The sequence below is a fragment of the Lactuca sativa genome, chromosome 3, assembly GCF_002870075.4.
Source record: "Lactuca sativa cultivar Salinas chromosome 3, Lsat_Salinas_v11, whole genome shotgun sequence".
NCBI classification, from domain to species: Eukaryota; Viridiplantae; Streptophyta; class Magnoliopsida; order Asterales; family Asteraceae; genus Lactuca; species Lactuca sativa.
Genome location: NC_056625.2, coordinates 71,961,554 through 72,033,642, shown reverse-complemented (window position 1 = coordinate 72,033,642; position 72,089 = coordinate 71,961,554). Strand labels below are relative to the sequence as shown.

The 72,089-nt window shown below is 32.5% G+C and overlaps 3 protein-coding genes across 3 annotated transcripts; 1 reads left to right on the top strand and 2 right to left on the bottom strand.

Moving 5' to 3' along the window:
* Positions 1–34,469: 34,469 nt before the first annotated feature.
* On the bottom strand, positions 34,470–35,765 carry LOC111891114 (F-box/kelch-repeat protein SKIP11). The gene has a single exon (XM_023887199.1). It carries the CDS (start codon positions 35,763–35,765, stop codon positions 34,470–34,472), a length of 1,296 nt encoding a protein of 431 aa, XP_023742967.1.
* A 26,068-nt stretch (positions 35,766–61,833) lies between these two features.
* LOC111891115 (zinc finger BED domain-containing protein RICESLEEPER 2-like) lies at positions 61,834–62,913 on the top strand. The gene has a single exon (XM_023887200.1). It carries the CDS (start codon positions 61,834–61,836, stop codon positions 62,911–62,913), a length of 1,080 nt encoding a protein of 359 aa, XP_023742968.1.
* Positions 62,914–63,844: 931 nt separating this feature from the next.
* Positions 63,845–65,629, bottom strand: LOC111891135 (F-box/kelch-repeat protein SKIP11). Its single transcript, XM_023887219.2, has 2 exons — positions 65,532–65,629; positions 63,845–65,337 (listed from the first exon to the last, which is right to left on the bottom strand). The coding sequence occupies exon 2, from the start codon at positions 65,323–65,325 to the stop codon at positions 63,979–63,981; it is 1,347 nt and encodes a 448-aa protein (XP_023742987.1). The 5' UTR covers positions 65,326–65,337; positions 65,532–65,629; the 3' UTR covers positions 63,845–63,978.
* Positions 65,630–72,089: the final 6,460 nt, after the last annotated feature.

Below are 72,089 nucleotides of genomic sequence, written 5' to 3'. Positions count from 1 at the left end.
CGAACAATTAAGTTCATATATTGCGAGTTGGTGTATCTCTCCACTTCGCAAGTTTGAAATAAGAACCTTTTAGCTCTTCCCGCTTTGTCTTTTCCTGCAAAAACAATCCCTAATGGCTTTAAACAAATTTCACCATCTTCGTACTTGTTCAGCTCATTTTGTTTCTTCATTGGTGCCATTGGTGCAGTTATGTCGAAGCCTTTGACAGTAGCAAGTTCGACATCTGTTTGAGCTAAGCACTCAAAATAATTCTCCAAAAATATTTTAATGTGCTTGCACCCAAGACTAAAAACATTTGGTTCTGTGTCTTGTAGAAAAGAAAATGATTTGTCTTTGAGCATCAAGGCAATGTTGATTAGATCATATGTGTTCATCAAAGGAAAGTCTGCCACTGTGAATTCTTGTAACTTTCCTCTTGTTCTAGCCACAGTGTACTTCCAATTTTCGAACTTCCCTTCGAATATGACATCCCTTTTTATAGATATCACCTTCTTAATCTTCTCCGAAGACCATACTTCCTCTTGAGCCTTCGCCAATACTGCATGAAACCTTATCTTCATCTTCTTTCCTTCTTCGGTTTCCATTGATTTTGTTTCAGCTTTGAACTGTGGCATAACGAACATCATTTCATTGACTGGAAAGTCAAGTTGACCAAAGTCTGTGTTCGTAACCACATAGCTCTTTTTCGGAACCTTTTCAAAAGAATACATGTGATCAAACATCACCCTGGATTCTATTGTTTCGTAGTTGAAAACTTTTGAAGGATCACCCTTAGGAATCGATTGAATCACAGGAAAGATCAGGAATAGCTCTTTAGGTATCAACATTCAAACCATGTAAAGATCTTTGTCTCATTATACTTTGAACATGTCTCATTCTATCAACCTCAGCTGCCACCTCAGCTTTCTTCTCTTTATTTGACTTCTCAATCATAACTCCTTTTCCCTTGTCTTTAATGTTTGACGAAGCCACATTCTTTGAAGAAGAGACATCAATTTGTTTTTCAATTACAATACCTTTTGATATAGGTTTTGAAATTGGAACTGTTGTAATCACAGTCGAAAAAACTGGATCAGGTGAAACAACATATGGCTTTACTACTACTTTCGAAGGATATACTTTTCCAACTACCTTCGTATCTTCAGTTGTCTTCATTTGTTCTCCAGCCTTTGTATGATCAATCTTTTCTCCCCCTTGCACCCCTGTGAAAACAGGTGGGGCATCCGAAACATTTGGTAAAAGGCTCGATATACGAAGTAATGGAGCCAAATTCTTGTGTAAGATGCATGGCTTCGAATTGAGAAAATTTTTGAGACAGAAATTCTTGAGAAATAATCGAAGAAACACTCTTCGAAGACAAGTCTTGTAATTCTTTCAGCAACCTTACCAATTCTCCAAAGCTTTGTTCTTCTTTGGCAGAAATATTTATCAGTTGTGGATTTATCTGCTCAAACATTTTGACACATTTGACAACAACATCACAAATAATGTCAATTTTCTCATTTGCTAAAACATAATCTTGCTGAGCAGTCTGAACTTCCTTCTGCATGTCTTCACGAAGTTCTCTGATCTGTAAGTTGACATCTTCTCGTACTTTCTTGACTTCCTGTACGAAGAGCACATGACGCTCCTTCGTAACAATCTTTAGATCCTTCACCTCCATCACAAAATCAGATCTCAGAGAATTGATTCGATTCTCTATAGAAATATCATTCTGATCAACCTTCTCAAGAACTCGACTCTCCGAATAACGAATTAACCCTGATGCCTTCGAAATCACCCTTTCTTCCATCAGCTTCAGTAAGGAATCAACTTCCATTCTTGTAACTCCACCACTGCCCACATCTGCTTGGGATTGCAAGATAGAATTCAATTTCGAATTCAAAATCTTGAACTGCTTCATGGTCATCAACATGTGGTCAGGGAAATCTTCTTCGGCTTGATCAAAATGAAGAGCTTCGAACGTTCCTCCAAACCCTTTGTTATCGGTTTCATCATCAACCATGGTTTCATCAATAGGTGAGGATGGATGAGGTGGATCAGTTGATTGAGTTGAGAATATGGTAGTGAATGGTTGATCCATAATCGATTGAAATGTTGGAGAATCAATTGCTGATGTAACCTGGATTAAAGAAGTTGGTGCAAGAGGCTTCGCATCATTAGGCTTCGAAATACCAGCAGGCAGACTGGTATCTACTTCTTTTGAAATTTCAATCTCTGGTGTCTTAGGAACTTGCTCTACTTCTTCGATTCTTTGATTTTTCTTCAAAAACTTTGCAAGATCTTCAGCCCTTCGTTTCTTAGATGATGGAAACACCGGAGCTGGAATTTCCCGAACTGTGACCCCCTGATGAGAAAGTTGCGTTTTCTTCACAAGCTGAGAATTTCGCTTGATTTTGATTTTTCGAAAAACACCCGTCTTCGAAGGAATTGTTTCTTTCGAAGGAGACGCTTCAATAACTGGTGTATCAACTACTGAGGTTAAAATTTGAGAAACCTCTTCGACTTTATCAGCTGTAGCCACTGGAATTTTCTTCTTCTTCTCTTCCTTCACCACTTTTTCCGAAGACCCACCATCTGCCTTCTTCGATTTCTTAGGCTTTTTCTTCTCTTCTTCATGTAAAACCCCGGTAAAGACAGTTGTGTCAATGGATTGCAAATATGACACCAAAACTGCATTCGTCGGATCCACTTTCTTGAGCATCGCATCCGGAATGCAAGCTATTGATGTAAAGATGGCCGGATCATCATTGACTTCCTTCGGACTACTATACATGTGAAATACTGCCTTTTCTTCGAATTCCGGAACTTCGATTTTCTCCTTGTGATAAACATACTGTATTATTAGACTCCAATAACGAGCACAAGAAATTCCCTGTTTGGCACTCGTCTTTGAAATGCTAGTTACGAACTCTGTCCACAACTGTTCAGAGTAATCAACCTGCAAATCATAGTATAACCCAGCAACCATTGCATATACCTCCATCCTTCCTTTATCAAGACCCACGGTTCTTCCAGTAAGACATCGAAGGAAAATTCCAAATAAAAAATTTCATACCGTAGGTAATCCGGATTTCTTGAAGTCACTAATACGCGTCAAAGGAGGTTGATGGCCCATCTCGTTAAACATAAACACTACTTGAGAAGAAGACACTTCATCATATGGACCAGAATTTGGAATCCCCAAAATTTTGCAAAACAATCTCTTGGATACCCTAATACGCGTATCATTCACCATAGTGAATTCCACACAGCTTTTCTCCTTGTTGTATGATGCAGAGGAACCCGCCTTTGATAACCAAGACATTGGAACAACAAAAGAATCGAACATTGCTTTAGACAGAACTGAATTCTGTAAAGCAACCACCAGCATTTGGAGTTCCTCCGGATATTTTGACAAATCAGATTCCACTTGGTAGTTTGAACCCTGGATTTTCAAAATCGGAACGCTAACAACTTCGTCTGTGGTTGGTGATGATGTAGTCGCCATTGTTGAAGATAAGAACAGAAAAGGTATGAAGAAGATGACTTTTTGAAGAGATGAGTTGCAAAGAGAATTTCGTATGACGGAATGTTTGATCGCATAAAGTGTTATTGACTCCTGATTTCCCTTTTTATATGTAACCCTAGAATTTTGAATTTGAAGCGGGATGCATTAAATGCTTGCTGACATGGCACCTTGAAATACGGACTTCACTCATCAAAAAGTAACAAACGTAACTGTCAGCACGCCTTATACGCTTATCGTATACCATACGTCACTAAGAGACAAGACTGTTTGACATTCCCCAAGAGAATTGTAACCGTCGGATTCCTTCGAAATAGAGGGCAGGCTCTTTCACTTTTGGGGTTTAAAAAGCGAAGTCATATGCCAGAGTTTCAAAATCATCAGTTTAAGTTGGTTTTACACAAACCTCAAGGATTTCGTGTGTGCTGTGTTCCAAAAAACATTTAGATGAGAAACAAATAAAAAAAAAATTGGAAACTTGTGATGTCAAAAATGTATTTTGACACAAAAACGTTTTAATCCCAGGCAAAGATTTCTTCGAAAATTATCAAGAGAGATAATTAACAGCTTGCTTGGTTTCCCGTGAATTACAATCGATAACTTGTAGAGAAGTTTCGAAGGGTTTTATTTTAAAAGGCAAATAGGTGGCTTCGAAAATTTTGTTACATATCAACCTTAACATAAGGTGATAAATTGTAAACAAAATTAGTTATATGAACAGTGTAGGCATTGACAACTTGGTGTCGAAAGATATTCAAAGTAACTAGGACTTTCGAAATATACTCACACATAAATCATATTCATACAAAAAAAATTTATATTGTATCTTGTTGGGAACAAACATCGTAGGTTTTGAATGTTTGATTAAGATCACTCAAAAGAAATGAATATGATTTTGAGTATAGAAGGTACTGAAACAAATGTTTCATAAGTTCTGGAACATAGTTCCCCGTCAATTCCTTAAGGGTTATGATATTTGGGTTTCACCTCCATCACGGACTCATGATGTTAGATCATAAACACAGACTTGTGATTTGTCTAAGTTTTGATTGGTTTAATCAAAAACCTCAAGGACAAATCTTTTCAAAAAATTTGATAAAAAGAGTTGTTTGGTATAAAAAGATTGGATAAGAATCGAAATGTACCTCTGTTATAATGGACAAAACAGAAAACTCTTAACTCATGTGAGAAGAGTAAGGTAGCTCTTGTTGACTTATGCGAATACAAGCCTTGTTGGGAAGAAATTTTCATGAGATAATTTCAGCAAGGCTTTCATTTCCCACACATAGAATCATATGAGGCTTGAGACAACATGCAGTAGCATGCTTCTAGGGACATCCTAACTAGTACACAATTTATTGAAATCATACCTTCCCATAAAAGATACTAATATGAGCTCTTCGCATTTTACTCATGTACTAAATTCTCATCACACAAAGGTTAAAGAACAAAGAAAACAAAAATATTTTTGTGATTTTTGAATTTTTCAAAATAAAAAAACATAACAAAATAAAATCTTTTTGGATTTTTAATTTTTCAAAAGTAAGAACATAACAAACTAAAATCTTTTTGGATTTTTAATTTTTCAAAATTAAGAACATAACAAAATAAAATCTTTTTGGATTTTTAAAGTTTTTCGAAAGAAAAATTAAACAAACCAAAATTCTATTCTTAAACAAGATGTGTACTAAATGCGAATAATTAAATTAGAAATACCTTCAAAACATACGAACACGAAGCATTCGAACCGTTAACTTGAACAGTAATCTCTTATTATGTACTTCAACAAGAAATAAAACTTACGAATGCGAAGCATTCGAAGCGTTGACCATGAACAGTAACTTTCGGTACACCAAAACATCCGAACTCCTCATCCTTCACTTTTATCACATGTAAGTGAATTTCCATCAACCATACCCAATCCGTCCAAGATTCGAAGAAATGATTTTTCATCCAATGCCTTTGTGAAAATATCTGCCAATTGTTCCGTTGTTTTCACAAAATGAACTTCAATATTTCCTTCTTCGACATGATCTTTGATGAAATGATATCTAAGAGCAATGTGCTTAGTCTTCGAATGCTGCACAGGATTATGACAAATTCTTATTGCACTTTGTGAATCACAATATAAAGGAATCTTTTTCATATTAATAGCATAATCTCGTAATTTACTTTGAATCCAAATTATTTGTGATGTACATGTAGCTGCAGCAACATATTCAGCTTCAGCTGTAGATATCGAAACACATGTTTGCTTCTTCGATTGCCAACTGACCAACTTTCCATCTAGTAATTGACACCCACCAGTTGTGCTTTTACGATCAAGACTGCATCCTCCAAGATCCGCATCCGAATAAGCTTGTACAAAGAACCCTGTTTTCGAAGGATACCACAAACCTAACGAAGTAGTGCCTTTCAAATATCGAAAAATATTCTTCACCGCTGTTAAATGTGGTTCACGTGGATTTGATTGATACCTTGCACAATTACAAACAGAAAACATAATATCAGGTCGACTTGTAGTTAAATACAATAAAGACCCAATCATGCTTCGATACAGAGTGAGATTAATAGCAGATTTATCTAACGAAGGAGTTAGCTTTATGCCCATTGCCATTGGTACTCGTAACTTTGTGCTATTCGTCATGCCAAACTTTTCTAACAAATTCTTCGTATATTTCTCCTAATTAATGAAGATGCCTTCCCTATTTTGACGAATATTCAAACCCAAAAAGTTATTAATTTTACCCATCAAACTCATTTCAAATTTGCTTTTCATCAAGTCTTCGAATTCTTTAGATAAAGCAGGGTCAGTAGAGCCAAAAATTATGTCATCAACATAAATTTGAACAAGCATCAGGTGATTCCCAATTTTCTTTCAAAATAAAGTGGGATCAACTGATCCTTGTTTAAACTTAGATTGTTTTAAAAATGATGTTAAAGTTGCATATCATGCTCTTGGTGCTTGTTTTAACCCATACACAGCTTTATCTAAAATATAAACATGATCAGGATGTTCAGTATTTATAAAACCTAGAGGTTGTTCAACATATACCGTTTCTTCGAGTTCGCCGTTTAGGAATGCACATTTTACATCCATTTGATAAACGTCGAAATTTTTATGAGCTGCATAAGCCAGAAAAATACGAACAGCCTCGAGTCTTGCGACAGGGGCAAATGTTTCTTCGTAATCAATTCCTTCTTATTGAGAATATCCTTTAACAACAAGTCTAGCCTTATTTCGAATAATGTTTCCATCTTTGTCAGTCTTGTTTTTATAAATCCATTTGAGTCCAACAATTTACACATCAATAGGTTTCGGAATTAATCTCCAAACCTTGTTTCTTTCGAATTCAGACAATTCAGATTGCATAGCAACAACCCAATCAAAGTGTTCCATTGCAGCCTTAACTGTCTTTGGTTCAATTTTGGAAATAAAAACATTAAACATGCATAAATCTTGATGATTATTCAGTACCTCATTTCTTGCATGAAGTTGTGCCCTTGTTATTACTCCTGCTTGTGGATCACCAAGAATTTGTTCTTTTGGATGATTTCTTGTCCATTTATCCAATGGTGGATAATCAAGATCAAAATCCAAAGGTGCATCTTCGAACATAACATCTGTTTCTGATCCATTTATGGAACATGCATTCTCAGCATCATCAAAATGTTCTGCTTCAAGAATTGGATCCTTCTCAAGTATGGGCTCCCCCTCGATGATTGACTCCGTTTCGATGTTTTGCTCAGCTTTGATGATGGGCTCTTCTTCAATAATTGGCTCCCCCTCAACATTAACATTGATTGACATGTTATCACCTTCGCTAGAATGCTCCCCTTCAACACAACTGTTCGAATCCATGTGCTCCCCCTCCACTGGACCATCAGATTGTTCATTTGTGTTTCGATTTGAAAACAAAATTGAATCATTATCATGCTTCGAATTTTCTGATGTTTGATTATCGGTTGCATTTCTTTCTGCATCAATTGCTTGATCTGAAATACCAAAAATCGATTCATAATTAGCATCATCCATTTCAATTGAATCATTTTCATTCGAAGAATTTTGCAAAATAGGATAATTTGCAAATTGATGATTAGACTTTTTAATGTAATGATCATCAAATGTCAAATTAAAAGTTTCTTCCACTTTGCAAGTTCGCTTATTTAACACTCTATAAGCAACAGAATTGTGTGAATATCCCAAGAAAATTCCTTCATCAGCTTTTGTTTGAAACTTCGAAAGATTATCCTTAAGATTCATTATGAAACACCTGCATCCAAAAACATGGAAAAATTTGACATTAGGTTTTCGATTATTGATAATTTCATAAGAAGTAACATTAAACCGTCTATGAATGAATGATCGATTCTGAGTAAAGCAAGGAGTCGAAACAGCTTCGGCCCAAAAATATTGAGGTAAATTCGAATATGCCAACATTGTTCTTGCAGCTTCGCATAATGATTGATTTCTTCTCTCAACTACACCTTTTTGTTGTGGTGTATAAGGAGATGAAAAATTATGCGAAATGCCTTTCTCCACCAGAAATGAATCAAAAACACGATTTTTGAATTCAGTTACATGATCACTTTTAATTTGTCGAACTGACTTCTTCAATGACATCTCCATTTTCTTGATAAAATCAATCATCATTTATGGAACTTCGGATTTTAACCTGAGAAAATAAACCCACGTAAACCTTGAATAATCATCCACAATAACTAGAATGTACCTTTTCTTGTTAAGAGTAGCAGCTGTCGAAGGACCACATAAATCAATATGCAAGAGTTCGAGGGGTTCAACAATCTTCGAATCTGTTGTGATTGGATGACCTTGTTTGTGTTGTTTTCCTACTTCACATGCTGCACACAAACTGTCATTATCATATTTAAGAATGGGTAAACCTCTTACCAGATCTTGTACAACAAGTTTGTTGATGTTTCGAAAATTGAGATGTGATAACCTCTTGTGCCATAACCAGCTTGTATCGGCAGCAGCCTTCGAAAGTAAACACAAAGCAGGTTTGCCAACAATTGGAACTATATCCAATGCAAACATATCACCTTTTCGTTTCGACTTGAGTAAAACTTCTTTTGTCTCAACATTCGAAATGACACTTCCTTCTTCATTAAAAATAACTTGATTGCCAGTACCCACAACAAGTTGTGCAACACTTATCAAATTGTGTTGTAAACCTTCAACAAATGCAACTCAATTGACAATGAAAGTGCCATTCGTTATCTTTCCATAACCCTTGACTTTGCATTTGTGATTATTGCCAAACTTTACCACTCCTCCATTTTCTAAGCTTCGAAAATCACGCAAGTTTTCCTTCTTCCCAGTCATGTGACGTGAGCAACCACTATCGATATACCACTTGTTATCATATTGCTCGTCACAAAGTACCTGCGATTATTGAAAAAATTTAGGTACCCAAGCCTTGTTGGGTCCATTCATATTAGGTTTGTTTTTCAATTGCAAAGTACAGCCATTAACCCAATCACAAACTTTTGTTTTGAAACTGTCAATAAATTGAACATTTTCATTCAAAGGATCAGATATATGAGTTTTTATTGTTTTTAAATTTTCACTGATTATACCCTTTGCATTTTGAGTTTGTGATGTTTCACTTTTCGCTTTCGTGACCGGCTGCCAAACTTTAACTGAAATGTTTGATTCTTTGGATGACAAACTACCATTCGTTGAAGGATTTACATACTTTTCATATGCCTCATGTATCTGTTCTTTCGAAAACTTACTTGATTGATACATTTTTCCTTTTCCTTCCAACCAATGATCAATATTTCTTTTAGTAGTTATACCTTTCGCATTTGAGATTTTGTCAGCTTGCTTCTTCGGAAGATTATAACATTTTGCTGAACTTGGAACATAATCCACTTTTGGTTTCGATAGATAAGACTCATGATAAGAAGTATTCAGTTGTGATTTTGAAATCGGTTTTTCAACCTTTTTCTTGGAAGTGTTGTTTTTGTTTCATTTGAAACTTTTGTTTTAATATTTGAAAATGAAGCATTTTTCTTTTCAAAATTTTGAGTCTTGGTTTTTCCTCTAAAAGCTTTTCCTTCTTTTGAAAAATTTATTGATGTCATATTAAATGTCTCAATAGTTTGCCAAAAAATTGTTTTTCTTGCTTGACGTTTTGAAATATTATTTTCCTTTGAAAATTTTTCAATTTGAGCTTTAAACTCTTTTGAATTCAATTTTATTGCTTTGTTGACTGCTTTAACCTCTGTTTTAACACCTTCTTGCTTCGTGAAAACATTTGTAGTTGTGTTAACTATCTTCTTTTCAACTTTCGACTTTTCAACCCATATTCTTTTTGGTTTTTGATGTTGAAATATATATGAATTCTTTGTGAGATTGTTTTCAACTGTGCTTTGATTCGAAAAGAAACCTTCATTTGAAGTTTGCTTATTGTCTTCCTCAACCAACTTTTTGAATTCAAACTTTATATTTTCAACATTGTCTGTTGTTACGAAGACTTGATTTGGGAACACAATATCATCAGTGCATTTGAAGATTGGATAAACGACAATATTCGATTCAAGATAATGAGCACCTTTTTCACTAAGAATTTTCTCAAACTCTTGTGTATCCATATAAACTTGATCAACTACCACTCGAGGAATTTCAATTTCTTCCGAACTTTGAATTATCTTCGAATTTGTGTTTTCTTCCTCATTATCGCTATCATCGGTTTGACTATCATGTATTTCCACAAATTCCATATCACAAACTTTTGATGTTGAGGGTTCATCAGTATCAGTTTTTACAAATAATTCCTCACATTTTTCTTTCCCCTTTAAAAGAATTTGCTACATTTATTACAGACAATTGAGAACAATCTACATCCTCTAAATCACTAATTTCACTAATATTATCAGAATTATCTTCAATATCAGCAAAATTAGTTTGACAATTAGATGTAGAATTCTCAGTCTTTTTCAAAATTCGAAGTTGTTCTGATTTAGTTAAGGTTTCATTTACAATTTTTACTAAATCTATAGCATCAAAATAATCTTCGACTTTAGCAATTCCATATCTATACCTATCATCTGGAACTTTGTTAAAATCAGAAATTTCTTTTTCACAATCATATGAAACACTATGTACCTTAGCTCTATCATATGCTAAAAATGGTAGCAATTTTCTATGTTGTTCCTTACTTATCTCACTCGAATGATGTAATTCAGTTAATTTTCCATACAATCTTTTCGCAGAATTACCGAAAATATTTCTTTGTGCTAACAACAAGTTTATTTCCTTTGCTAAACTCTCCCTATCCTCCATAATATTCGACACTTGCAATTCTAAATAATCAACCCTAGTGACTTTTGATTCTAACTTCTTTCTTGTCTCTAGTAATTGATCATTTAACTTTTTTGCTTCATTGCTAGCAGACACGACAATTGAATCAAAGTAAGTAACAGTTTCATCAAAAGATACTAACTCAGAATTATATGCAGAAATTGGAATATTAAAGGATTCAAGAAGTTTACGTACCTTGGTAGTCATGGGCGACCTGTCGGTAGACTTCGATACGAAGCACTGTCCACGTACTTCGTAATTCTCTTCTTCATCTGAATCTTCTTCAACTTTTGCATACATGGCCCCGTGTGTTGGATTCTTCATTTCTTCATCGTCTCAACCTAAGGACCATATTTGATATGTGTCATCCGATTCAGTTTCGCCATGAGCCACTAACGACAAATTCTTTGCCTTCGACTTTACTTCCTCTAGTTTCTCAATGTAATGCGCTTCATCCTTTGTTTTATTTTTCTTTTCCTCCTTCTTTCTCAACAAGCAATCTACTACTAAGTGATTTGCACCAAAGCAATAATGGCAATTAATCCCTGTATCACCTTTCAACATCTTCATTTGCTCAATTTCACTCTTCGAATCCGTCTTCACTTCTTTCTTCTTTTCATCCACTCTATTTTTGTTCTCAAAACTACCCTTCGAATCTGATGACTTGTTCTTTGGATTAAAAGGTTTCTTAAAAAATTTCTTTACTCGATTGTTTAAGTAAAATGCAACAGCCTCATCATCAGAATTCATCAAAAAACCTTCTTCTTCATCAGACTTCGATTTTTCATTCTCTCTTTCTGAAACCTTCGAAACTAGTGCCAATGATCTACCAAGACTTTCTATCGCTTCCTCAGCTATTTTATTAACCTCATTTTCATGAGATTTCAATTGATTGTACAAGTCATTCAAAGACGAAGTATCAAAACTTTGTTGATTTTTCACCATCATACTCACACTCCTCCATTCCTTTCGAAGTCCCATTACAAATATCAAGTTGTACTCCATTGATGACCTTGTAATACCATAACGATTACAACGATAGATTAACTCGTTGAACCGATCATAGTATACTTCAATGAATTCAGATTCTTTCTGTTTGAAATCTTTGAGTTCCACCAGACATTGTTTCACAGATGTGATCTTTGTCTTTTCACTTCCTTGAAATTTATCTTTGAGATTGTTTCAGATTTCTTTAGTTGTTGTACATGTTCTGACATAATTGTACACAACAGGAGGCAAGGCACCTCTTAATTCCCTCATGCATTTCTTCTCCAGTTGTTTTAAACGATTGGATTGATTGTCAACTTCCGAACTGCTTGAAGACACACCGATTGGCTGAACTGTTGCAGGTTGATTGATTTCTCCTGAAATGCACTTCCATAATTCTTCATCCAATCCGTTCAAGTAATCTTGCATACGATCTGCCCAATGATCGTAATATTCTGGAATAAGCATCGGAATTTTTGTGGATGAACCAAGCAAACGAAAAAATGATGTCATGGAATTCAGATTGAATGACGTCATTGTTGTACGGACAAAAACTTCAAGATGATACGATGAATACGAAAACTTTTATAATTTTGAAATCAAATTGTATATTTCAAATCAGAATCACACAACGAACACTCGATTCACAAATATGTTCGCAGAATCGAATCCTAGATTTAGATCAAGAAGAACTTTTCACACTCAAAAAGAACGGAAACATTTTGAATCAAACAGTAGATTCAAAAATCTTTTTGAACGTATGAAAATCAGATCACAGAAAGGATTCCTGCTCTGATACCAATTGATGAGATTTGTAATCGAGTTTAAAACAGATTCAAGTACGAATTAAGGAAGAGTAATAACGATGAATACGAGAGTAAATAGAATATTTGTTCAGCTCATATTATGCTTTTGAATTTACAGATTACAATGAATAAACTGTAAAGACTGAGTGAAAAGCTCTCCTTAATCACTTAGTACAGACCCCTATTTATAGGAGAACAAAAGCATAACAATACTAAGCACTAGACATTAAGACTACTCTTTATAATGCCTTAGTATAAATAACATTACATCCGATGACTCCTTCTTACGAAGACAAAATAAACTTCGTAACAATCTAACTGACACTTCGACTATTACAACATTTAAGCCCTAACAAATAGACTCGCCGAGTTGTTCTTCCAACTCGTCGAGTTCCTGCCCATCGTCATACAACTCTCCGAGTCCACCCATGTGACTCGTCGAGTCTCTTCAGTCCCTAAACCATATAGTGACTTTTCGAGCCATGCAGGGGCTCCAACCCATAGATCCACTCTTCTAAAGTCTATTCCTTACGTAAAGTTGCAAACTTTACGTGAAACCAAGGAGCTATATGCTTAAAACACTCTAGGGATAGGGTTCGAGACAAGCATGCCTAGATCTGAAGTAGCAACCTCAAATCTAGACTTCTAACTCGAAATGGCTCCTAATCATGCCAAAATGGCCCCAAAATATCATCTAAGAAAAGATCTAGAAGCAACAAAGACAAAGTGACAGATTGGTACCTTCAAACTGATGCTCACAACCAAAGAGTTGAATCCTCCCGCTCCTTAGTGGTCAAATCCTCCAAATCTTCCTCTTGCAAAAGCCCCAAGCTCACTTTCCTCCTCCTCTTACCCAAATTAGGGTTTGGAATCGCTTATAGAAGCTTCTGGCCGACAAGGGGGGCTGAGGAGAGGACATAAGGTCCTTTAAATTGGGTGCAAACCCCAGGATTAGGGTTTTTCTCGTCCAGACCAGACTCGCCGAGTCCACTCGCCGACTCGCCGAGTTGGTCACTTACTCTCTGACCCAGATCCTGCTCCGACTCGACGAGTTCCTCCCTGGACTCGACGAGTTGACTCTTGACTTAGAGCTTTTCCTTTCTTTTCTTGGTCCTTTTTATTCTGGGTATTACAACTCTCCCCCACTTAAACTAGACTTCGTCCTTGAAGTCCGCTACAACCAACTGTCCTGCAATCTGCCTTCAACCTTCCTGCCTGATGAATCTAACTCCTGCTGACCACTTGTATTGACCTTCCGCCCGGTCATTCAGACTAACACTAGCCATTGCAAATAACAACCCTCAAGTGCACTCTAATTCCCAACTATCCTGCGAACACAGCTCACTCAACGGACGATCCTTCCGGTACTCCCCGAGTACTTATGCTGGACATCCTAGGGTTCACCCCCCCCCTTTCCTTGCATGTTTACTGGCCTTCCCAAGGCAACGTCCCACAGCTAACCACCTCTTCTACCACTATGAAGGACATATCCTTCATGGTATCCATTACTCCAGCCACTCCCAGTGCTGGTCACTACTGCCGATACCTACCGAATACTTCATGCTACTATAACTTAGCGTTGAGCCCCCATCCTAGCGTATGGATCAGATAATCCTTCGAGTAAAATATTCATCCCTGTAACGGTTAGACTCCAACGAGAGCTGCACAATAGGGTCAAACCCTTCCTTCTGAGATTATCCAATCCTGCTGTGAGAGGCGTAACACTTCTCGGTCATCCAGCTGTCTCATACCATACCTCTCTATTATCACTTCCCTGCCTCAAGGTTCTGTTGTCTCTCATCTGCCTTCCAAATGAACTGATACCACCCTGGTCCCAGCTAATCTATCCATAACTGGATTACTGGACTCTTACCGGTTACTGAAACCTCAGCTCAATCGCTCAGTCGCTCTCAGCGACTCCCGAAGAAAACTCCGACTATCTAAACTACCCTATCTACTCTGCAACTCTGGATCTACTAGTCTTGGGGTCCCCGATCCCCTATCTTGACCACAAGGTCTCTACCAGGTCCCACCTGTACTGCCACTCATATACGGGCCTCGCCCACGGGTCTTACCCAACTACATCTTAGAGCGGTTTCCCCATCTAGTCTCACCTGTCCAGCTATTGATGAACGGGCGTCGCCCACGGGTCCCACCCATACCATACTCCTGAGCGACCCTGCCCCCAAGTCTCACCTATCTAAGGCTACATGGGTCCAAAACCTTCTTAAAACTCCATGACTACTCTCTATCTATCTCTTGTCATGCTAACTAGGATACGCGGGCCTCGCCTAACTCTACTATCTAGGAGATACGGGCCCTCGCCCGCACTCCTCTGACTCAGGAGGAGATACGGGCCCTCGCCCACACTCCTCTAACTGGCCTTTACTGAAGTGTTGCGGCTTACCCGCAACCTTACATCACTTCTGCTACTCACTCGCTGTTGGGAGAAATGTTGAGGCTCTCCCGCCATTCTACCATGCTCTACATGATGTCTCTGTCACTAACTACTAACACAAAAGCATCCCATGCTAACCATTTTTAGAATCTTCATTTCAACTCACTCGAATCCTACAGGCGACCCTAAATCCTGAATTTCCCAACCAGTTACTAACCATCTTGATTACATGACTAACTGTTCGGAAGTTTCTCAAACTCCCAACCCTAAACTCCCCAATCCATCAATCGCTGCTACTTCCTTTCCTTCTCAGAGGTCGTGTACTCATTCTGGATCTGTGTGTTCTTACCCTTGTACACTCGAAGGGTTCTCCCTCACTTTGATCCTACTTATACTTCACTGCTCAATGCTTGAGAAGAATTCCCAATCTTTTCTACCATTCCATATGATGGGTTTTAGCCATAAGAACATCCTATGTGCTCATGCAACCCTAATGCTTGGATCTAGGTTTCTCTATTGTACATGCAATTCATCCAAGACTTTAAACCCTAGTTCTAGCATACAATTAATCAAATTAACTTATGAATGGGATTTATATCTTACCTTGATTGTTATGTAGCAATAACAATCTCAAATCCTCCTTGTAATGACTTTAGAAAGCTTAGAGTCACAAATGTCACTCCTCTAATGGTTCACAAACACCAAGAGCAAGACGATGAAGAATAAGGAGAGAGGAGGCTACCCAAAACGTGTGGAAACCCCTAAGGAACAAGTTCACCACGTTTTTGAGTCTTAAGGGTCCTTTAAATGGTGAGGCTATTAGGGTTATCTAACAAGGAAACCCTAATTTGGATGCTTAGGCCCTAAGCAACCCATGGACTCCCTCCTTAGAGGCCTAGGACGATTTCTAATGGGTTTCCCCATAGAATTCGTCCACCCCTCTAATATGGAGTCCATTAGCCCAATATTCAACTATCACACAATTGACAGTTCTAGTCCCTTAAGTTTAATTAATGTCTTTTAGCCACAAACTTATTTCTTATTAATTCTTGACTAATATTAATTAAACAATATGATTTCTCCTTTAATATATTATTCTCATAATATATTAATAAATCATAATTAATCCTCTCTCTCCATAATTCATCCTATCAAGTTGTTTTGGTGAAGGCAACCCAAAAGGACCATGCACCGTCAGGTCATGTACATACCAAAATAGTTATGGACTTAGACACTAATCCAACAGTCTCCCACTTGGATAAGTCTAATAACTATTATGCATATGACTTCAGATCCTGATCTGCAATCGTAGCTTTCCAAAGCCGCTGTCAACTCTGATCCTATCAGATACGCGTGTCCTTTAGATAAGGGATCATATATTCCTCCATTCTAGATATCATATAGATATAAGACATGAATTCTAATCATTCTCTCTATACTATTTCCCGACTTCCGATTTATGACAACTGACAACATACTACAATTGATCACATCAAATTAGTCCGGCTTGGCCAAGCGCTTAGGTGCCATCACTAAATCATCGAGGGGCCCAAAGATATCGCTTTTATCCTACTTTGGATAAAAGGAACGGATAAACTTTGACTCAATGCTCGCTTGCACTCACTTACCGAATCACCCACAACAATATGTTTTATAACACCAAGTTACTGGTGCGTTTACATATTATCAATGTGTAACCGACTCGTAAGATACAACTCACATATCTCAGTTTCAAGAATATAAGATATTATCGTCTCACCAATCACTCGTGATAAAATCCATGAAGTGATCCAAGTGAGCGTGGGTTTAATCCAATGCTCAAACTCATATTCATAAGCACTCATGAACGTTGTAGCAAACATTTGCTTATGTGTAATACACTTTAGACAATCCACACACCAATTCACGACAGTCTTCATTCATACCTACTTCCAACATATGAACGACTGTGGTCCGTTCGAATAATTTGATTGTTTTGAACCAATTTAATTATTCAGGAAGTCAAAACATGCAAAGTGAAACACAATAATAATACTAATCTCATATGGCCCCAAACTCTGGGTACAAATAAAACATTTTATTTAATCACCATATTGATTACTCATTATTTGTTGTTTCGGGTAATCAACTTCTTACTTGAATTATTACTACACTTGTCCCATGCTCTCAGCATGCACACAATGTTTACCTACGGTTCTTACTTTGTGAAATAGATCAAAAGAACACATTTCCAATCATACTCATTTCACAACTCCTAATCCTTTTCACTAGTGAAAAAATGTCAAATTCTTGCCACTTATAGAATATGCTAGATTCTAACATTTTATGCAATGATCCTTTCGTAATGTCATAGCACAAAAGTCACAATGACTATTGCCAATGAAATTACAAAGTCCTCTATTTGATATTGTTAAAATACAATTTCATAGACGTGATGTCTCTCACTCAAAATACATTCCTTTGAACATCCTTTTGCATAAAATTTCTAATCTAAACATAGACTCTCAATATCCAACTCCTAATATGGAAACATTTCCATATTTTCCATATGACAACTCATTCTTAATAGAATCTTTTCTATTCATAATAATGTCGATGTGGTCCATCCAATACTATACTTCCAACTACTCACAAGCGACCAATCCTCGGCGAGCTTTAGATCGTCCTTTGATAGTTGTTTAATTATTTTAGTCAAACCGATTCTAGTCCTTTTTCCCTCTAAATGCGCTAGACATTTGGAAAATTTTAGAATGGACAAATATTATAGCACTGGCAATCAATCCAATACCCAAAGTGTATGGGACACGATGCATAATGTCTTACATAAAGATATGATACTTTATCAATCTTCTACCATAATATTTAATGTGCCACGTTCTCACAATTCGAACAATGCCATAGCACTATGTATCCTTGACTAAATTTATTAACATTCCACAACTTAAGCCTTTAGATTTGAAATAAAGCATAATATTCTCTCCCTTAATTATAGCAAAACAACTATTCAACCCTTACGACTTTGCAAAGTATAACTCTTGTTTTCTATAATTAATATTGCTAACTTGCAATACTTGTTTTAATAATCATACAAGCACAACATTTATGCTCCTACTATCATGATGATTATTATCAAATAAGCATAACACTTATGCTCCCACTAGCTTTGACATGATAATCCTTTATCTAAGCTTCTTAAACTTATACACATTTGCCTTAGATAGCTCATATGTGTGTCTAAACAATTCAGACTAATTGCCAAATCTGACAATTCGAATTATGGAAAGGGATACCGTAACCATAATCGAATTCGATAATACAATTTCACAATCACTATCTTCTTAAAATCTCTCTTAGTGAAAGCATTTCCTCACAGTCATTTTCATGAAGGAGGGAATCTTATGACACTTAGATTTTAATGGTGTATGTGTTCCTATCCATGTGAATTTGTCAAAACCAAAGTTTACGACAAATTCAAACTTATATGGACCGAACCTTCTCAATCTTGATTTCTTGCCTTATGGTAACACGAGTGCTCACCATGTCTTCCAATTAGTTAAGCAGCTCACCCTTTCCTATCAATGTACTTTTCATTGATCAAGGTGCTTGCCTTTTATGCATTCAAATGAGAACTCATAGAACTCATATGCATAATTAACTTGATTGGAACGGCATAGAAACAAGATAGTGTCAACACGATAGGTTGTAAACCTCAAGTCGTGTGCTAGTGATGTTCGATAAGGTTTATTTTGATTTGTTCTTGAAACCTTTCAAGACCATTAAGACTCCCACTGACTCCTTGACATATAAGATTCTCTTGTCAATAAACATTTCTTGACAAACAAATATTCAAGAGTTAGTGTAGCTTTTATCAAGATGAAACACTTCACAAATTGGTCATCGTTGGTCTTTGTCTAATCCAAGACATCACAACTTACCAATTTCAAATGTGCAAGAATAAGAAAACCTTTTTCCAAATTCTACATTTGATGAATGTTATAAACCTTCTTAAGACTTGTCACTCAATGTCACAATCTTAACTCTAAGACTTGTTTTGGAACGAAATATGATTGACTTCGTGATTTAACCATTTCTTCAATTCTTGATTCCTCTTCTCAGACATACAATTGTACTAAGACTCACTTAGAGGATCAATTGAGATATGGTTCTTAATCATTAATACCTATCATAAAACATAATAAAAGTACTCTCCCTTCTTCTTAGAATAGAGAAACTTTTATCTTTCTGCCTACTTGATTCTTCTTATTCGTTCTGCTATTGAATTAAACTCTTTCAATCAATTTAGAATTACACTTAATCTTATAAGTATAATCATATTTACTAAACTTTTAGTAAATCATGATGAATATCTTTGTTACTCTTGTGGTGTACTCGATCAACACACAACTTTGTGTACTTGATCTCCTAGTCCTTCACTTGACACTTTGTCAACGAATTAGTCTAATTTCCAAATATGAAATTTCTCATTCATCGTGCAACCAAGTTGCATGATTCCAAGTTTCTGTCCAATTGATACTTGGGCGATGAGAAACTCTCCTTATTTGGTAAATTCTTGACATTTCCACAAATAACATAATTAAGAATCAAATCTATTATTGCTAATACTAGAAACATTCAAAACATCGATTTTTCATATACGCCATCGCAAGGATAAATAAATAATATAAAAATCAAAATTTATTTTATTGCGGAAAAATTTGTCTTTACAATGCAATTCTTTGAAAAACTATGCTAATACATATTTCTTAGAAATCTTATTCTAACTCTAAGTATTAGCTCAAGAATCTAATCTTCAAGTAATGCGATCGAAATCCATTTCTTCACAAATAGATTCCGCTCACTTCTTCCCTTAAGTTTCCTCTCTTTTCTTCGATCCTTCAAAACATCAATTGTAATCTTATCACATTATGTATTAAGAATCTAGAATAGGATCTTAAAAGAGTTAGTTAAAGGATTTTACCTAAAGCAGATCCATGCGTTTTGACTCTCCCATCTCTTAGATCTCTTAGGTAAATAGGTCAGCTTCATCTCCAATGCCCCTTCTCTTGGTAATAAAAGCAAATTGACTCTTTTGGAACAGCACATGGAACTACTTCAAACCTTGCCTTTCTCTTATGATCAAACTTTTCGATCATGGCATGCCTTTCGTCTACATTTCCTATATCCATAGAGTTCTGGAAGGCAGATTCACCAATCAACTTTGCTTTTCCAGTGCGCCAAACCATTGCTGATTCAGCAGCAATAAGCATGTAGGTGAGATCTATAAGGGTCACATCGTGGTTCATCATATAGTACTCTCTTACGAACTCACTATACGAGTTAGGAAGTGACTGAAGAACCCAGTCAACAGCCAGCTCCTCAACGGATCCTAACATTCTTAACCTATCAATGTGTGACTTCATCTCTAGGACGTGTGCACACACCGACTTTCCTTCTTCATGTTTACTTGCCAAAAGGGCTTGAGTGAGCTTGAACTTTTCAAGCCTTCGAACTTGTTGGTTAGGGAGAATAATTGGAGGAGGTGGAGGAAGTGAAGCATGATCTCTTGTTCCTCGATCGAATCGTGGAATATCATTTTCATGTGGCAAGCTTGTTCCACGGGATTTGGGAATACCATAGTTGTCATACTTTGACATCTACAAAATAGGAGAAAACAAATTCAAGTTAGTTGATTAGAATCCTCGATGTGACACCCAAATGAAACATCGAGGCTAGGATCCAACACAATACGCTACAACTTAGAAAAGGGATGCGATAATCTAGTTGCAGAATATTTGAAGGTAGGTAAATGACGATTTACCAATTTCCACCATGAAAAAAGAAAAGGAAATTTAAGTTTTAAATCTATTGAAAATTCCTAGATCTTTTAAGATTCATTGAACATTTCAATGGCATGTTTAAATCTCGATATGCCCCTCTAGTTTGTGACTGGGATACCGAGGATCACAAAGCGGGTGTGAATAACCATGCAAACTTACATGGTGCCCCCACATGTTACAGTCACCTATTCGATGTGCCGGTTAACCACACACGCTCCACTGAACTGTGACAAACATTGAGTCACCCTTTGCTACCTTTGCTTAGAACCATTTAGTGTGCCGATTAACCACACACGCTCCACTAACGTCTTCGCAAGGGCACAAAGTGTAAATTCATGAAATTGCATCAATTCACTTTTGCCTAAAGTAACTAAGATTGGGAATTTGTAAAATCATTTAGTTACTTTTGTACTTCATTATACTTATAATGGAAGGTTTCTGTCCTATCCTACCCATTCGGCTAACAACCCTCCACTAGTCAAGAGTGCGGTGGGTAAGAGTGGATACCCATTCAATCACCATTTTATAGGCAATTTCCTTAAACACCCCTTATAGACCAGCTTCGTGAATGAGGCCTACTAACGGTAAGACTGACTTTTACTCATACATATATATTAGACTTTTAATGTTATATATACTATAGGGTGTATTTTATACTTTTAAAATACTAGGTGTTCTAATTTAATAAATTATACTTTTAATTTAATTAAATGTAAACCACAACTTTATGGGTTTATTAAGTCTCTTTTAATTATACACCTTAATTAATTAATAAAACCATAAGGGCGTGATTTGAACTTTTCAAAACAATACTAGGGTTTTAGAATTTAACATTTCTAAATTAAACTTTTAATCAACTTTTAAATTCCAAAACTTGAGGGCAAGTTTTGAAACATTTAAAAATATTAGGGTTTAACTTATTTAAATTTCAAAACAAAACTTTTAAGTTCAAATTTAAATTATAAAGCCTAAAGGGATTAATTTGAAATTTTTCCAAACTTTGTCAAGAATATCCTAGATCACATAATTCAAATAAGGCAATTAACAATTAATTGGTGGTTATCTAATTAGATCTAGTTCAAATTCTTGCAAGATAATGATCAAATAATTCAAATAATTTAACATTTATCAAATAAGGTAACAATTATCTAATTAGATGACCAAATCTTTTATTTTGACAAAGATAATCATAAGGAATCAATAAAATTCGTATTTTATTAATTTTAAACAATTATGGCAATTATCCTAAGTCAAAATAGGTAAAAATCCCGAAAATCCGCCTAACTGACACTCGAACTTGCCGAGTTCCTCTATGGACTCGCCGAGTTGGAGCAACTCGCCGAGTCCACATTGGAACTCGCCGAGTTCATCAGTCAGGGAGCCAAAAAATCGATTTTGAAGCTTGAACAAATAACCAAGGCATCAATACAATAGAAACCAATCAAGTCTCTAACACCACTGATGAGTTTTAGCCATAAGAACATCCTATGTGCTCACGCAACCCTAATGCTTGGATCTAGGTTTCTCTATTTTACATGCAATTCATCCAAGACTTTAAACCCTAGTTCTAGCATACAATTAATCAAATTAACTTATGAATGGGATTTAGATCTTACCTTGATTGTTATGTAGCAATAACAATCTCAAATCCTCCTTGTAATGACTTTAGAAAGCTTAGAGTCACAAATGTCACTCCTCTAATGGTTCACAAACACCAAGAGCAAGAGGATGAAGAATAAGGAGAGAGGAGGCTGCCCAAAACGTGTGGAAACCCCTAAGGAACAAGTTCACCACGTTTTTGAGTCTTAAGGGTCCTTTAAATAGTGAGACTATTAGGGTTATCTAACAAGGAAACCCTAATTTGGATGCTTAGGCCCTAAGCAACCCATGGACTCCCTCCTTAGAGGCCTAGGACGATTTCTAATGGGTTTCCTCATAGAATTCGTCCACCCCTCTAATATGGAGTCCATTAGCCCAATATTCAACTATCACACAGTTTACAGTTCTAGTCCCTTAAGTTTCATTAATGTCTTTTAGCTACAAACTTAATTCTTATTAATTCTTGACTAATATTAATGAAACAATATGATTTCTCCTTTAACATATTATTCTCATAATATATTAATAAATCATAATTAATCCTCTCTCTCTATAATTCATCCTATCAAGTTGCTTTGGTGAAGGCAACCCAAAAGGACCATGCACCATCGGGTCAAGTACATACCAAAATAGTTATGGACTTAGACACTAATCCAACACCATAATCAACCTGTTAAAAGAAAAACCCAAGTTTGCCACGGCTAGGGATGTAAACAATCCATCTCTCAATAATACCTTCCTGAATCTAGCGGGACACTACTGAGTTCCATATAAGCATGCTATAGTTATTGCATCATAAGTAACCTGCTCCAACAGGAAACCACCCCTAACTACCATTTTAATATCCAAGGCATGCAGATGGCATATAACTAAATCACAAGCAAGACACACAATTCAGAAATACTTATACCAAAAGCGATGCAGAACCATAACAAAAAAAATCATATCATAAGCTGATAGAGAAATGAAAGAAGATATGTACCTAACACATCAGGTTGCTCACACCTCATCTGAAACCAACTGATACGCCCTGCTCCTCTCTGCAGGTGTCTCTGCCCGGCCCTGACGGCCGTCGGTGATCCTTATGGTTGCAGGGGCAGGTGCTATCACATGTCCTGTTGAATGCAAACTCAGACATTGGTCCTTCTTGTGGCCCCTTTGACTGCAATGGAAACATAACAGGTCTGATCCCTGGGTGGTGGTAGCAGTACAATCTCTGCTAAAATGACCAATCCGGCCCTGACGGCCGTCGGTGATCCTTATGGTTGCAGGGGCAGGTGCTATCACATGTCCTGTTGAATGCAAACTCAGACATTGGTCCTTCTTGTGGCCCCTTTGACTGCAATGGAAACATAACAGGTCTGATCCCTGGGTGGTGGTAGCAGTACAATCTCTGCTAAAATGACCAATCCGGCCGCACTTGAAGCAACCAGAATCACCACCGCTGCCACTCCTACACGCACCCTTGTGCGTCCTGCCGCACTTGCCACAGCGGCCCCGGTCCTGAGGACCTCTCGATCTAGAGTCTGATGTATTAGGCCTCTTGCCCGATCCCGTAGATACCTGAACCTCCTCCGGCTCCTCTTCCCGAGGTGCTCCAGATTGATCTCCCTTTCCCTGGCCCGAGCAATCATATCCTCTAGCATCTTGCAATTGGACCGAATCACAAACTCTCTGATGTCGTCTCTCAGCATATCGTGATATCGAGCCTTCTTCATTTCCTTATCCGCGACATACTGCGGAACAAGAAGAGCCCTCTCCCTAAACTTGGCGGTGATCTCCGCCACCGTCTCGGTCGTTTTCTGTAGATCCTGGAACTCACGGGCTAACTGTTGCACACCTCAATAATCAGCGCAAACTCGGCCTTGAACCTGACCGAGAAATGACTCCATGTCATCGTGTCCAACGCGGCATCATCCCATATAGCATGACCAACCTCCTCCCACCAATCTCGTGCTCTGTTCTTTAGAAGACAGGAGGCAATTTGTACCTTGTCCCCCTCAGGACACCGGCTAGAATGAAAAGCATTGGCGACATCAGCCAACCATCTACCACTAGCAATGGGGTCCCTAGCCCTATGATAATCTGGAGCTCCACAAGCCTTAAACTCCCGGAAAGTCAAAGTACGCGCTCCCAACATAGCCATCAACTCTGTGCGAAAGTCTCCAAGCCTCTCATCCAAAATCTCCAGGATGCCCTCCTTGACCGTGCCAAAGATCACAGCAGTCTAGTCAAGAATACTGTGCGTAATCTCATTTGATACAAACTCCCTCATCCGCTCCTCGAGCTGCTCGATCCCTAAACCCAAGCCTGACCCTTCTATGACACCTGATCCATCCACTGGTCCATCTTGCGATGTCATCATACTAAAAGCATGCCATAACAATCATCAAAATACACATCACTGCTGAGGGACCTCACACGCACTGCAAGTTCCCTGGATTTGTCTCGGTCCCTCTTGAATCGAGTACGGATCCTCTGCTTTCAGTAGTACGGGCCCATACTACCTTCCACATCTATCCGTAATTTCCTCAAGAGTTCCCTTGACTCCACCAAGTCTCTTGCACGACTACCACTGCTCCCAGCACTAAACTCATCCTAGGCCTACCCTAGGGAAATCTCTGACCCAAACCAGTCCTCAGCTGCTGGAGGTTTACTCGTAATGCCAATCAGCCATTATCTGAATACCATCACATGTGACGAGGCTCAGATAATTCTTCAAGTAAAGGACTCGTCCCTACAACGGTTAGACTCAGACGAGAGCTGCCCAGTATGGTCCAATCCAGAACTCTGAGATTATCCAACCCTGATCACATGTGACTTACGTATTCATCTAATGACTAACTCCCATCACTCAGAATCCCACAAAGCACAAAGCAGGCAGCATTCAGACCAAAGGAAAATGTAACCAGAACATAATTAAGCAGTTCTATCAAAATACAAGAATCTGTACTAGCATGCAATATAAGCTCATGTAATCAGGCATAACCTAAATAGGCTATCCTACCACTGTCTAACCAATGCTAGCATATAGCTCAATAAGCGCATATAACAGGCACATAAGGCATCCTCCTAGATCCTTAGCCCTAAATCTAACATGCTGATCACATAATCATATCATAACATAAACTTGTATGGGTAATTTAGGAGAACTTACTTGAGCTCGGCTGATTGCATGCGCCACACCCTTTTCTCTTTTCAAAGTTCCTTTTGCTTTTTCTAAAACCCTTTTCTTTCCTCAAAATCTATTTATAAATACGGTTTTTCTTTTGAAAATTTTATACCACTTCCTCAGTTTGATTTCAGACACACCCTAGAGTGTGCCCGAATCCCACAAACCAAGGCTCTGATACCAACTTGTAACGACCCAAAAATCACGACTAAAAATTTCCTTTAACACATTACTAAAACCGTATTTATAAAAACCATATCATAAGTCATAACATAAATTTGGAGTATTAATTCAAAACATATGCTTGCTATCAGAGTACAACATCCCAGGCTGTCTAATTAATGGTGTGAGCCATGCGATCACCCCGAGCTCTTCCCTCTGCTACCGGAAATACCTGAAACCAAAACTGAAAACCGTAAGCATGAAGCTTAGTGAGTTCCCCAACCTACCGCACACCATACATATCTACTGGTCCATACATGCCATACATAACTCTGAGCACCTAACCACATAGTAGGCTCCCGCCCGCTGCATTGGGCCTCGCTCGCTATCGGACCCCTTCCGTCACCAGGCCCTACCTGGCTTCGAGCCCCGCTCGGCGTAAAAATTTGTTTTCCTTAGGCCCCACCTGTCTCCGGGCCCCACCCGCTAACATATACTAGCATACAATCATATCACAACACATAACTAACATACTCTACTAGATTACTATACTAAGGCCTCGCTTATCTTGGGCCTCGCCCCTGTCTTGCTACTGATGAGTCATGGAACCCCGTCCACACTCCTACTGACAGTAAGATACGGGCCCAGCCCACTCTCACTCTTTTCCTAACTTGGGCCTCGCCCCTGCTCTACTGCCAATGAGGTATGGAACACCGTCCACACTCTGCTATTGGTGAGATACGGGACATTGCCCACACTCACCCCCCCCCCCTACCAAGCACATACATGTATCATACAGACAACAAGTATAAGTATCATACAAACCATTTCTTGGGCACCCACCCGCTAACATTGGACCTTAGTCCCGAATGTCATACTAGCATACTGTTCCTAGGGCTAACCCCCGGGTCTTCCTACTCATAACTACATGGGTCAGCATTGTGGCCGTAGACCCATTCCCACAAAAGGAAACTCACCTGCACTGCTGAACTTTGCTGATAACCCTTTGGCCGCTGACCGACAACTCTCTAATCCGCTGGTCCACTAGCTCCCCAAGCTGTTAATATCAATATAACACTTAGTTCCAGATTGATCTCTAGAAGTCAAACTAAGTCAACTCTGGTCAAAGTCAAAGCCTGGTCAAAGTCAACCTTCTAGTTGACTCGACTCGTCAAGTCAACTCGTAGACTCGCCAAGTCCCATATCCCAGAAACTCTCAAAATACGACTCAACTCGCCAAGTCACCCCAAGACTCGCCGAGTTCAACGATCTCTGAGTCCCATCCTGTCCAACTCACTGAGTCACCACTCAACTCACTGATCTGCGTCATAACCAGAAAGGTTGAGGTTTTGCGACCAGACTCGCCGTGTCCAAGAACCGATTCGCCGAGTCCATGGCAATCTTCAACAGACTCGCCGAGTTGTTCTTCCAACTTGTCAAGTTCCTGCCCATCTTCATACAACTCGCCGAGTCTCTTCAGTCCCTAAACCATACAGTGACTTTTCGAGCCATGCAGGGGCTCCAACCCATATATCCCCTCTTCTAAAGTCTATTCCTTACGTAAAGTTGCAAACTTTACATTAAACTAAGGAGTTATAGGCTTAAAACACTCTAGGGCTAGGGTTCGAGACAAGCATGCTTCACCAACACACCAAGGGCTGATACTTTATGGGTTTTTGGACCAAGACAAGCCTAGATCTGAAGTAGCAACCTCAAATATGGACTTCTAACTCGAAATGTCTCCTAATCATGCCAAAATGGCCCCAAAATATCATCCAAGAAAAGATCTAGAAGCAACAAAGGCAAAGTGACAGATTGGTACCTTCAAACTGATGCTCACAACCAAAGAGTTGAATCCTCTCGCTCCTTAGTGGTCAAATCCTCCAAATCTTCCTCATGCAAAAGCCCCAATCTCACTTTCCTCCTATTCTTACACAAATTAGGGTTTGGAATCGCTTATAGAAGCTTCTTGCTGACAAGGGGGGCTGAGGAGAGGACATAAGGTCCTTTAAATTGGGTGCAAACCCTAGGATTAGGGTCTTTCTCGTCCAGACCAGACTCGCCTAGTCGGTCACTTACTCTATGAACCGGATCCTGCTCCGACTCGTCGAGTTCCTCCCTGGACTCGACAATTTGACTCTTGACTTAGAGCTTTTCCTTTCTTTTCTTGGTCTTTCTGATTCTGGGCATTACAGGCCATCATGATGCATGCCACTTTGGTGGCATCTCTTTCATGAGTCCGGAAGTTAGCGATCTCCTGGGGAGTAGTAGTGGACTCATCGATCTCCTTTAGCTCGTTATCAAGGACATATTCCTTGTCCTCGTAGCAAGTCACTATCCTGATGTTTTGGATCCAATCCATAAAGTTGGAACCATCGAAGATGACCCTCCCACATAGGTTCATGAGGGAGAAGGAGCGAGTAGGGTTTGAGCCAGAAGCAGTGTTGTTGGAAGACATCTGAAAAAGAAGAGAACAATTTTAGTTTAGATATAAAGATAGTCCTTAATAAACCACCCAAATGTAATATTAAGGCTAGGAGCAATCACAATACATTATAACTTAGAAGAGGTATGACGTAATCTAAGCTATAACATATTTGAAAGGTAGGTGAATGACAATTCACCAATTTCCACCAAAAACCGAAATATAAATTATTAGGTTTTAATTGGTTATTATAAATTCCTAGATTCTTTTGAGATTCAATGAACTTTTCAAAGGCATGTTTCAATCTCGAGTGTGCCCTCCAAGTTTTGTGATTGGGATACCGAGGATCACAAAACGAGGTGAGAAGTAACCATGCAAATTACTTGGTACCCTTAAAGTTTATCACTCAATCGATGTGCCGGTTAACCATACACGCTCCACTGAGCTATAATAAACCTTAAGTCACCCTTTACCTTCCTTGTTAAGTCCAAGTTAGTGTGCCAGTTAACCACATATGCTCCACTAACGACTTAAACAAAGTGTAAAGTGTAATTTCATGGATTAGCACCTTATTCACATTTTCCTAAAGTAACTAAGATTGGGAATTTAATAAATAAATTAGTTACTTTATAATATTCATCATACTTTTAATGAGAATTTTATAAGTCTTTGTCCTACCCGTTCGGCTAACGACCCTCCACCGATCAAGGAAGCGGTGGGTGAGAATGGACACCTATTTTATAGGCAACAACCTTATACCCCCCTTATAAACCGGCTTCGTGATTGAGGTCTACTAATGGTAAGACGACTTGATCTTATATATATATATATATATATATATATATATATATATATATATATATATATATATATATATATATATATATATATATATAACTTATAATATTATAAAGTATAAGGGTTGATTTTTAACTTTTAAAAATCTAGGGGTTGGAACTAAAGTTTATTAAGATAACTTTACGTGTTCCAAAACTTGAGGGCAAGTTTTGTAACTTAACAAAACTCTTCAATTCATAACTTATGAGTTATTAAAATGAAGATTCTTCATTTTTGTAACTTATGTGTTCTTTTAATGGGTTTAACACAAAGTGACTTTTGGTTATCTATAACTTGAGGACAAATTATGGATTCCATTAAACACATAATGATCAAGAATTAAACTAACAAGCAAGTTACAAATAATTCATATGATCTTCTAAGCTCATAAGTTCATGAACATGCGTATCAATAATTTCAAGAATCATAAGTAAACCATATAAAACTTGAAATTTTGATAATAACCTTTGAAATTGGATTAGCATAATCATTACCACATCAAAAACATGTTTTAAGATTCAAAAAACAGTTTAGGTTAATGATCCTCATCCAATTCCAAGCGAAACCCTCAAATTCTGCATACAGGGGCACCACCACATCATGGTACATACTGCCACGTCGTGGTGAGCAGTCAGATGCGAAATTTTGATTTTTGGAAAAACATGTAGCATCAAGTATCAAGCAAAGTAACCTTAGGCTCTGATACCACTGAAGGGTTTTGAGCATTCTAACACTCCTAAGGTGTTCATGCAACCCTAGTAACCTTGGATCTATGTTTGACTAAGATACATGCAAAATAGTTTTTCCAAGGTTCATAATCCTATCTAGCATATATGGGAACTTTAAACATAAAAGATGGCTAGAATTACATACCTTGTATTTGATTTGATTCCTTGAAAACCTTAAGAGCCTAGCACCCCAACTGTGATGCCTCAAATGTTTCACACAACACCAAATGCTCTTGGAATAAACTTTGAGAGAGAATGTCACACTTAGAAATCAGCTTGCCCTCTTTTTTTTTCCACTAGTAACCGATTTTGGTGAGCTTCATATCATTTATATAGTATGTTACAATTAGAGTTACACCATGTAAACCCTAATGTGACATGAATCTTCATTTCCATGACCCATGAGTTTGTAACTCCCATGGAGCATCCTATGGACCTTAGCCCAACTTGATAATCCATGGAGCATCTAGCCCACTATATAAGTATGGATGATTTACACAATCAACCCATATATTTAATTAGTCTCCTTTTTGATCGCTTAATTAGTTCTAGATTAATTCTTGATCAATACTAATTAAATAATATTATTAATATATTAGAACTTATAATATATTAATAAACCATAAGTGTTATTTCTTTCATTTTAGTTTATCAAAATGCATGATGCCATGCAACCCAAATGGACCATGTCGGATCGGGTCAAGTACATATCAGAAATAGTTATGGAATTAGACACCTTATCCAACAAAAAGAACCCAAAAACAAAAGAAAAAAAAGAGGGGGGGGGGGGTAGGAGAATTGATCACCATCCTTCTCAATGACAAACTGAGGCATCATTCCATGCGCCTCCAGGCGGTGCTCATCCCAAAGGCGGCCATCATGCAGTCTTCCCATTCCTCCCCTTTAAAAGAAATGGTCTTTAGCACATTGGCCATAGTCTCGCTGGCGCCCCATAGGGAAGGTATCCGATCAATGAAGTTGGTTTATGGGAATAGCTATAGCCAACTAAATCACAGTTCAACCCTAACCATTTATCTTGCCATTTATTTTTGGAGGCCATCTGATTTATGATGAACACGTGGATGCCCCGCCGTCGAGAGAATGTGTGCACCCCAGACTGGGTTGTTGAGTTGAAGAAATACTTAAAAGCCCAGAATTGGGGAAGCGTGACCAAGGCTCAACACGTCATCTCAAAGTCGATTATCTTGCTGACGACATTGGGGGTTAGATTGTCGATGGAGAAGCCGTACTGGCGCATTATGTCGTCAAAAAATCAGTTGTCGTTAGCCGGAGCCCCACCTCAAAAATCAGTATAGGGACTCCGACATTTCCTTCCGGCGGCCGGGATATAACAACCCCCTTTCGAGGGTATTCCACCCCATGCTCGGGAAGGAAACCAAATCGGCCTTGTATATCTAAAAACTCACTTGGAGAGGGCACAACCCCAGTATTCGAAGCGGTTATTGTACACCAATGAGCAAACGCGAGATGGAAAGAGAAAGGAAAAGCAGGAAGAAGGAAGAAATGACAGAAGTAAAGAAAACCAGTAAGGATAAGGAAGGTTTTAAATGCAGGCGGGAAATCCGAGTGATTACAATGATGAAACCTTCTGTGCAGACCAAGAACAAGAATCTATGGTCTACAACAAGACAAAATAGTACCAAACTCCTCCCATAGCGACATGTGTAGCGCTCAGCACACTGCCCTCTGGTAGTTCGACACCAATAGCAAGCAATCGCTAGTGGAGCATGATCCACCAATAGGACGCCTCCACGTCTTGTCAACTCAGAAAGGAAAAAGGGTATTGTTGGAGGTCTGTCCCGGCAACAACATGTATAAAAAGAACCCTTCTCCTCATCTAGATACTGACTAGACCGTCCGAGCTTCATTCAGGGATCCCCTCCCGGACAACGACTGACGTCTATTCTTTCTTTATTGTGATTCTCAGACTTAACTCAAACAAGACATCCAGAGACGACGTTAAGTCCCAACGACTTATGACAACTATATCATTTCTCATTTTTTTGGTAAAAAATCTACTTCAATTCAAATTTTCAAAAAGAAATCCTATTATAATAACAATTTCAAAATATATGATATGTATCTTTTAAAAATCATATTAAATCTATTAGGTTTTAATGTATCTCAAGAAATTCATGATACATTATCCTAATGCCTTCTTTACATGATCCTCGATTTAAAGTTCATATCAAATACATGACAAACTCTTGCTTGTAATTCATAATACGCTACATTTTTTTATTTACATTTAATATTTTTTATCTTTATAATAATTTTAAACATACTGACCATAGTATCTACATATTATAACCTAGTATCTTAAAAACCCACTATTTTTTATGATTTTACGTAAATATATGATGACATTACACTCATATTTACTACGAGGTGATTTGGTAAATAACTTTCCTTTTATTTCGTTTGATTGACATGAATTATTGAATGTTGAGGTTCATTGAAAAGCTTAAATGGAAAAGCAACAAAGAAAGAAGGATATAAAACTAAACATAATTGTACTCACTTTTAGAAAAAAAAAATCTTATTGTCGTACGATATATATGTATATGCATCTCCTAATTATATATGTATTCGCCCTAGTTTGTATGTTCTCTCTCTCTCTCTCACACACACACACATGAATTATTGAACATCGGGGTTCATTGAAAAGCTTAAATGGAAAAGCAACAAAGAAAGAAGGATATAAAACTAAACATAATTGCACTTACTTTTAGAAAAAATCCTATTGTCATGTATGTACAATATATATGTATATGGATCTCCTAATTATATATGTATTCACCCTAGTTTGTATATTCTCTCTCTCTCTCTCTCTCTCTCTCTCTCTCTCTCTCTCACACACACACACACACACACACACACACACATATATATATATATATATATATATATATATATATATATATATATATATATATATAAAGCTAATATATCTTACAATAGTTTATAAGTTTTAGTACCCCAACCACACCATACTACATCGTTTTGTATCATATATTAATTGTAATCGTCCAAGATTCTTCAATTGGTAACTTAATTTACTTTCAAGATTTTCAAGAATTTCATTATTATCTTCCTTTTATATAATTTTCATTAGCAACTATAATATATATAACATTGTAGGTATTCGACATAAAGATGTGATGTAGAAAGAAGATAATAATGAAAGTTTAAAAATATTGATAGTAAATCAATTTATGAGTTGAAGTTTAAGAATCTTGGACAATATATTGCAAATATGATACAAAATGATGAAGTATCGTGTGGTGTGTTCATGCGATCGGAAGCGAACGACAAAAATGATGGATGCGCACCTTCATACTATGTTCTACATGTGAAAGAGAAACACCAGAGAAAAGGGAGAAGCAACGATAGAATGATGACTGTCGATGTTGCTGACTTAGATGCTACCGCTTTAGGGGGTGGGGGTGGGGGTGGGGGGGGGGGGGGGGGGGGGATCATTGAAGTTTCTAACAACAACTTTACATTGGCTGTTAGCCAAAGCTTTACTCAAAAACTTTGCCCAACATCCAAAGCTTTACTCCAAAACTTCGCCCACTGTTCAACACTATCATCGATCATTTCTAAAATTAGCAATATAACTAAGTGTAACCTTCGTAACGATAATGAGATAAGGTTATGCAATTAGATTAAGAAGTTTGTGGGAAACTTTTATAGTTAGACTTTAATGATTCCTTTTTCCATTTTCCATCTCCAAATTATAACGTTTTCCGCCCTAAGTTGTGAGATTTAAAAGTAACTATTGGCAATATTTTAATTTCTGCAAATATCAACCATTAATTCAATTGATAAATTGCATACGGTTCATGAAACCCTAAGAGATTTATCATATGTAAGACATCTTAGAAGGCTAGAACTTTGAAGTATAATATATTTTTATGGCAAGTTGTAGTGCCTTCAATTTGATAACCCCGACGTCTTATAACATCATCTAGTCTCCAACTCAGAAGCAATGCATGATGTAGAATTTATTTACATATTAACAGGCGTGGGTGTTTCTTTCAAAAGGGTATGGGTGTGGGTGATAGTATCCTTTAGAGACAAAAGCATCTCCGTTTTTGTTTAGTGGAATTATCACTTACAAATCCTATATAAAAACTTAAATCCATCACCACGATCTTGTAATTTCTCAAAACTTGTAGCCAGCCACTATATATATGTATGTACGTTACCACTTAATTATTTTCTTGACTTCTCACATATTACTTTGATTGTTATCTATATCATCGAGTTGATTAATTGATGCATCTACTTAAATAACAATGTCTACAATGGAATTGTAAGATTTAATTTTCGTACCCGAGTTGATGCAATTGCTTATCATAACCAAGATAAGATTTACTACTTTGCTTCATTAATCTACCCATAAAGTGGTCAGCGTTTTCGTTCACTTAATCATGCCTATACTAACAAACCCAAATTATAAACTTAAACATAGATCATTATTTAAGTATGTAACTTGTTCGCAATCTTACCACAACATCTAAATATTAATTAGAACGGCTAAGTGTTGCATTTAACTAATCGTACTTATAAATCTATAAATTGATGTCATTACATCAAAAACCATTTGATATATTTATACCTAATCGCTAATATGGTATTTAAAACTTCTTTTTATTAGCAACCCATCACACCCCAATTATAAACGAAGTTATTATATGACCATCTTTTCTGACCAATAAGGCTCCACTCCGGCACCCCTCTACTCGGAATCCAAGAATATATTTCCACAACACTATTATCGTCTTTCCGAGGTCCACCAATGATAATAATCCGATTCCCACATCCAGTAAACGCCACCCCCCACCCATTCACCGAATGTGCCCTTTCTGGCAACCTCCCTATAACATCCCATTGCTTCCTCTCTTTCTCATACTTTTTTAATTCCATTTCACCCCAATCACCAGCATACAACTCATTATCTACCACCGCCACTAGCGGTGGTGCACTCCAACCACCATTTGCATCCACCGGAGACATATTAGGTATTTCCGTCCATTTTTTCAAATCAAAATCATACTCTTCACCACATGTCAAAGATATCCCTCCACCCCCTACCCCTCCGATAACATAAAACTTCCCATCCATATAAACCCCCGAACACATTTTTCTTGGTTTAATCATTCTTGGAAGCATCTCCCAATTTCCGGATCTACTATCGTAAACCTCCACCGTGTCCACTATCTCTTCGGCTTGATTAATGCCACCCGCAAAGATTGCTATATGATTGAGACTTGCTGACCCGAATAAACATCTGGGTTCAATCATATTCGTCCCTAACGACCATGAATTTGTTAATAAGTTGTATATGTAAGTCGCATGGCCCATTATATCTTTGCCAAGAAGTAGTAGCTTTGTGCCGACAACTACGGATTCCTTATCGTAGTACTGGAAGCAATGGTCTGACTCGATTACAGGGAGTTTCATCCATGTTTTGGTAGATGGATCAAAAGCTTCCCATTTTGCGAAATGACAAGAAAAATAAACCCAATACTCGATAACTTTGTTATCTTGTCTTAGATTATAAATTTCACCACTTCTAATAAGTTCTCGGAAGCTTCGGTTTAGTGATGCTATTGAACCATAGGTGGTTCGTGGGCAACGGAGCAGACATGTGATTGAGATGTCTCGGCCTAAGGAGTTGATCAAAGAGGCTGTGTCTAAACCGGGTGCAAGGTGGTTAACCGGTTGTGATGGTGGGATTAAGGGAACAAGTAAGGTTCCTAATCCAAGGTCTAGACCATGGTTTTTGTTGGATTCATCATGGCCCACATTCTTAGAATTATTAGCATCATCTTGTGGAGGTGGAACCACCGGAAAACCACCATATCCTAACGTGAGTTCTAGACCACGGTTGTTTTCCGATGGCTGTTTTTCTTGGCTATCGTTTTTGGAAACGAATGATTGCATCATGTTTTCTTGATGTTGACTCAAAGGAAAATGACGTGTGGAAGGAAATCTCTTGCTGGTTGTTTATTCTTCTTCCAATTCGTCGTCTACAAAATTGTAACGAAAGCAAAACCAATGAGAAGTAATCATCGAGAATATGTACTTTAAAAAAAATCCATAAAATGATTAAATAAAAGTTAAAACACAATAATTGAGTGAAACAGTAATTGAATTGGAATCAAGACACATACTCTTTGCATACAAATATCAATCGATCGGAATTTCAACGATTTTTGACTTAAGATTAGAGCAAAAACATGCAAGACGACGAGGATTCTGTTGGTGGCGATTCCCTTCTGGAATCGGAATCAGAAGGGGGTTTGACGGAGAATTTGTTGAGAAGGAAGAAAACGAGGTTTGAAGTATTAAGTTAAAGTATTTATTGATTATATTATATATTATATATTATATATTTTGCTCACCAACTTATTGCTATTTATAACTTGATAGTTTATACTAAATTCGAGCGATCTAGAGAGAAAAATGTATCGGTGGTGAGTGGTGACAGCGTAAGGGCCCCACGACTTGTTACACGTGTCTTTTACGTTTATTTTCTGAATTGTGAACAATTTATTTGTCCAACCACCATGTAATATCTGCTTTCTAACAACCTGGTCGTAAGCTTTGTACAGTTGTCAATTTAGTACTTTGACCAAATATTTTCTTAGACTAGGAGCGGCACCACAACGCCGATGTGGTTTGAAGCACACGACCCACTGTGCCACTAGCTTGGTGTGATGAGTTTGAGGCTTCCACTTTGCAAAATTTTGACACATTCGATCTCCTATTTATTTATTTTTAACTGTTTTTGTAAACTACAATTCAAAATTTTACCAACGTTTTCCCAAAATAAATACAACTAACATCAATTCTTACTTTACTGTTATACAAAATTGAGGAACATGCATGAACAAAATGGTAACCAAGTTCAAGACTATGTTCAATAACTTGAAGGGAAAATGACTTAAAAGCCCAACAAAGTTTCCAAACCGTTCAAAAAATCTCAATCATGTTTTGTCTGTTCAAAAAAACCCAACAAACTTAACATTTTGTCTAAAAAGCCCAACTAAGTTACATTTTCCTGAAAGTCAAATAAGAGAAACGGATGACGTGGCTTATTACCGTATCGGAAAAATGACTTGTTAAACCAATGAAGTTTCCAAAACGTTTAAAAAACTCCAATTATGTTTTGACTGTTAAAAAAAACCCAACAAACTTAAACAAAACAATATTGTAATTTTCTGAACGGTTTGGAACTTTGTTGGACTTTTTAGACAAAATGTTAAATTCGTTGGGTTTTTTTGAACAGACAAAACATAATTGGGGTTTTCTTGAATGATTTGAAAACTTCATTGGACTTTTAAGTCATTTTCCCTAACTTGAAACTCAATTGGTAAAGTGATGAAAATGATAATGAAAATGATGCAACAATTTTAAAACAAGATCTTCAAGTAACGTTATTATGTTTTTATTTATTTATTTATTTATTTTGCCTTTTTAATAAAATATAACTTTGTAGAACAATAAGTAATATATTATAGTAAAAAACTGAATGATTATTGAATATAAAAAAATAAATAAATATTTAACATGGGTTATGGTTGTCCACTGCGACTTCCGTTTTTTGCTAGGATAGTAAAGAATGTTCGTCCTTTAAAGATAAAATATTGAAATACTATACGTATTTTGTCTTAACTCCTAATTGTAACCTTCAAAAACTTGAATACTGATTACTGAACCTTCAATATGTGAGGTTAACACATGTGAGGTTAATGGCTTATTGACTTACCTTGTAATCCACCAAATAATTAGTTAATAAATAATTATTTAGATTTTTGTAAATTTTTTGTTTGGATTAAATAGGTATAAAAGCTTACTATGAAAAAACCAATTTTCAGCCGACCTCGTTTGCTAAATTTAGAATGTCAATAGAAAAAATCTATCTTAGTTGTTTTAGTATAAGATTTTGAAATATTTTAGTGACAGATTAAACAGGTGAGTAACATGTGACAAGTTTGATTATTCTAGATGAATCAGTGTTGCATAATTTAAAATGATGTTACATCTTTCATAAATATATATGGTTGAAAATTATTATATCAATTATATTAACTATGAAATAATAATTTTTACACTAAATTGATATATAAAATTATAATATCTGAAAAATATAATTTAAACATATGTTAGAATCATATTATTCAATGACCTTAATTTACATGTAATTTGCATAAGAATAAAATTGAATAGCATTCTAGATTTGGTGTTGCTTTTAACTATTAAAACAAATATCAACTATTAAAACAAATATCAATGACATTCCAGTATATTTTTTTTATTTATAAGTTAAATGTCTATTTTTCGGACCAGATGTGAGCATTGACTGAAATTTATATGCAAATATGAATAAACTTTGAAGAATATGTTCATGTTTGGTTAAGGCTTATGTTATTTCAACCCATTTCATAAGAATTATGGTTACTATTTTAATTTTATATGACTATTTTATTTTTAATTTCGATCATGAAAATTAATTTAAATACCAACAAATATTTTAAATGTAAAGTAATGTAGTTTTTGAATTTAATGCAAAAACATGATTTGTTTGTAAAAAATTATTATTTTATAAAATAACTTGTGGAAAACTTTTTAGTTGATATAATTTTTTGATTTAGGTTTTATTTAAGAGTACACAATATTAAGTTTATTTTATATTTTGATCATCTCTATATTAAAAAATTAAATATATATTAGATTAATAACACAAAAATTATAACATTAAAATTATATTATTTTACATTCAACAACATATCATAAGTTTATTATACTAATTAAAAGTTTGACAAGTTTTATAACTCATTATATATACATATTAATTTTGGGAAGCCTAATGAATAGTAAAATTTTGCCCTTTTAGACTTTGGCCAGATCAGTTTTTCATATTGGCATATTTGGTCCTTTGACTGGGCGGTCAATGTCTAGCTAATTGTCTTGAACACGTGTTATGTATATGTATTATTGGGGGTATATTCACTGCCTTCTATTTTTTTCTGACTTCTCATCGACCTCCAATTTCCTTTTCATCATCAATCTCCGATTTTCTTTCCTCCGATTTCTTTTCTCATCGGCTTCCAGTTTCCCTACCGTTCCTTTTCCTAAAACTGAAGAACCCTAGCATTTGGAGATTATGAACATTAACTCGACTTCAAATTATATGGCGTTCCTTCTCTTCCCATCACTGTTCTCTACTGCTTTCTCGATAAATCGATCAGTAATACCCCTAATCCATCTCCTTTCACCATCTCTTGCTACTTTTTCAGCCTCACCATCTTCGTGACTATTTCTCTCTAAAAACCTATCGTCTCCATCATATGTCACCACTACCATATGGTTGTTGTTCGGCTCTTCAGATTCAATTTCATAAAACACTTTATTTTCTCAACTTTTGATTTTCGACACCCAGTTTTGCTCCCCCGCTGCTTCTCGCAAGCTCCATATTATTTTCCACCTACTCTTATGTCTTCAAAACATTGTATTCAGTATTATTGTGTGTTATTGAGACATCTTGTGGTTTAAAATTTCATTTCAATCATATTTTAGGATTCTATTGCCCTAATTCGTCTTTCTTCCTAGTGATGTCGCACCAGTAGAAGATTCATTTCAAAGACTACTTTGGGTGATTCTCCTATCTGATTCAACTTTTTAACTTTTGTTGTCATAAGCTTCTTGGGATTGTCAATGTTATTTGTTTCTAACGAAGTTGGGCATTTGGATCGTGTCTGACTTCATCAGCATCTGGGTCGTGTTTGACCTTGATCGGCGTCGCTTCATTCATCATAAAGCTCCCAAATCAGCTTCTTTTCCACCACCATATGGTACAATGATATGTAAGTGATTTGAGCTTTCTTGGTTTTGTTTTCAGATTTTAGATAAGCTGAGGTAAACCCTAATGCTTTTGCGATTCCTTTTTATTTGTTTCTAATTTTCATTGCATTGGTTTTGTTTTTCTAGTTTTCAATTGCAGTTATTCACTATCAAAAAGGTTAAACATCTATATCATTTCACTTTTCTTTCTTCCTTCAATTAGTCTTCATTATTTTTTCCTCGATGTATTAGCATTAATCATATGCGATTCTTTTTCTACGTAGGACTACCACAACATCTCTCGGGTGTAATCAGCCCTACAATCCATTTTATTGCAAAGGACAGATATCGGTATGGCTCCAAAAGCTCCATGGAAGGTTGTTTTTTATGGTCTATAATTCATACTAATTCCAATTTTTTGTTTATCATATAACTTGTACACATATAGGTATACATGTGTGACATCCGCCATGTTTCAGAACCAATTAAAATATTTTTTATGCTTTATAAATTGAGATGCGGAAATTCCAAGTTAGACAAAACATTTTTAAGATAATGAAAGTTATTTTATTAACCTTGAGGATGTCATTTGTTCATATCTAAACATACATTACAACGTAAAATATAAAAGGTCCTGAAACTACTTATTACAGACACATCTCTTTATTCCACTCGACATCCTAACTAGATTTCAATAGCCTTACATATGCTACATGTGATGCATGAAATGAGTGAGTCGGGTTTGGGAAATCCTGTTGAGATACATAGGGTTTTCAAGCCCATAATAATTTAATGACAATAAATAATATCAATCCCGCGGAACAACATTATCAGATAATATAGGTGTATATAGAATTGGACCTAAGACTAACTACCCAACCCAACCGATCCTTAAAAATCCTAATTCTACAATTATCTTGAAGAATCACCATACCTGATGAATTGTCTAAGTATCTGTTTGACTACACAGCTAGGGATGTCCTTGGCCAGTGTAAGTCATATAAGGCAACCAATGTTTATGTATCCTATTTTATCTACGTCCATAGGTTATAAGTCCATTTTAGTAACGTAATTCACAAAACTGCCTAAAATAGTCAAATGTTGTCCTCTACTCTAGTCGATGACCCATTCATACTTGCCAATTTTCTGATCTGGACCCACCATTTCTAGTCATCCAAGAAATAGTAGGACTTCACTCCGTTTTGATCTCACTTTCTATCGCAACCATGAGAACTAAGCAACCTTTACAAGTCTTATTCTTAAACCTAAGGCAAGACTTATAGCTAAAGACAATCTATTCCCAATACAATATCTAAGCCTATTATCCTATTTATACAAATAGCACATAACATAGATAATACATGCAAACTTTTATTATTACTTAATAATAATATTACTTTTTAAATTAAGATTACGTTCTCGATAATAACTAGGCACTCACCTAACAAAGTGTTTGGCAATTGGTGAACTGGGTAGAGTTTCGCCTTACACCTTTTCCAAAAGACCTAGATGTATATAATGCTAAGTCTTAGTCTAATTTCATACTTCATGGAACTATTATCCTACGGGTTTAGATTCCTCAACCATCCCATAGTCTACTTCAAGATATATCAAGTAAGGATCAGCCAGGCAAGACAGTCGGTAGGTAGGACCATTTCGACATATAGACTTTCTGAAATTCAACAATCAAACCAACGTGACCATTCTAAACCTCTCCCATAAGTAGATCAATAATTATAACGACTTTGAAGTACTGATAAATCTTATTTATAGATTCATAACAATTAACAACAACTATGACTATAAATATAAATTACACTAAAATAGGGATGAATGTAATTTAACTTACATAGATTTCCTAAACAAAAGTATGGAAATTGCACTGACAGGGCTTCTACTGGATAACTACTAAGCGTCGGGCACTCAGGGGTTGCAGGGTTCGCCAAAATGCAGAAAACTTAAGGGAAAGTAGGAAAAAATTGAGAGAAACTCAAGAGGATGAATGTAAATGGTGTGAGGATCGAATGGGGCTTGAAGATATATTTATAGTGAATTGTTGGGGCAGGCGTGCCGCGCACCGTGAAGGCATGTCGCGCTTTTGGTCAGAAGAAGGTGACGTGGCAAAATGTTGGCCTAGCACGTGGCATGAAGTGGTGGGGTTGTGTTGTCTTGTCGTGCGCGTCGCACTCCTTGCGTGCACGCGTACCATTTTTCATATTTTTAAAATTACGTATCTTCTTCATATGAGCTTCGTTTTCGACGTTCTTTATATCCTCTAAAATCTCTCGACGAGATCTACAACTTTCATTTAGACTTCGTCGTCTATTTTTGACTTTATTTATGTCATACATGCTTAGACTTTTAAAGCCCATATAAAATGCATAACTCTCTGATTTAGTGTCTGTTTTTAACAGACTTTAAATCATTGGACTCCTATTAACGAGTTACTTAATTTTCTTTTAGGTTGCTTGGCTAAAAAACGACCGATCTAAAATTCAATTTTTGAGCCGAATACTACTACGCTGAATCTTAGAAAAATCATAACTTCCTTTAATAAATTCAGATTTAGATGTTCTCTATATTCATGCTCTCGGTTTAACGATTACTATGACTTTCATTTAGATTACTTAAGCTAAAAAGTATTTTACTGAAAATTTACTTTTTTACGATACGTAGAGTTATGCCGATTTAATAGAGAAATTTCACAGAAGCATAATTTTTTCATATGAAGTCGTATTTTAACGCTCCTTATATCTCCAGAATCCTTGTAATGTACATTTTAACTAGGTTAAAATTATTTTTCCTAAATAATCATTTATTTTTTATGCATAATTTAATCTTATTTATTTTATTATTAAATACTTACATTATATCATATAAAACACATAAGCAAATAAATATATGAATAACCCTCTTTTATACATTTATATAATGATTATAATTGTTGACCAAAATGATTACAGACTATGACTAAACGTTACAATAGATATTAACAATTTTGTTTTGTTGGCGGTGAAAAAAAAAACTATTTTTCCAAAATTATGGTTTGTAGCCGACTTCAAACCAAAACCCATAGGTTCATTCCCACCACTCAAATCAAACCCTTTACAAGTATATCGTTGAATATCGCAGTAATTTCTATTTACCACAATAACTTCTATAATTTTGATGAGTTACAAAAGGTTTAATCTCTATAACTTGCTTTTTTTCCTTTTTCTTTTCGATTTTAGTAGGTTTAATGTCTTCTTCTTTATGTGCTATGGTATATTATCAAATAAGAACCGAGTAACCTAGAAATCATTTTTTACTTATGTGGTTTATGTTTTATTAATGATATTCAAATTTTCGGTCTAATTTTATTAATGGTATTTTTGTATAATAGTTATCTTCGACCTTTTTTATTTATATAAACGGAATATTAAAGTAAAGAACTGTTATTCTGCTTAGATATAGAGTTGGTACTTTCATTTGGAAGTTCGACTAGGAGTTTTAAACTATTTGACATGTTCATGCTTAAATTTCTAACGGTCACTATTAGAAAACAACCTTTTAATGACACGCACTGATTTACTATACGCATTTTTTTGCATGTCTTAAAAAAATGTTAGCTTTCCAAACTTTGAAGGATAGAGGACACGCATTTCTGTGTGCCCTAAAATTAGTGTCCAACAAAAAAAATTAAAAACACAGAGGGCGTTTATCTTAAGTGTTTGTCCTCTACAATTGTGTCGCTTTATAATTTTTAATCAAACACGCGTTCTTATCACAATATCGTAGAGAATATTATTTTCTAAGGCTTTTTTTAAAGAACACTCAATTACTCTCTACAATCGATCCGTTCGACGACCTTCCCTCGCCTCGCCTTGCCGACAACCTCATGCTTACTTCTCCTCTGGCAACCTTATGGAAATACATAACATTTCAGAGGTATCATCAGATTAGGAAAGTATAGAGAAGGAGGGGAACAAAACCGCACAGGCGCACACAATGACGATCAACTAATCAACCTCTTAGACAAGAATCATGATCGTCGATCTGTGACGACGAAGCAAGGAATTGTCGAGATTCATGACCGTCGATATGTGAAGATGAAGCAATAAACTGTTGTCTCCTCCACAATCATTTATCCCCACGATCAACCGCTATCCCATTTCAGGATTATCTATCCCCACAATTAGATCATTTATTTTCAACCCGTTGGTTTTTCATTTAGTTACCCGCACCAAGTCTCTTCATAATTTGATTTTCAACTGATTCAACCTATTGGTTTTCTTTCTTTCTCAGTCACCGGCGCCACCTCTCTTCACGATATTATTTTCAATTGACTACTTAATTACTAGTATTAGAATTACTTTTGTACTCTTTTTTCATATGATGATCGAATATTTAATTTTGTTAAAGCTTTAGTTATTGTTATTTGCTTACGAGGGATTTCTCAATCATTATGAATTTCTTATTTGGATATCCTTTTGTATAATTTTGTGATTACAAAGAAACACAACCTATATAAATATGTCATTAATTGCTTATTATTTTGGAAATTTTGTAGGATTGATTCACTTAATTATTTTCTAAGGTTAATAAGATGTTGCTTTCTTTTTGTAATAGGTCCTCTTAGCAAAACCTAGAAACATGTTGTATATGGGTACAATGGGTTTTGATGTTGGCATTATTAGTAAAGGTAGTGAAAGTTGTTTTGGAAAATAGCTCTGATAAAATATTTGATGTGGCCATATATGGAAGCTGAAAAAAATTGAAGCAATGACTTGGTAATATGCTTTTTACTAAGTGCTCTTTTATATGTATTCAATGCTTTTGTTTTTAATATCTTTCTTTGCACATGGAAAGTGTGATCCACATGAAAATTGTCATCAATTCCTAATTTTCCATGAAAATTAGAGTTTGAATTTGGGTGAAACATTTATTATGCCTAATGTTTTTAATCAAAAAAAAATCTCTCAAATGAGGGTACAAGTAATTAATGCAGGCAACCCCTGTTTAATGAATTCAAATTCACTTAATTACTTTTAGTTTTAGAATATAAATATACACATAGTCAGTTCACATAGATTTCTATTCCTCTTTTCTGTTTCAGCTCAAAAACTTTCTTAAGCATGTGGAAGATAGTTTATATGCTCAAATATAGTCTGTTAGTTGATAGTTTCAGGTTTTACAAGTGATGAAAAATCTTTAGACATATAAAGGGTGTTATTGTTTTCATTAAAAGTCTATATTTCAAAAGATGATAAAAGGTTTTTTAGTCATTTAACATGATTTTTTCAGGTGTGAAAAGGGTAGTAGATTTTTTTACATCCTACACCATCGGTGAAGTACTCTTCTTCCACATATACACACAATGATGAGTTCAAACATCCCCTACACAATGATACAAATGAAACCCTCACCATTGACGAACTCGTCCCAGTTAGCAACAAGACAAAAAGGGAGGACGGTCATGTACGGTCTCATACTTAAGACTTGAGCATCTTCTTGTTAGAACTTATTTTGATCCCCATGAGGTTAGGATTGTAATTTCTTCATTCTATAGAAATTTCAATAACAAAGTAGAATGTTTTGTTTAGTGATTGTGCTAATTATGTTGTCCTTTTTTGTTATTATTATTCAGGAATATCATGAGTCAACAAAAGAGAAATAACGTGCACAGATTGCCTACTGTTTGTAGCTTGTACATATATACCCTTTCCAGATATCCCAGAAATACAACACAAAATTTAATTTTCCTGTTTTTCCCTTTTCAACTATTGTAGGAGAAATCTTTGTGGTTCCACCATCACATTTAATGGCTCTAATTGGTCAAGCTTTGAAGTGACAACAACACTAAGGTTACACCATTATCTAATGTCTGATTCTAATGCAATTTAAAATATATTATTTATCTTTTTCTCATAGATTTGTGTTATTGAGAATACTTTACTTGGCTCTTTTAGGGTTACTACCAGCTAGAACACATTTTGATTTGTTTAGAGGAATAGCTACTATGAACAAAGATGTAGATGATAAGTACTCAACAACTATTGGTCATACTATTAAGGTGATTTCATAGATATTTTTTCATGTAAATAATTCAGTTCCACTGTTAACCTTTCTGTTATAACTTTATTGCAATTTGGAAAGAAAAGTCACCCTAAAAGTGCAAGGTTCTCATCAAATGGACAGTTCCTTATTTATTTCTCTGTTGATGGGTTTATTGAGGTTAATATTGTTACTTACATGTTAAATTATAGTTTAGATTATGAGATTATTAATGATATGAAATTTGCTACATTATTGTGAAAAGGATATTTATATTCAACAACATGGGACAAAAAGGACAATCAGACCACTAACATCATGGTTTTGCATGCAAATCAGATGTTTATGTATTTTATTCCTTTTGAACATTAGATCTACTTTTTGGCCATGGACTATATATATATATATATATATATATATATATATATATATATATATATATATATATATATATATATATATATTGGGTTTGATTGTTCTATTGTTGTTACTTGGGTGTACAGACTTAGTTGATATTATGTGACAACCCGAATCTTTTTCCGTTTCCAATGACCAAATTCCGTTAATAAAATTTGAATTTTATTGAGTCCCGTCGAATTTCTTTGGTTTGGAAAGTCATTTTGTTATATAGTTGAGCTTCATATACGAGTCGAAACCAAAACCACACGAAATTTCGGGAATTCCTTCGAACAAGACCGATTTCACGGCCTAACTTGAGTTCACGGTTGTACACTCGTTTATAGCCAACGTCGGGTGGACCCCACCACCGACCAATGAAAACCCCTATAAATACGAGACCCCACACTTCATTTACACTTTTCTAGCAAAACACCCTCTCTTTCTCTCTCTAGACTCTTGACCGTACACCCCTAAAGCACCTTTATTCTTCCATAAAACATCGAAAAACACCATTGGGGGTTCATTTCGGAGCATCTAGGACACGTTTTTCATCGATTCCAGCACTCTTGTTCTTGAGTGTATGGCTGTATACCTTCAAAGGTTCATAGACCGTACACTCGTTCACGGACGTACACCTTCAAAGGTCGTACACCCTTCGAGAGGCAGTCTACGGTCGTACACGGTTCATGGCCGTACACTCCCTTCACAGCCGAACACACTCCCTAAGTGGTGTAATTGGTTGAAAACCCACTTTCTTCGATTCAATCAAGTCCCGGTAACATTCCCTAACCAAAAGCAAGTGTTTTCCTAATACTTTATCTAACGAAATCGTTAATCTAGATATATTTATGTATTTAATTGTTATTAGGATTCCGTTGAGTGGCATACACTACAACTCGAGGGGCTTCATTTCAGTTCGTTGATTGAACGCTTGTACACGACTAACAGTGAGTTCATACCCCTACACTTTTATTGTTTTAAATGTTTTCAGGGGGGATACAAGCCAAACATAAAGAATTCTTTACAAACAAAATAGCAATGCACTTTGTTATTTCTTACATTTAAGCTTCTTTTACTATAAATAAGTTGAAGTAAGTTGTTATTTTATGCATTTAGGCCTTTTCGGTTAAAATGCAAGCAATTTAATTAATTTGAATTGAAAAAAACATAACTTACTATTTTTACTACATAAGTCATTTTATGCCCCAAGTGAAAGAAACTTGTAGAAAAAGAGTCAACACTGGTTCAGTTGATGCATCTTTAAGTGATGAAGTTGCAAGGCTTAAACCTATCATGGAAACTATCAAATGAGAACTTACTCACGAGTTCCTTTTAATGTTGTTTTTCTTGTATAATAAATATTATTCAATTTTAGTGATTTATTACATTTAGTTACTATTTGAATGATTATTTTTATTTGACATATGATATTTTGTGAAATAAATTATCTTTCTTTCGTATGATATTTTATTTTGTATTATGAGAATTAAAATGTGTTACTTAATTTGAAAACTAGTAAATCTATCAAAAATGTGTATTCTTAAAAAAAAAAATTAAAATTATGACACGCAAAAATGTATGTCGTCTTTCTTTATGACGTGGGCTTTAATGATATACATTGTATGTTGTAATCTGTGTCATAAATGCACATCATAAGGTTATGACAGGAAAATGTGTGTTGTCTTTCTTTATGACAGTGGCTTCCTTAACACACATTTGTGTGTCATCTGTCCCTTTTATGACACCCATTGCATGTCATTAAAGGCAATTTTTCTAGTAGTGAGTTAAGCCATTATTTATTATTATTATTGATGTTAAACTTGAAGGTTTATAGAATTTTATTAATATTATGATGACTTTTTAAACCTTTTGTTGTGGGTGATTGGTTGACCTTACCTCGTTTTGGTACTAGAGATCCAGTAGTAATGCACATTGTGTCATGCTTAAACAGGTTATTATTAAATTCATAATTTTATCTCTTTAATTTGAAATTTTACATAGGATTCCCAGTTTCACCTTTTAGTTGACACTAAAGTGGAATGGGATCACACATTTATTATCATGTGTAAAGAGATGTAGACTGCATGTGTGATGATTCATGGTATAACAAATTTTCTAAGCCTATGAGCTAATGTGATGTACATGAAGAATCGGATGCAGATAGCGCCTCAAGTCTTTAATTTTTATGGGTTTTTCTGTTTATTTGTTGGATAATTGGATTATCTAGGTTCTATTTTCGCTTCAACTGGCACAAACATGCACCACCACAAAACCATAACTTATTTTTCTTCTTCTTATTATACAATGATTTTTTGCTTCCATCTAAAAGTGAACATGAGATTCTTGCAAAATGTTTTGATTTTAAGGGCATTTATGTATTTTTGACTTACCCTTGATATGATTTCTCTTTTTTCTTTGAGATTCCTGTAGAAACAACGAAAGAATGAATTGAAAGACTCGATAGAAGTCGATGACCTAGCATGACAATAGATCCGGAACATGCCTAAAGAGGATCTGATGCATGCATTTATAGGAAGAAGATATGGCAATGCTGATACTAGAAACCTTTCCAAGCCTGCAATTGAAGTCGATAAACAGTATGTTTATTAATAAAAAATTGAAACATTTATAACAACTTTTCTTCTTCTACAACCTTCAACAACAAACCTAAAAGGTATTAAATACTATAAGACAATAATTTGTATAAATTAATGAAATCTTTATGAAAACTTGATGAATATCCACGTATTACAACATTGTACTTCACTATTTTGTTCTTATTTTGCATTTAACCCTTTCCAGAAAGTATGAATAATAAACAGATAGCTTTTTTGTTCAATTGATCCATTCAAGAAAAATGTCTTAAGTGGTAACATAAAGCTTTCTAAGGGTTAAATGCAAGAAATAATGACATGTGTTTGAAGAAGCATGTGTTGTACTTCCATTTTAAGACATTGTATTTTTGGAAAATATACCCAACTATAGCATTTTTCTTTACATTTTCCCCCTTATTATAGTAGTAAAATTGGGTATATTTTCCATCTACAATCATAATACTCCTAGGATCTGGCTAACATTTGATTTTTCTTTAATATAATCCAAAAAAATAAGACAGATATAACATTGTACTTTCATGTAAATAATCCTTCTAATCCCATGTCATTCTGGTGGTTGTTAATGCATCCGATCTTTGTCGCCAATTTTAATAACAAGGTAATTTTGCTTGATATAAAAGGTCTTCTTTGGTTGTTAATGCATCAGGTCTTTGGTTTATTCTAAAGTGTCACGTCTTTTTGTTAGGTTAGGGAATAACAATGTTAGTTTCAAGAAATATGGTATTGCTATCATATTTTTAGAAAGTGTTATTGATACTTCACATATGTTATATTATTTTAAGTTAGTAACATCGACCAAAATGGTTGAAGTGATAGCTTTGGTCAAAAAGACCAAAATTGTCAAAATTGACCAAAAAGGTCAAATGACCAAAACTTATGTTTTAAGACCATACAACCACATTTATTTATATATGGGACGCTTTTTTTAAGAATTTCATAATTTAAAAAGGAGATGAAACTTATTCAATTGACAGATTTGGTAAAAATTAACAAAACTGTCAAAATTGACAAAAATGGACAAATAACCAAACTTTTGTAAGCACGTTGCTATTATGGATAAAAAGTAAATAGGTGTTACTATTAACTGTAAATTAAAGATATAACACATTGGTTATATTTATAGCAAGAGTAATTGAGTTGTCAGCCTACTACAATTATAGAAATACCCTCCCAACAAGTAAATGACGATTGAGGTTTCACTTGTTGTTGTCACTTTAGTGGACATAATGTATCTGATCGGAGAATGCAGCATTTATTTGCTAAGTATTTTAAATTAATTGAAGATTAATATGCAGTAGAAGACGTGGAACCCAAAGTAAGTTGTTAATTCGCTAAGTGGTTTAAATCAATTCGTAGAAGTTATTAACAAATCACTTGTATTGTAGATTTAACACTAAGGTTAACTTTGGTTAAAAAAAGTATAAAGGCTATGCTAGACTACAACTACCATATACCCTTACTTTGGTCTCTCGATGAAAATTATCACCTCATATTGGGTAGATCTTTATAAGGTTAGCTTTTACACCTCGTTCCCGAGTTTAACAAAAGAAAAGAAGAGAAGAGAAAAGAAAGTCATGAGAGAAAAGAAGAGAAAGGAAAGGAAAACAAAATTTTCTTTTGTGTTCCCGAGTTGGAGAAAAATGTGAAAGGAAAATGAATCATTTTGTTCTTTTTTTCCAAATTCTCCCAAATCAGAAGGAAAGTTAGGAGGAAAAGTGATCCTCCCATTTCCCTCCACTTCCTTCCTTTAATGAAACTCGGGAACACAAATTTCTTTTATTTTCTTCTCATTTCTACTCATTTCCTTTCTTTTCTCTCGTTAAGTTGAACTCGGGAGCTGAGTGTTAGGTTTTACTTGGAAATTCTAGATGATTAATGCCTCAAATTTTGATCAATTTAGAAGATTAGACTAATCATTGATCACTATAAGATATTTATAGACATGCAGTTAAAGAAGACAAAGCTCTTGTATATGATGATTAGAAAACATGTATTGTGCTTTTTGTGGAATGGATCCTACTTTGCTGCAATGTGTTTATAAGTACTAGGCGAATGTCCGCGCGTTGGGCGAAAAACACCTATATAGTTGAAATTTATATATATATATATATATATATATATATATATATATATATATATATATATATATATATATATATATATATATAACAATAATGTTGTCGTTAAATTTGATATCATAATTCGTATACTAAATTGATAATATATTGATTATTTTGAATTATATGATTATATATATATATATATATATATATATATATATATATATATATATATATATATATACATCTATTATAACTACATTATCTCAATAGTTTGAATGACTTCTACCCGCGAAATACACGTGAATAAAATTAAGTATAATATATGGTTTAATGTTATTTGTAGTTGTTATTATTGTTAATTAATTTTTTAAAATTTATTTGTATAATGTTTTAATTTCTTTCATTATAATTATTCAAAACGTCAAACATTGTTTTTTGATTTTAAATGTAACAATATAATCATTTATATATAGTTATTTTTAACTATTGTTACTGTAAGTTATTTTAAGCTATTTATTTGAAAATTTTTAACGATTGTAAAAATATATTTAGAAAATATTTTAGTTAAATTGAGATTACAGTTTAGTTTTTTCATTTATCACTACAATTTATCATTTTTAACTATTTATAAAATATTCTTTGGTTTTTTTAAGTGGAAATGAAATTTATATTTAAGTTTACACTGTAATGTTATATTTAAATTAACAATTTAAGTATTTTTGTCCAAACTGTTCAAAAGTTGTAGCTTTAAACTGATGATGGTTTAAATCTAATAAATTAAGTATAGTATGTTAAAAGTTAAAGACATGACTTTATAAGTAGAAGTAAGGATATTATTTTAAAATTGAAATTTAGTTTATTTATGATTACACTTTAGATTTGATATTTATTTAACCTTATTAACAAATTATAATTATTATTAGAAAGAAATTGAAAAGTCATGAGGGTTTCAAATGAATGTGGTGAAAGGAAAAAATAAATGGGAGTTTCAAATGCATGAGGTTCAAGTAAAAATGCTAGCTTTATAAGATACTAGGCGAATACCCGCGCATTGCGCAGAAACACTTATATAGTTGAAGTTTTTACAAATATATATATATTTTTTAAATATAACAATAACGTTTTTAAAATTGATATAATAATTCGTATACTAAATTGATATAATATATTGATTATTTTGAATTATATGATAATTTATACATCTATTATAACTTCATAATTTCAATCGTTTGAATTACTTTTACACGCAAGTTACAAATGAATAAAATTAAATATAATATATGGCTTAATCTTATTTATAGTTGTTGTTAATGTTAATTATTTTTTTTAAATTTATTCGCTTAATGTTTTAATTTCTATCATTATAATTATTTAAAACATCAAACATTATTTTTTGATTTTAAAGATAACAATATAATAATTTATATTGAGTTATTTTTAACTATTCTTATTGTAAGTTATTTAAAACTACTTATTTGGAAACTTTTAACGATTATAAAAATATATTTATGAAATATTTTAGTTTAATTGATATTATAATTTAGCTTTTGCAATCACTATAGTTTATCACTTTTAACTATTTACAAATTATTCTTTGGTTTTTAAGTGGAACTGAAATTTATATTTAAGTTAATATTGTAATGCGCAGAAACACTTATATAGTTGAAGTATTTACAAATATATCTTCTTTTAAATATAGCAATAACGTTGTTAAATTCGATATAATAATTCATATACTAAATTGATATAATATATTGATTATTTTGAATTATATGTTAATATATACGTTTATTATAACTAATAATCTCAATCATTTAAATGACTTCTATCCGCAAGTTACACATGAATAAAAGTAAATATAATATATGGTTTAATGTTATTTATAGTTGTTGTTATTGTTAATTAATTTTTTTAAATTTACTTGCTTAATGTTTTAATTTCTATCATTATAATTATTTAAATTATCAAACATTATTTTTTTTTATTTTAATGTAACAATATAATAATGTATATAAAGTTATTTTTAACTATTGTTATTGTAAATAATTTTAAACTATTTATTTGAAAACTTGTAACGATTATAAAAATTTCTTTAGGAAATATTTTAGTTAAATTAAGATTACAATTTAGTTTTTAAATTTATCACTTTTAACTATTTACAAAATATTTTTTGGCTTTTAGGTGGAACTCAATTTTATATTTAAGTTGACATTGTAATATTATATTTAAGTTAACAACTTAAGTACTTTGTCTAATGTTGAAAAGTTGTAGCTTTAAACTGATAATGGTTTACATATAACAAAATATTAGATCGAATAAATTAAGTCTAATATATTAAAAGTTAAAGACATAACTTTATAAGTAGAAATAAATATATTATTTTAAAATTGAAATTTAGTTTATTTATGATTATACTTTAGGTTTGATATTTATTTCATCTTATTAACCAACGTATAATCATTATTAGAAAGACACTACAATTTATCACTTTTAACTATTTACAAAATATTTTCCGGGTTGTTTAAGTTAAACTAAAATTTATATTTAAGTTGACCATATAATGTTATATTTAAATTAATAATTTAAGTATTTTATATAAATTGTCCCAAAATTGTATCTTTAAAATGATAATGGTTTACATCCAACAATATATTAAAACTAATAAATTAAGTATAATATGTTAAAAGTTTAAAAAATAGCTTAATAAATAGAAGTAAAGATATTATTTCAATATTGAAATTTAGTTTATATATGATTACACTTTTAGGTTTGATATTTATTTAACCTAATTAACGAAATTATAATTATTATTAGAAAGAAATTGAAAAGTCATGTGAGTTTCAAATGAATGTGGTGAAAGAAAAAAAATGCATGGGAGTTTCAAATAGTTGAAATCTTTACAAATATATGTTTTTTTTCTAAATATAACAATAATGTTGTTAAATTTGATATAATAATTAGTATACTAAGTTGATATAATATATTTGATTATTTTGAATTATATGATAATATATACATCTATTAAAACTGCATAATCCCAATCTTTTGAGTGACCTCTACCCATAGGTTACTCATGAATAAAATTAAATAATATATATATATATATATATATATATATATATATATATATTAATGTTATTTATAGTTGTTGTTATTGTTTATTAATTTTTTAAAATTTATTTGTTGACATGTTAATTTCTATCATTGTAATTATTTAAAACATCAAACTTTTTTTTTATTTTAAAGGTAACAATATAATCATTTATATAGAGTTATTTGTAACTATTGTTAGTGTAAGTTATTTTAAGCTACTTATTTGAAAACTTTTAATGATTATAAAAATATCTTTTGGAAATATTTTAGTTAAATTGATATTATAATTTAGTTTTGCATTTAGCACAACAATTTATCACTTTTAACTATTTACAAAATATTCTTTGGATTTTTTAAGTGGAACTGAAATTTATATTGAAGTTGACCCTATAATGTTGTATTTAAATTAACAATTTAAATATTTTGTCCAACATATTAATGGTTTATATGCAAAAACATATTAAATCTAATAAGTTATGTATAATATGTTAAATGTTAAAGACATAACTTTATAAGTATAAGTAAAAATATTATTTAGTATTGAAATTTAGTTTATTTATGATTACAGTTTAGGTTTGATACTTATTTAACCTTATTAACCAATTTATAATCATTATTAGAAACACACTACAATTTATCACTTTTATCTATTTACAAAATATTCTTTAGGTTGTTTAAGTTGAACTAAAATTTATATTTAAGTTGATCCTGTAATGTTATATTTAAATTAACAATTTAAGTATGTTATACAAATTTTTCAAAAGTTGTAGCTTATAAATGGTAATGGTTTATATACAATAATGTATTAGACCTAATAAATTAAGTATAATATGTTAAAAGTTAAAAACATAACTTTATAAGTAGAAGAAAATATATTGTTTTAATATTGAAATTTAGTTTATATATGATTACACTTTAAGTTTTATATTTATTTAACCTTATTAACCAACTTATAATTATTATTAGAAAGAAATTGAAAAGTCATGGGAGTTTCAAATGAATGTGGTGAAAGCAAAAATGAATGAGAGTTTCAAATGAATGTTGTGAAAGGAAAAATGCTTTCTTTATAAGTATATAATGATTAGACGAATTCTCACGCGTTGCGCAGCGAAGATTAAAAATATATTGTTAAAATATTGAAAAATATATGTTTAAAATGATTATGTTATTGACATTAACTTTGAGATAATATTTTTACACACACACACACACACACACACATATATATATATATATATATATATATATATATATATATATATATATATATATATATATATATGTGTGTGTGTGTGTGTGTATTCTCTATTATTTTGAACAATAATATTCATTGATATCAACCCACATTCATCATTAATAGAATTAAATATAATTATCTATTTAGAATTATTTTGAACAATTATTATTATTGATTAATTATATTTTTACTTATGCCATCATTTTCTAATTTCAATAATGATGTTCATTTACAATTTATTTATAGCTAAATGTAATTTATAATTTGATGCTATTATCATTTAAAATTGTTATTCAATTTTAAGCCAATTATTATTAATATTAAGTTAAAGAAGACTTTTAAGAAACACTTAATATTATTATTAAAATGTGAAACATACACTAAATAATAAAGTGCTAAGATAGACAATTTGCATTTCAAAAGAGACTTGTATGGATAATATGACATATCTATGTAATTTGATTTTATTATTTATAATTATTGCGTATTCATTTTAAAACCACTTGTTATTATTAATAAGTGAAAGAAACTTTTAAAAAACACTTATTAATATAATTAAAATGTTAAACACATACTAAAATATAAAGTGATAAGATAGACAATTTGCATTTTAAAAAAATCTTACATGGATAATATGACATATCCATGATTTTTAATTAATTATTATTTTGAAGCAACATGAACATACAAACTTGTATATAATAGTTAATTAAATATTATATATATCACCTACCATAACATATGATCGATAACATGAATGTAATCTAATTTACATTAAAATTTCAACTACAACATACAATGATATTCTTAAAAGAATACTTAAATCAAGAAAATACAAAAAAAAAAAAAAAAAAAAAAAAAAAAAAAAAGAATTAGTATATATAACAAACTTACAAATTAAAAACTTCAAAATAATAACATGGCTCGAAAAATTGTTCAAAGCCCTTAAACCAGCACAAAAAACTTTAAACTTGTTTTCTTTGTGAATTTTGTATGTGATTTGAATTTGTATGTCTACTAAAGAAGATTGACATTTTTATAATAGAGTATCAATTAATTGTTTATTAAATATATTATATAAGTTATAAAACCTTTGAATTGTTAATCATTATTAAGAGACTTTTGAGTGGTATTCATTAAAATAGGAGATTTCAAATTTGTTTGTAAATTATTATGGGGGTTTCAAATGCATGACGTTCAAAGAAAAATGTTAGTTTTATACATATGTATGTTATAGATATAGATATAGATATAGATATGTTTTTATTTATTTATTTATTTATATTTTTACAATAACTCTTTTGCAAAATGTTAATAACTTGATAATGTCAAACAACCATAAAAAAGGAAAAAAAAAAAAAAAAACAATCCGAGCGTGTTTACCAGTTAATCGTCACTAACTTATCAAGAGATAAATTAATTTTTAAGCTATTCGTCACTAACTTATCAAAAGTTCTCAAATTAAAAAAAAAAAAAAAAAAACCTCAAATTAATATATTAGAGATAACTATCTATTATAGTTTTATTTTTAAAATAATTATTTTTAGTATTCATGAGTTTTCTTATAACTTTTACAAATTTCAGTTTAACTATATATAATAGAATATAAATTTAGGTAACGAAGTTTACATAAAATTATTTCAAATTTAAACACCAAAATGTATAAACAATATTTTCTTCATCATAAAATTCGCAGAAGTATATAAAATATATCAAACTTGAATTACATAAATGTGTATAGTATCTTATTTGTAAAATTAATAATAATAAAAATCTCAAATAAAAATCCAAATCATCAACTAAATAAATAATCTTGGGCTTGAGTTACAGATTTAACATAAAAATGTAATTAAATAAAATAAAAATGTAATCCATGGAAGAAGTCATTGAATTGGCATGTTCTTCATATTTTGTTAATGTCTTATTATTTTTCTTTTATTTTTTCTGTATTAAACAACATGCATGAATGGTCTTTCAAATTTTATTGTTTTCCCATTATTGTTTAAGTACATCGATTTTCACATTAACATTATGTACTTAATCTCAATCGAAAAGTCAATATAAACTCATTATAAAAATCATTTCATACACCCAAGTTTTGCTCGGCGGTTAGCTTTCAATCTTTAAAACATAACGAAAAATTATCAAGTTACTATAGTAATATATAAAAACCCACATTAAAAGCATTAACATCATACATTGCCTTGAAATGTCGTAATACATCGAACCAACACAAATTTTTTTAAAGGTTTCTATTGCTTTTGTATTTTTTTTTTCTTTCTGGATTTTGTATCTGATTTGTGTGTTTGTGTGTTTACTCAAACCATTGGTCTCTTTTATTATAATAAAGTAATTCTACATAATTTTAATTTAAAATTATTCAATAAGTGCTTAATTGATGAACTTAAATCAATTAATGGCATCCAATACTCAAATTATATTATAATATTTTTAATATTTTATAATTACTATATATCAAAATAATGAAGAAAGATGAAAGATTTATGTAAGTTTATATATATATATATATATATATATATATATATATATATATATATATATATATATATATATATATATATATATTAGCCCTGTCGAAAATACCCGTTACCCGAATTATTCGTCCAATTTTTTCGCGTATCGGATAAATCGGGTATAGGGTAAAAAATTTCGGGTATTTGGGTGACCCGATTTTTTTTTTCAGGTCGAGTATAGGATACGTTTGTTGGGTTTCGGGTATGCCCGAATTACCCGAATTACCCGAATTATTTAAAAAAAAATTTCGTAGAGTTTGTACTCTGTAGCAGGTATTTGATCACACTTAAACTAACTATCATTATTGTAAAACATGAATCTTTTTTATTATTGAAGTATGAAACCAACAATATTAAAATCATTTGTTTATATGTCACCATGTTCTTTAAAACTTAATTGTTTTCTAGATTATAGTTTTTATTGCAACTAATAAACTCATTATCTTGACGAAACTTCAAAACATGACAAAACTTATGGCTATAATTATCTTAAACATTTTAAAATTTTAAACTAAGATCTTTAATTATTTGTTTTTTTAACATCTTATTAGATTAGATTAAGTTGTTAAAAGATTACTTTATATCTCAAGTATTATTAACTGAAAAATTTCAACGTTCAAAATTTGAGTAACTTCGTTTATGTCTCGTTTATTTATATAAACAAGACTAATAAAGCACGATATATTTATTTCATTAAATTTATTTTCATGTGCCATTCAAAAAAAATTATATATTTCGGGTAATACCCGAATTACTCAAACCCGACCCACTACCTGAATTACCCAAACCCGAATTACTTGAACTTAATTTGGGTCGGGTAACGGATAATTTTTTAACATGAAAAACCCGAATTACACGACCCGAATTATCCGAAACCCGAAATTATTACCCGCTCAACACCCCTAATATATATATATATATATATATATATATATATATATATATATATATATATATATATATATATATATATATATATATATATATATATATATATATAAATAAAAGTTCATATCACATGTTGAATATAAGATACAATTAAATGTTCTTGTAAATAATAAATTATACAAGTAAATGTTTGGTAAATATATGAAAATATTAATGTCGTTCACGTTAATTATAAAATAATAATTTTTTTGGTTATAAAATAATAACTTTTAAGTAACTTGATATATATATATATATATATATATATATATATATATATATATATATATATATATATATATATATATATATATATATATATATATATATATATATATATATATAGGGTTCAATTGAGAAAAAAAAAAGTTGAGAATGGTGGAACCATTCTCCGCCAATCATTTAATTAGCTTAAAAAACGCGGTGCAAACTTGTAAATAATACAAATTCATTAATGAGCCGTGACAAATTTGTAAATAATCCAAAAACATTAAAACGTCAGGATACTTGAGTAATTTCATCGCACATCAAATCTTGACAGGAAAACCATCATTTCCTTCTCCGAACACATCATCGTTACCTCATAACACGAAAACCATTTGTAGAAGGATTCAATCACATATAACATTCTCAACATCGCGAAGAAAAAATTAAAGAAAAATGTCATCTGACGAAAACCGAAATGAAACCATTTACGCACTGTTGACTATGAAAGGTAATCATCGACGTTTGTTTTCTTCAATTTTTAATGATTTGTAATCATTTCTAAACTTATCACTTGATTAATTGAATTTTTTTGTAATCGTCATTCATTATTAGTTGATTTAGAACTAAAAATTTTGTATTCACGTTGTTCATTATTCAAACTAGGTTGTTTACTTCGAATTTTGTGATCCTCATTCATTCTCGTAATCCTTGTTCATTAAGACTTGATTTACTTGAAATTTTTGCAAGAGTCATCCATTATTAGTTGATATATAAATGATTTTACATCTTCTATTCATTTTTCATACTTATTCACAACTTTTCTGTTAAAATATATAAACGTTACTTCACATTTCGCTTATGTTGTCATAATATTAATTACTTACCCTTACAGAAACAACACCAACAGTAAAGCATACATATAAACGAAAAACAAAAACCAATGAAAAAGGTAAATAAAATAGGTATTCCATTTAGATCTGATTAACTTTATTCATGAGTGATTGCCAACATTTAGATGAGATTTTACTTAAAAATACAACATAAAATGAAGATATTGAATATAATTTTGTTTTGATATGTTTTGTTTACTTCTAAACACAAACAATACTAAGTTATATATGTTATATTCACATATGAATAGAACATAATTTGTTGTCTTATATACATTATTTAAATATGAATACAACGAAAATGACTTATATATGTTCTATTCAAATATAAATATAACATACATATTCATATGTAAATCAAAAATATGAATACATATGTTTTATTCAAATATTCATTTATGAATATCAAATTCATTTATCTTCGCCTCATTAATGAATGAAGGTAAGAAGACTAACATTTCTGATAAAGACCTACCAACAATGAGAGAAACACGATCAATGTAGAAAAATAAAAAACGTATAAAATTCATATCATATCTTGTATATCCCTACTATAATTTATGAATAACTTGTATATCCCTGCTATAATTTTCTTCTATTAACATATGAATAATCTAATCTTGATATGTTTTACATTAAAAAACTATTGAATTCATATGTTCTTATATGAATAAATATATAAAGCTTAGTTTTGTTTATATTCAAAAGTTAATCATATATGCATGGAAACAATTATTCATATATTTATGTTCTTTTGTTTTGGAATTTTTTTGTTTTGAAATTATTGATTGATCTTCATTATCTTCACATATGAATAATATATATATATATATATATATATATATATATATATATATATATATATATATATATATGAATATATAAATATGGATACATCTATTATATTCATTTACGAATAACTTGTATATCCCAGCTATAATTTTCTTCTATTAACATATGAATACTTCAATCTGGATATATTTTATATTAAAAAAAAAACTATTGAATTCTTGCATTCATATATGAATAAATATATAAGGCTTAATTTTATTTATATTCAAAAGCTAATCATATGTGAATGGAAACAATTATTCATACATTTATGTTCTTTTGTTTTGGAACATTTTTATTTTGAAATTAGTGATTAATCTTCGGTATCTTCACATATGAATATATATATATATATATATATATATATATATATATATATATATATATATATATATATATATATATATATATATATATATATATATATATATATATATATATATATATATGATACATCTATTATATTCATTTACGAATAACTTGTATATCCCAGCTATAATTTTCTTCTATTAACATATGAATACTTCAATCTGAATATATTTTATATTAAAAAAAAACTATTGAATTCTTGCATTCATATATGAATAAATATATAAGGCTTAACTTTATTTATATTCAAAAGCTAATCATATGTGAATGGAAACAATTATTCATACATTTATGTTCTTTTGTTTTGGAACATTTTTATTTTGAAATTAGTGATTAATCTTCGGTATCTTCACATATGAATATATATATATATATATATATATATATATATATATATATGTGTGTGTGTGTGTGTGTGTGTGTGTGAATATACAAATATGGATACATCTGTTATATTCATTTATGAATAACTTATATATCCCAGCTATAATTTTCTTTTATTAACACATGAATACCATATTATATTTTATATTAAAAAAACTATTGAATTCCTATATATATATATATATATATATATATATATATATATATATATATATATATATATATATATATATAGGAATTCAATAGTTTTTTTAATATAAAATATAATATGGTATTCATGTGTTAATAATAGAAAATTATATATGGCTTAGCTTTGTTTAATTTTCAAAAGCCAATCATATCTGAATGGAAACAATTATTCATACATTTATGTTGTTTTGTTTTGGAACATTTTTCTTTTGAAATTGATTATTGATCTTTAGTATCTTCACACACACACACACACATATATATATATATATATATATATATATATATATATATATATATATATATATATATATATTAATTTTTGAATATATAAGTATGGATATATCTATTATATTCATTTATGAATAACTTCTATATAAATGGGAAATGGACACACATGAGATGTGTTGCCCACATTTTAAACTTGGTGGTGCAATATGGTATTAAAAAGAATGATAAGCCGGTTGAGATAATTAGATGGGCGGTAAAGTGGATTAGGCAATCACCTTCAAGAATTGGCAAATTTACCAAGTTTGTTAAGCTTGTTAATTCGGGTACAACGAAACACTTGGTAAGAGATGTTCCAACAAGATGGAACTCTACTTATCGTATGTTGAATATTGCCCAAGATTATGAAAAAACTTTTGAGAGATACGATCTAGAGGAATATGAGTTTCGTTCCGACATTGAAAAGGCGGGTTTATCGATTCCTTCACCGAGCGATTGGCAACATGTTAGGCATTTGTGTCATTTTTTAAAACCATTTTGTGATGTTACTGAAAGGATTTCCGGGACACTATATGTGACATCAAACACGTGCATTGAAGACATTTATTCCATTCGTACACTCTTGGATGATGTTATTTCCGTTGCTAGCCTTTGTGATAATGCATTGGCAATGAGAGTAAAGTTTGATAAGTATTTTTTTGATGTAGAAAAAATGAATTTATTGCTCTACTTTGCTTTGATTCTTGACCCGATAAACAAAATAAAGTATTTGGTTATACTACTTGAGGACCGTTATGGAAAAGAAAAGATGGAGGAGAAAAAGAAATATATTATGGATTTTATGTATGAATTATATAATGATTACATTAGAATTCATTCTCCAAGTACTAGTTCTAGTACTACCGAGTCTGGTAATTCATTGTCGATTTTAGGGAAACGCCAGAATCCGGATGCTACGACACCAAAACCACCATTGAGAAATAAACTAAGAGAAAAGATGAAAACAAACATAGTTGAGTCAATTGGCGAGTTAGAAAAGTATTTGAAAGAAAGTGTTGAAGAATATTCGTCAATGTTTAACATTTTAGATTGGTGGAAAGTAAATAGTCCAAGATTCCCGATTCTACCATTGATGGCTAAAGATTTGTTTGCCATTCCTGTCTCGACTGTGGCTTCAGAATCTATTTTTAGCACTAGCGGGAGGGTTTTGGATCTGTATAAGAGTTCTTTGACTCCTAAGATTGTTTAAAGTATAATTTGTACCCAAGATTGGCTTCAGGGTGGTATTACAATAAATTGATAAAGGTAGTTGTTTATCTTTAATATTCTTTAATATTTTGATATGTTATGTTTTGTCCTTTTAATACTTATACTATTTGTATAGGATTGGGAGAAGTTGGTACATCTAATTAGAGCTTGGATTGGATATGGAAATGAATGTGGCAATGTGAAGATACAAGATTGATAAATATTTTTGTGAAACTAAGAATCATTTGAAGGTGATTTGCAACTTGGTTATGTTTTGAATTCGGTTATGACTTATGAATTTTACTTTTTTGTTATGTTTAGACTTTTATTGTTTAGTTGGGTTGTCTTTAGACTTATGTATTTTGTTCATTCAACCGTGATGATATTATTAATGTTATTATCATCTTCTTTTTGGTTCATTAAGTTTTATTATTTGAAATATCAAATTTATAAACATAATATACAAGGTAAACAAAAATAAAACCAAATTTCGATAATAAGTGTTTTTGTGTAAAATGATGAACTGTTGTAATCTATATTAATACACCACGAATTCTCCAAACATACTTGAAACTCTTTAATTAAAAAAAAATCGAAAAGTGACACTTAAGAAATTTCCGGGTATACCCGATAATTACCCAACCCGACGTTAAACCTGAATACCCGAAACCTGAATTACAATATAGGTCGAGTATCGCGTATTATTTCTTTTAAGAAAATCTTCGTTCTACCTGAAACCCGAAAATTTTATCCGTACAAATAGACTTTGAGAGATGATAAAGAGATCTTGTACATATCTAGAGATCTTGTACACACGCCGTAGGAAACATATTTGATTTGCATTTGCCGTTAAATGATGTTTATATGGCTGATTTTGAATTATATTGACGTCAAATCATGAGTCACACAAGAACCTAAGTTAGGCCAAAATATCTCTATAAAAAAAAATAAATAAATAAAGCAAACTCATAAAACTACAACTCGATATAATAGAAGTAAACATATCTGTTTATGTCTTTATAGATAATAACTTAAAACACTAATCTGTTTCTCCATCTTCTTCTTCTCAGCAACCCATCACAGCACAATTGTAAACAAAACTATCAGACCTTTTCCGACCAATCATGCTCCACTCCACCGGCCCTTTGCTAGGCATCCATGAATATATCTCCACCACATTTGCATTATCTCTCCGAGGACCACCAATAACAACCACCCTCTCCCCACATCCTCTAAACGCCATCCCCCACCCATCCACCGACTGTGCTCTTTCCGGTAACCTCCCTATAACCGCCCATTCCTTCATCTTTTTTTCATACTTTTTCACCTCCATTGAAGCTGCATCACCAGCATACAACTCATTACCCACCACCGCCACCAGTGGTGGTGCCATCCTGCCGCCACGACCATCCATCGGCGACATGTTGGGTATTATTGTCCACTTTTTAACATCCAAATCATACTCTTCACCACATGTCAAGGACTTCATCTCATTCCCTATCCCTCCGATTACATAAAACTTCCCATCCATATAAACACCAGAACACATTTTTCTTGGTTTGATCATGCTCGAAAGCATCTCCCAATTCCCCGACCTACTATCATAAAGCTCCACCGTGTCCATGATCATTCCGTTCTGATTAACACCGCCTGCAAAGATTGCCACCTGGCCGAGACTGGCGGAGCCGAATAAACATCTGGGAATGTTCATCGTCTGCCCTAATGACCATGAATTTGTTAACAAACTGTACTTATAACTCGCCTGACCCATTAAATCTCTTCCAAGAACTAGTAGCTCAGTGCCGACAGCCATGGATTCCTTATCAGAAAACTGGAAGCATTGATCGGCGTCCATTATGGGGAGTTGAATCCATATTTTGTTAGATGGATCAAAAGCTTCCCATTTGGCTAAATGGCAAGAAAAATAAACCCAATACTCTACAACTTTGTTATCATGTCTTAATTTATAGATTTCTCCACTTTTGATGAGTTCACGAAAGCTTCGGTTCAGTAAAGCAATGGAACTGTAAGTGGCGCGTGGGCAGCGGATTAGACAGTTGATGGAGTTGTCCCGGCCTATGGCGTTGATCAGATGGCGTGTGTCTAAACCGGGTTCATGTTGGTTAACCGGTTGTGGAGGTGGGATTACGTGATCAAGTAAGCTTCCTAATCGAAGGTCTAGACCATCGTTTTTCATGGATTGATCATGGCTGACATTCTTAGAATTAGCAGCATCTTGTGGAGGTGAATCCGCCGGAAAACCACCATATGCTAGTGTGAGTTCTAGACCATGGTTGTTTTCCGATCGCTGTTTTTCTTGCCGGAATTCGAGTCCTTCGATCCCATAAGCAGCCCATGGGTTGGTTTCGTGGCTGTAGTTCTTGGAAACGAAAGAAGATCGGTCCTCCAACATGTTTTCTTGATTCTGACAAAATGACAACGAAATCTTAAACAAATCGAAAGCAAAACCAATGAGAAATAATCATCGATAATGTACTTACAAGAATCCATATGAAAAAAGATTAAAAACATCATAAAACGATAAATTGAATCAGAACCAACACATATATACATTTTCGATACAAAATCAAATGATCGGATTCGAAGCATTTGACTTACCTACAAAGTAAATGCGGCAGCGGTGGCGTTTCCCCCACTGGAATCGGAATCGGAATCAGAAGGGGTTTGGGGGCTTTGAATTATAATATTAAAGTATTTTTTTATTATTATACGTTTATTTTTTTCAACAATTTCTTGCTATTTATAGTACATTCGAGGAGAGATGATGATTTTTAGAGAGAGAAAAAGGATCGCGGTGGTGACGGCGGAAGGGACCCATGACCACTTGGCTTTAAAGCGTGACTGATAATGCACCATGTTTGTACACGTGTCCTCTATTTTTATTTTTATTTTTCTTTGAATAAATAATTTATTTGTCCAACAACCAAGCCGTATCTGTTTTCTCCTAAAATACAAAACTGGTCCCTGAGCTTCATATAGTTGTCCATTTGTGTCCCTATGTTATGAGTTCCTTCAGCTCAACCCTTTTGATCGACAATTTTCTACCACAATTTTTTTATGTTTGTTAATTTAACGCAGAATGCATGTATTGTAATGTTAATTATATAATCTTGTAGAATAATAAGTAATATTTCGTAATAATATAATGCAAAGGCCAAAGGCTATCGAATATTAAACTAATGAATAAATATTTACTTTTTGTGAATTTATTGTTTGGGTTTAAAAGGATAAGCTTCCGTGACACGTTGGATTTGGAAAAAAGACCAATTTTCGGCCAACCACATTTGCTAAATTTAGAATGTTAGTAGAAAAAGCTCTTAAATCTTCTTTAGTAGAAAATTATTTAAATGTTTTTTTTGCATATTGACAAATCCAATAGGTGAATAACACGTGAGTGGGATTTTAATATATTTTTCAAATGCATGATCATGTGTTATAACATATGACCCCTTTTCCTTTTTTTATCCTTGATGGTTTTGACTTTCCATCCATTCTTTATTGTTACATCTTTACCTTAAAAAGATAAGGGGATAATGATTTGAAAGGGTAACGAACTTTCGACTTTTGTCACATTTAATCACTAAACTTTTTTTTGTTATCTATTTGTCATTGAACTATTGAAACTGTTCACATTTTACCCTTATGACCGGCTGTTACCGGTCATAAGGGTAAAATGTGAACAGTTTCAATAGTTTAGTGGCAAATAGATAACAAAAAAAAGTTTAGTGACTAAATGTGAACAAAATCGAAAGTTCGTTTCCCTCTAAAAAGTTCAATGACTAAATGTGAACAAACTTCCTATTGTATTATGTTTTAGCAAAATTATTTATTTTTGTTTAATTGTAGCAACATTTGTTGATGAAGAAATCTATGAAATAAAAAAACAAAATGTAACATCCGGATTTCCAGGTATCATAATTTAAGTATTTGTCTTTTGAGTTAAGAAGAGAGACTCGACGAGTTGACGCCTCAACTCGTCGAGTAAGGTCGCGACTGATGACTCGGATTAATGAATGGACTCGACGAGTCGGTGAGGCGACTCGACGAGTCTGCGCTGTTGGCAGAAACCCTAAATCTTTGGGCCCAAGCCATATTTAAAGGCACTTATTATGGCCTTCAATTGCGACTGCCTTTCCCATAAGTGAGAACCCTAGCGAGCTTGAGTGTGTATAGTGAGAGGAAGAGCTATCTTGAGCTTTTTGGTGTGATAGATCTGGACCCTTCTAGGTCCAGAGAGCCGAGAATATGAAGATTTAGTAGAGTAAACCTTGGGGTTCGAAGTTAGGAAGGATTTATGGGATTTTTATGGTATATATAGTTACTTTCATCTTACACATAGATATGAAGTATTTTATATAAATTACGAGCTATGTGTGCATATTATTTGAATACTTGTTGTCTATGCTGGATGAACGATTTTATACCTGTTTTAAAAGATTTAAACGGTATATTTATTTTATATCTACAAATATGTTGCGGATGAAACATGAGTAGATGAAATAGTTGGTGTGTGATGAAATAAAATGATGAGAGATAGGTGATGATAGAAATGTGATGATAATTAGGTAAATAGATGATGATGAATATGTGATGTAGGATGAAAGGAGATACCATAACCTTAACCAGCAATGTGGCGATGTAGTCATCTACCAGAGTATAGATGACGACCATGTACTATTCTAGACAACCCAGTGGAAACACCAGTAGGCCCATAACCTGTAGGTGATGAATTACGAGTTCAAGCGATGTTGTAACTACGTATTCATGCGATGATACTCAAACCCCTTACTATGACTTACAAGTTCAGACGATGTTGTAACTACATATTCATGGGTTGTCACAAATTTCACATGCCAAACCAATGATCATAATTCACATCAGTGAGAATGGTTCATTTTTTTGTAAAACCAAAATCAAATTGGAAATTTTGATTTTTTATTTTGGAAAATGTCAAACCATTGGTTTTTTATTTCGGTTTTGGTTATTTGTTTTTTTTAAATATATTTTTAGGGTTTTGTTTTTTTTATTTCATAGATTTCTTCATCAACAAGTGTTGCTACAATTTAACAAAAATAAATAATTTGCTAAAACATAATACAAGAGGAAGTTTGTTCATATTTATTCATTGAACTTTTTAGAGGGAAACGAACTTTTGATTTTGTTCATATTTAGTCACTAAACTTTTTTTCGTTATCTATTTGTCATTGAACTATTGAAATTGTTCATATTTTACCCTTATGACCGGCAACAGCCAGTCATAAGGGTAAAATGTGAACTGTTTCAATAGTTCAATGGCAAATAGATAACGAAAAAAAGTTTAGTGACTAAATGTGACAAGAGTTGAAAGTTCGTTACCCTTTCAAGTCATTATCCCAAAGATAAGTGTCTTCCTAAGAAATCGTCATAACATTTGTAACACCTTTTAACGATAACAAACCAAAACTAAATGCATTTACCTTGTTTATTTTGGTAAATTAATTTATAACACATGAAAACTACAGTTATAAAACTAATTAAATTTTTATAACAAAAATTAAAATTATTAATCAAGTATTTTAAATAAATTATTAATTAAGAGATATTTTTAGTTATATAAAATTATAATCATTGATTTTAATAAATATGTAAAATTATATCACCTTATAATCTATATTCAGTTGCGTAACCAAGATTTTGTTTTAGAGTAGGCCAAATAATATACAGAATATGAACGAGTGGCAAAATTCTTCAAACGATAATAAAATGTAACTATATATGCATTCTTAACTAAATTGTTTATTTTAAGTTGCATACGATGTTGTCTTACATCGTTAAAATAATCTAAACCTGAGTCTAATCGACATAGACAACAATGTATTATCTTCTACTAATTTCAAATTTGAATAGAATACGACATATCAAAACCCTAATTCCTTTTTTTAACAAATATATATATATATATATATATATATATATATATATATATATATATAAACCTTAACTAGTTGTGAGACCCATATATTATACGGGTTGATTAAAACAAAATGTTAAGTACGAACGATTATATAGAAATTTTATTTGAATTTGAAATTGAAATAAGTGAAAATTATGAGAAAAAAAACATGCAAAAAATAAATAAATTAAAATTATGTGTTTAGTGTGTACTAAACATGTTAATTATAACAAAATGTTAAACATAAAGGTTTAAACTGTAAATTTATTTGGAATTGAATTTGAAATTTAAAATTTAAAATTAATAGTCATTATAGTAGGTTTAATTTATGGAAACTAAATTAAATTGAAAATGAAAATTAAAGTAATGACAAGTGGAAAATAAATACATTTCAAATTATGACAAAATGACATGTGGCTAATTTTATGAGAGAAGGACATGTGGAAAAGTTATTTTTATTTATTATGGTAGATTTTGTGTGGTGGGCCAAGGCCCACTCTTGTCCTATATTGGCTACACCCTTGTTTATATTAATTTTATTCTAATGATATTAATTTAATATAATTAAAATGAAAATTTTAATATATAAAATGAAGAATCAGTAGGTTGACAAGTGACATGATATTAATTAGAAGACCTAATAAAGTAACATATAACAAAATAAGAATAAATATGTACTTTTATTAGAAAGGAAAAAAAATTTAAAATAAAATAAGAGATTATCTTAATGTTAATGCTTTTGTTGCTCTTGGAGTATCTACATTAGTAGAGCTTTGGAGATATATATATATATATATATATATATATATATATATATATATATATATATATATATATATATATATATATATAAAAGTTTAATAGAGAACCATTATTAATCAAGGAACCAAGGAACCAATCCAAATCGTTGGAATTTAAAGCGATCAATGGCAAAAGGAAGAGTTATAAACTTTTATAATGGACGCACATGTACCAGATTATATCAAAAACCACTTATTTTTTTCATTTAAATTTTTTTAGGCCAAGTTTTTTATTGAAAAAAAATGAATATACCGTTGTTCACGATTTTTCGTCTTCTTTCCATAGAGATCCATGATGATATATATAAAATGAACTTTTTTTTTCGAAAAAAAAACTCACTTAATTTTCTTAGTTTTTCAATAGTTAAGTTTATTTTTATAAAAAAAAAACTAATTATACCAAAAATATTAATTTTTTGTACTCTATTAATAAATATCAACACCGATTTAATAATTATAAAAATAAAAAATAAAAAGAAAAAACTCGAACAGTGTAGATTAACACTATGAATCTAAATCGTAAATATTTCAATTTTTAATATTCACAATATGAAAAATCTCGAACACTTCAAATTCACATTGTGAATCTGAATTACTATTATGCACACTATGAATCTGAAAATGTTCACAAAAAAAAAATAAAAAAAAAAAAAAAAAACATCGATCAGTGTAGATTCATACTGTGAATCTAAATTATAAATATTTCAAATTTTCACAATATGAAAAAGCTCCGATCAGATTCACACTGTGAATCTGACTTATTATTATGCACACCGTGAATCTAAACAAGTTCACAATGTGAATCTGAACAGGTTTACAATATGAATCTGAACAGGTTCAAAATGTGAATCTGAACTGAAATATCGTTTTTTTAACATGAATATGAATCTACGTTTAAAAAGTACAAAAAATATGAATTTTGATATATATTAATTTTTTTCTATAAAAAAAATAGACCTTAACTTTTTTTCATCAAAGAAAATGAAGTGGGTTTTTTTTGGAAAAAAAATTCGTTTTTTATATATCATCATGGATCTCTATGGAAAAATGACGAAAAATCGTGAACAACGGTATATTCGGTTTTTTTTCGGTAAAAAACATGGCCTAAAAAAATTTAAACGAAAGAAAGTGGTGAGTTTTTTTCGTAAAGGTTGATTTTTTGGTATAATCTGGTATGTGTAGGTCCAATGTAAAAATGTACATCTATTTCCTTGGCTGTTGATCATTATTATTTCCGACGCTCACGATTGGTTTCTTGGTTCATTGGTTAATTATGGTTGTCTATTGAACCTCACCATATATATATATATATATATATATATATATATATATATATATATATATATATATATATATATATATATATATAACATTTTCCCTTAAACCTCGTGCATATCAAACTCCTAAGATATAGAAGCATTTTTGCTCAAACCACATTTATTTGAAACCTCTATGTTTTAACTAATACAACTAAAAAAGTCTTCTTAAAATGATTTAACACCCAAAAGTTTTATAACTTATATTATGATTAATAACAACTTAATGAAATGTTTACTATAAAATGATCAATCTTTTAGGTAGATATGCATACTAATCACATACAAACTTTATAAAGAAAACAAGCTTAAAGGTTTTTGTGTTGGTTTGAAGTCTTATGACCACTTTTCGAGATATATTATTATGTTATAGTTTTTAATTTGTAAGTTTGTTATATACTAATTATTTTTATATTTTTCTTGGTTTTGGATTCTTTTTATACAATTGTTGTATGTTGTGCTTTAATCGTTAATATATATTAGATCAGATAGATGTTATCGATCATATTTTATATACCGTGATATAGATAATATTTAATTACATATGTTAAATATTATCATTTGTTTTGTATTGCTTCAAAAAAGTAACTAAGTAAAAGTGGTGAATAATTTAAATTTTCCATGTAAATCTGAAAGATATATTTTTCCTTTTACCACATGTATTTGAAATTCTTATTATTTTTCAATTTCTTTCTAATAATGATTATACATTGGTTAATAATGTTAAATAGGTGTAAAACGCTAATTGTAATACTAGAATTAACTAAACTTGAATATTAAATTAACATATTTTACTTATACTTAGTTTTGATATGTTATTTTTTAAATTGTCAGTTTAAAGTTAAAATTTTTGAATAATTTATATAAAATACTTAAATTGTTAATTTAAATACAGTGTTAAAGTGCTAACTTAAATGAAAATTTCAATTAAACTTAAAAAAATCCAATGACTATTTTGTAAATAGTTATAAGTTATAAATTACAATGTTAAACATAAAAACTAAATTGTAATCTCAAATCAATTAAAATATTTCCCAAAACTATTTTTATAAAAATAAATAATTTCTAGATAAGTATCTTACAAATAACTTATAGTAATAGACATTTT

Bases quoted from the DNA above. Each gene is read 5' to 3' on its own strand.
- LOC111891114 (XM_023887199.1), bottom strand. From the start codon at position 35,765: ATGATGCAATCATTCGTTTCCAAAAACGATAGCCAAGAAAAACAGCCA.
- LOC111891115 (XM_023887200.1), top strand. From the start codon at position 61,834: ATGAGATGTGTTGCCCACATTTTAAACTTGGTGGTGCAATATGGTATT.
- LOC111891135 (XM_023887219.2), bottom strand. From the start codon at position 65,325: ATGTTGGAGGACCGATCTTCTTTCGTTTCCAAGAACTACAGCCACGAA.